The sequence below is a fragment of the Nansenia antarctica genome (assembly GCF_963989245.1).
Source record: "Nansenia antarctica genome assembly, chromosome: 8".
NCBI classification, from domain to species: domain Eukaryota; kingdom Metazoa; phylum Chordata; class Actinopteri; order Argentiniformes; family Microstomatidae; genus Nansenia; species Nansenia antarctica.
The window spans coordinates 47,591,092-47,656,888 of record NC_137678.1 but is presented as its reverse complement, the minus strand read 5'-3'; the positions used below and the strand labels follow the sequence as shown (position 1 = coordinate 47,656,888).

The window sequence follows — 65,797 nt, the reverse complement described above, 5'->3', positions numbered from 1 at the left end:
CCCTGCCTATTGCGTAGGATCCGCCGCACGACCCCGTGGCCGGCAGCCTCAGAGGAGATAGCCAGGCAGACTAGTTGTCTGGCTCCTCGAGCCCAACACCGTTATTCCGGCACCCCGGGGGCGGTGTTGCGCGACGGATCCTTGTCCGGAAATAGTCCTATACCCCCCTTGGGAGCGGCCGCTCAATATGCCGCTCCCTGTGGGCCCCGGCCATATCCGGATCTGGCGAGACCGGGATTTGATCCCAGTCCCCGGTGGGCAGCTTGCACTAGAGGCTAATGCTTAGACCGCTGCGCCACCGCGGGGCTTTCAAGCCTCTCTTTTTAATTGTTGTCTGTGAGCGGATAGTTCCTATTATATAAATCCTCATCTAGATCTGTCTCAAACTATGCCGTGTTGGGTCCTTGAATTTGAGGGAATTGAGTCTTGAAAGTCCTGGAAAGGTGCTTGAATGTGATGTTTCAGAAGGTGTGGGAAGGAACCCTGAACAAACAATCAACAGCAGGCAAGCAGGGGACGGGTGCTGGTTTAGAAATCTAATGTTGAAGTTGTTGCGTGTCTCCCCCCCCCAGTTGGGGCGCCTGGTGGACCTGTGCAGCCCCATCCATAAGAGGTACCAGCTGGCCGTGACCAAGGTGTTCGGCCGCTACATGAACGCCATCGTGGTGTCGTCTGAGAAGGTGGCGCGGGAGTGCATCGCCTACGCCAAAGAGGAGAGGGCCGAACCCGAGACCTTCCTGCCTATAGACTACCTGGAGGTGAGGAGGGGGGGAGGGAGAGGAGGGGGAGAGGACAGGGCCAGGCCAGAGACCTTCCTGCCTAGTATAGACTACCTGGAGGGGAGGGGGGGGAGGGGGAGAGGGGGGAGGGGGGGGGGGGGAGGGAGAGTGACTACCTGGACGTGAGGGGGGGGGGGAGGGCGGAGGGGGGAGAGGGAGAGAGGAGGGAGAGTGACTACCTGAACGTGAGAGGGAGAGGGGGAGAGGGGGGGGAGGAGGGAGAGAGGAGGGAGAGGAGAGAGACTACCTGGACGTGAGAGGGGGAAGAGGGAGAGGGGGGGGGAGAGAGGAGAGGGAGAGAGGAGGGAGAGTGACTACCTGGAGGTGAGGAGGGGAGGGGGGGGGGGGAGAGGAGAGGGGCCGCACCCGAGACCTTCCTGCCTATAGACTACCTGGAGGTAAGGAGGGGAGGGGGGGGGGGCGGGGAGAGAGGAGGGAGAGGAGGGAGAGAGGAGGTAGAGAGGAGGGAGAGAGGAGGTAGAGGAGGGAGAGAGAGAGAGGAGGGAGAGAGGAGGTAGAGGAGCGTGACTACCTGAACGTGAGAGGGGGGAGAGGGAGAGAGGGGGGAGAGGGAGAGGAGGGAGAGAGGAGGGAGAGGAGGGAGAGGAGAGAGACTACCTGGACGTCTAGTTCCGTCTCACACTACGCCGTGTTGGGTCCTTGAATTTGAGGGAATTGGGTCTTGAAAGTCGTTGAAAGGTGCTTGAATGTGATGTTCCAGAAGGCGTGGGAAGGAACCCTGTGTATAAACGAAGCTTCACTCCCTCACCTGTGCAGGTGGTCCCCCTGAACGAGCGTCTGCGGGAGGTGGCGGGGGCCAAGATGCTGGTGGACGTGGTGCAGACGGCCCCCCCCCCTCAGGAGGGTGGTGCAGTTCGTCTGTGGCGACACCCTGGTGTGTGACACCATCAGAGAGGCCCGCAGCACTGCCTTCGACGGCCCGCAGAGACTCAAGGTGTGTGTGTGTGTGTGTGTGTGTGTCTGTGTGTGTGTGTGTGTCTGTGTGTGTGTCTGTGTGTGTGTGTGTGTGTGTGTCTGTGTGTGTGGGTGTCTGTGTGTGTGTGTGTGTGTGTGTGTGTCTGTGTGTGTGTGTGTCTGTGTGTGTGTCTGTGTGTGTGTGTCTGTGTGTGTGTGTGTCTGTGTCTGTGTGTGTGTGTGTGTCTGTGTGTGTGTGTGTGTGTGTGTCTGTGTGTGTGTGTCTGTGTGTGTGTCTGTGTGTGTGTGTGTGTGTGTGTCTGTGTGTGTGGGTGTGTGTGTGTCTGTGTGTGTGTCTGTGTGTGTGGGTGTCTGTGTGTGTGTGTGTGTGTGTGTCTGTGTGTGTCTGTGTGTGTGTGTGTCTGTGTGTGTGTGTCTGTGTGTGTGTGTGTGTGTCTGTGTGTGTGTGTGTGTCTGTGTGTGTGTGTGTGTCTGTGTGTGTGTGTGTGTCTGTGTGTGTGTGTGTCTGTGTGTGTGTCTGTGTGTGTGGGTGTGTGTGTGTCTGTGTGTGTGTGTGTGTCTGTGTGTGTGTGTGTGTGTCTGTGTGTGTGTCTGTGTGTGTGTGTGTCTGTGTGTGTGTGTCTGTGTGGGTGTGTGTGTCTGTGTGGGTGTGTCTGTGTGTGTGTGTGTGTGTGTGTGTGTGTGTGTGTGTGTCTGTGTGTGTGTGTGTGTCTGTGTGTGGGTGTGTGTGTGTCTGTGTGTGTGGGTGTGTCTGTGTGTGTCTGTGTGTGTGTGTGTGACACCATCAGAGACGCCCGCAGCACCGCCTTTGACGGGCCCCAGAGACTCAAGGTGTGTTTGTGTGTGTGTGTGTGTGTCTGTGTGTGTGGTGTGTGTGTGTCTGTGTGTGTGTGGAATCGATTTTATTTGGAAAAGGTCAGACCAGAAAATGTGTTGTGTGAAACGATAATCATATCGCAAGAGGCCACGATACGATAATCGCTGTATCGATATGTTGTCCCACCCCTTTACATTTACATTACATGTTTGGCATGTAGCAGACGCCTTATTCCAAAGCGACTTACAATCGATACATTTGACTAAGCAAGTGAATCATCAATCCACCAGTCGTAGCAGAAAGAGTAATCTAGCTCAGGCCAGGGGCCACTGGCAGTTGTCGTGAAAAAGTCTTTTTTTTTTTTTTTTTTTTTTTTTATAGACACTGAAGAGACAGTAGAAGGGGGGCAGTAGAGTCTTAGGAGGCACAGTATAGGGGAAGTAAAAGGGAAAAGCAGGTGTCTCAGGAGACGCAGTGCTGAGGGGTAGTAATGTCCCCCTGTCCTCCCTGCAGACGGTGTCCCTGGACGGCAAGCATGTTCTCTTAAGCCCAATTTATACTTCTGCGTAAAATCGACGGCGTAGCCTACGCGTAGGCTTGCGTAGGCCCGCAGCCTACGCCGTAGGTTGACACGCACCTCTCCAAAAATGACATTTACGAGATGTACAATCCTGTTTATTTAGAAATAAATGATTAGTTAGAGGAAGCCCCATGGCTGTTCGTTGGGTTTAAATTATATTTATGATAGACATTTAATGTAAAGTTATCTATAAGAACTGTGATTGGTCCGCTTGGTAGCGTCACATTCCGACTCTCTCGTAAATGCGGAAGTCATGACAGAAATGTCATTTACTTTTTCTGTAATTACTTATTAATAGGGGTGTAATGGATCACCTAACTCACGGATCGGATCGTGTCACGGTTTTTGAGTCACGGATCGGATCATTTTTCGGATCAACACAAGACATAAAAATAAAAATAAAAAGCTTTTTCCTCGAATTCTGTAAAAACACCACTTTTACTGTGTAAAACCCAACAACATTCAAGATGTCAAAACTGGTATATATATATATATATGTGTGTGTGTGTATATATATATATATATATATATATATATATATATATATATATATTTATATATATATATATATATATATATTTATATATATATATATATATATACATACATAACATATTCTACACTCAAACATTAGGCTACATATTAAACAGAAACACACATTCAACTTAAATGATGCAGTAGGAGAGAGGGAGGAGGCACCTGGTTGCAGCAGTGAATCACCGGGCTCTTTATAGCAGACAAATAAACATGTTTTATGCCACTTTTAACTAAATAATAAAGTGAAACCTTACTTTAAACATGGTATGAAAAAATTGGCTACATTATCAGAAGTTGTCAAGCTGCCTTTTTCGTGCCTCCCGTCAACACACCAGGGTGATGTCGCGGCAAATGTGTGGCCATGCTCGTACGACTTTCTCGTTGCACAACGCTTAAACACCGTAACTTTTTTATCGACCACACTTCCAATGACACTGTCCGTCATTGTTATACAGTATATCTCAAAAGTGAGTACACCCTTTAGATTTTTGCAAATATTCTGTCATATCCTTTCAGGGGATAACACTATCTTAATGAAACTTTGATATAACTTAAAGTACGGTAGTCAGTGTGCTGCTTGAATAACAGTATAGATTTATTGTCCATTGAAAATTACTCAGTACACAGCTGTTAATGTCTAAACAGCTGGCAACAAAAGTGAGTACACCCCATAGTGAACATGTCTAAATTGTGCCCAAAGTGTCAATATTTTGTGTGACCACCATTGTTATCTAGCACTGCTTTAACCCTCCTGGGCATGGAATTCACCAGAGCTGCACAGGTTGCTTCTGGAATCTTCTTCCACTCTTCCATGACGACATCACGGAGCCCACGGATGTTGGACACCTTGCACTCCTCCACCTTCCTCTTGAGGATGCCCCACATGTGCTCAATTGGGTTTAGGTCTGGAGACATACTTGGCCAGTCCATCACCTTAACCTTCAGCTTCTTCAGCAAGGCCGTTGTCATCTTGGAGGTGTGTTTAGGGTCATTATCATGTTGGAAAACTGCCCTACGGCCCAGTTTCCGAAGAGAGGGGATCATGCTCTGCTGCAGGATGTCACAGTATATATCGGAATTCATGTGTCCCTCAATGAAATGCAGCTCCCCAGTGCCGGCAGCACTCATGCAGCCCCAGACCATGATGCTGCCACCACCATGCTTGACTGTAGGCAAAACACATTTGTCTTGGTACTCGTCACCAGGGTGCCGCCACACACGCCGGACACCATCTGACCCAAACAGGTTTATTTTGGTCTCATCAGACCACAGGACATGGTTCCAGTAACTCATGTTCTTGGATTCATTGTCTTCAGCAAACTGTTTGCGGGCTTTCTTATGCATCGGTTTCAGAAGAGGCTTCTGTCTGGGGCGACGGCCATACAAACCGATTTGATGCAGTGTGCGGCGTATGGTCTGGGCACTGACAGGCTGACATCCCACTTCTGCAACCTCTGCAGCAATGCTGGAAGCACTCGCACGTCTATTTTTGGAAACCAACCTCTGGATATGACGCTGAGCACGTGGACTCAACTTCTTTGGTCGACCCTGGCGAGGCCTGTTCCGAGTGGAACCTGTCCTGGAAAACCGCTGTATGATCTTAGCCAATGTGCTGCAACTCATTTTCAGGGTGTTGGCAATCTTCTTATAGCCAAGGCCATCTTTGTGAAGCGCAATAATAAGCCGCTCAGAGAGTTCCTTGCCATGAGGTGCCATGTTGTCCAGCATTCAGAGAGAATTGTGCCCAAAACACCACATTTAACAGCCCTGCTTATCATTTACACCTGAATCCTTGTAACACTAACGAGTCACATGACACCAGGGCGGGAAAACAACATCATTGGGCACAATTAGGACATGTTCACTATGGGGTGTACTCACTTTTGTTGCCAGCTGTTTAGACATTAACAGCTGTGTACTGGGTAATTTTCAAAGGACAATAAATCTATACTGTTATTCAAGCAGCACACTGACTACTTTAAGTTATATCAAAGTTTCAGTAGGATAATGTTATTCCCTGAAAGGATATAACAGAATATTTGCAAAAATCTAAAGGGTGTACTCACTTTTGAGATATACTGTAATTGACAGAGAAGCCAAAGTGCTCCCATACATGGGATTTAAATGACGAGGGAGGCATTTCGAGTTCTTCTCTGTCACCAACATTAGTAGCATGATACACTTGGGCTGCGTTCGTAAATTTGCTCTGAGAGCGCCGGAGAGCACACTGGGTCCGACATCATAAAGGGACCAAGTAATTTGATTGGACAAGAGGCGTTCCATGAATGCTGATCAGATTCCAGAGCGAATTTACGAACGCAGCCTTGTTGTTCTGGATTTTTCCCCCCATTATCAACCTATCATTGCGCTTTAGAGTAAAACAAAGCACGCAACTGTCGCGTCTATCTTTTCATGGAAACTCTACATTGTGATTTGCAAGGGATATTAACTAATATTAAGTCATATTATTACTTGGTTACATTTTGCAATTGATCCGCGGTACACATGCGTGCCGAACCGTGGGGGGCGATCCGTTACACCCCTACTTATTAATAAAGATTTGAAAATGTATGATAACCATCTTATTATCTTAGTTTACTGTCATTTCAATGCATTATATACATTTTCTTTACAACAAGCATAACAAAAATACGTTTTTTGATCGCTATTATGCCGCTATGAGTACACCGACCGACGCGACGCGTCGCGACCAACGTAGAACTATAAATTGGGAGAGCCCTTGCGTAGCCTACGGCGTAGGCGCGCGTAAATTCGACGCAGAAGCATTAATTGGGCTTAAGTCGGGGGTGATCTCTGTCTGTCCTCCCTGCAGACGGTGTCCCTGGACGGCACCATGTTCTCTAAGTCGGGGGTGATCTCCGGGGGGTCCAGCAGCCTGAGGAGCAGCGCGCGGCGCTGGGAGGAGAAGGACATGGCCCGGCTCAGAGACCGCAAGGAGGCGCTGACCGCTGAGCTGCACGTGAGGCTGCACGCCGCTGCACCACCTGCACACACACGCTGCACCACCACCTACACACACACACACTGCACCACCACCTACACACACACACGCTGCACCACCACCTGCACACACACGCTGCACCACCACCACCTACACACACACACGCTGCACCACCACCTACACACACACGCTGCACCACCACCACCTACACACACACGCTGCACCACCACCTACACACGCACACGCTGCACCACCACCACCTACACACACACACGCTGCACCACCTACACACACACACGCTGCACCACCTACACACACACACGCTGCACCACCACCTGCACACACACACGCTGCACCACCACCACCTACACACACACACACGCTGCACCACCACCTACACACACACACTGCACCACCACCTACACACACACACGCTGCACCACCTACACACACACGCTGCACCACCACCTACACACACACACGCTGCACCACCACCACCTACACACACACACGCTGCACCACCACCACCTACACACACACACGCTGCACCACCACCTACACACACACGCTGCACCACCACCACCTACACACACACGCTGCACCACCTGCACACACAAACGCTGCTGCACCACCTACACACACACGCTGCACCACCACCTACACACACACACGCTGCACCACCACCACCTACACACACACACACGCTGCACCACCACCTACACACACACACACGCTGCACCACCACCACCTACACACACACACACACGCTGCACCACCTACACACACACATGCTGCACCACCTACACACACACGCTGCACCACCACCACCTACACACACACGCTGCACCACCACCACCTACACACACACGCTGCACAACCACCACCTACACACACACGCTGCACCACCACCTACACACACACGCTGCACCACCACCACCTACACACACACGCTGCACCACCACCACCTACACACACACACACGCTGCACCACCACCACCTACACACACACACACGCTGCACCACCACCTACACACACACGCTGCACCACCTACACACACACGCTGCACCACCACCACCTACACACACACGCTGCACCACCACCACCTACACACACACGCTGCACAACCACCACCTACACACACACGCTGCACCACCACCTACACACACACGCTGCACCACCACCACCTACACACACACGCTGCACCACCACCTACACACACACACTGCACCACCACCTACACACACACGCGCACACACACACACACACACACACACACACACACACACACACACACATATTAACACTAGAACGGCCGTGAGTAAATGTTTTTAAATATCTTTGCACTCGATCAAATTTCAGGACCCCTCCTTTCATGACTTGTCCTAGATATGTGCGTTCTACCACCCAGTATCCTTACCTTTTCTAAATCACATCAGGATAAGCTAGTATGAAGCTATTTTGCAGTTTTTCGGTGTAGGAGGCAGGCTGATTTATGAGGTATGACCCTGGTCATGTGACAGGGTCTGATGAAGCTGAGGCGTAAGGAGGCGGAGCTTAAGCAGGTGCAGGTGCAGGCCCTGGGGGTCCAGACCAGGCTGAAGTACTCCCTGCCAGACCTGGACCGGCTCTACAAGAAGGACGTCCCCGCCTGCCAAGCGGTAACCCCTGACCCCTGTGATGTCATACTGACCCCCTGTGATGTCATACTGACCCCCTGTGATGTCATACTGACCCCCTGTGATGTCATACCGATCCCCTGTGATGTCATACCGACCCCTGTGATGTCATACTGACCCCCTGTGATGTCATACCGACCCCTGTGATGTCATACTGACCCCCTGTGATGTCATACCGACCTCCTGTGATGTCATACTGACCCCTGTGATGTCATACTGTATATAGAGAGAGGAAGGGGGTGGGAGGGAGAGAGAGAGAGAGACAGAGAGACAGAGAGAGAGAGACAGAGAGAGAGAGAGAGAGAGAGACAGAGAGAGACAGAGAGAGACAGAGAGAGAGAGAGAGAGAGAGAGAGAGAGAGAGAGAGAGAGAGAGAGAGAGAGAGAGAAAAGACAGAGAAAGAGAGAGAGTTACAGACCAAGAGCAGGTGACAGCGTTGTAAGACTCTGTTTGGTCCCTGATACAGGAGGTGTCCAGGCTGCAGAGTAACAGTGTTTGGTCCCTGATACAGGAGGTGTCCAGACTGCAGGGTGAGCTGGCCAACCTGGCGTCTGACGTCCAGATGCAGAAGGACAACGTGGAGCTGAAGGACGTCGACATACGGACCGTCAAAGCCAAGCTGGACCAGGTCAGTGCTGTTATCACAGCTTAGGTTTAGTTATGGGGGTTAGGGGTAGTTAGGGGTAGTTAGGGGAGTTAGGGGGAGTTAGGGGAGTTAGGGGAGTTAGGGGAGTTAGGGGTAGTTAGGGGAGTTAGGGGGAGTTAGGGGTAGTTAGGGGAGTTAGGAGAGTTAGGGGAGTTAGGGGAGTTAGGGGGAGTTAGGGGAGTTGGGGGAGTTAGGGGGAGTTAGGGGAGTTAGGGGGAGTTAGGGGAGTTAGGGGAGTTAGGGGGAGTTAGGGGAGTTAGGCGTAGTTAGGGGAGTTAGGGGTAGTTAGGGGAGTTAGGGGGAGTTAGGGGGAGTTAGGGGGAGTTAGGGGTAGCCCGGCTAGAGCAGGTCAGTGCTGTTATCACAGCTTAGGTTTAGTTAGGGGTAGTTAGGGGTAGTTAGGGGGAGTTAGGGGAGTTAGGGGTAGTTAGGGGAGTTAGGGGAGTTAGTAGTAGTTAGGGGAGTTAGGGCTAGTTAGGGGGAGTTAGGGGGAGTTAGGGGAGTTAGGGGAGTTAGGGGTAGTTAGGGGAGTTAGGGGAGTTAGTAGTAGTTAGGGGAGTTAGGGGAGTTAGTAGTAGTTAGGGGAGTTAGGCGTAGTTAGGGGGAGTTAGGGGGAGTTAGGGGAGTTAGGGGAGTTAGGGGTAGTTAGGGGAGTTAGGGGAGTTAGGGGGAGTTAGGGGAGTTAGGGGGAGTTAGGGTAGTTAGGGTAGTTAGGCGTAGTTAGGGGAGTTAGGCGTAGTTAGGGGAGTTAGGGGAATTAGGGGGAGTTAGGGGAGTTAGGGGTAGTTAGGGGAGTTAGGGGGAGTTAGGGGAGTTAGGGGTAGTTAGGGGAGTTAGGGTAGTTAGGGTAGTTAGGCGTAGTTAGGGGAGTTAGGCGTAGTTAGGGGAGTTAGGGGAATTAGGGGGAGTTAGGGGAGTTAGGGGTAGTTAGGGGAGTTAGGGGAGTTAGGGGAGTTAGGGGAGTTAGGGGGAGTTAGGGGAGTTAGGGGTAGTTAGGGGTAGTTAGGGGAGTTAGGGGTAGTTAGGGGTAGTTAGGGGAGTTAGGGGTAGTTAGGGGTAGTTAGGGGAGTTAGGGGTAGTTAGGGGTAGTTAGGGGAGTTAGGGGAGTTAGGGGAGTTAGGGGTAGTTAGGGGAGTTAGGGGAGTTAGGGGTAGTTAGGGGTAGTTAGGGGAGTTAGGGGTAGTTCGGGGAGTTAGTAGTAGTTAGGGGTAGTTAGGGGAGTTAGGGGTAGTTAGGGGTAGTTAGGGGAGTTAGGGGTAGTTAGGGGAGTTAGGGGTAGTTAGGGGTAGCCTGGCTGGACCAGGTCAGTGCTGTTATCACAGCTTAGGTTTAGTTAGGGGAGTTAGGGGTAGTTAGGGGTAGTAGGTATGGGTAGTTAGGGGTAGTTAGGAGTAGATCGGCTCTAAAATGAGTAAACAGAAATCAATCTAGTATCATTTGGGTATAATAGATGCGAGAGGTTTCGTGCTTCGTACGTTTAACAGTTTTAACCGTTGTGGGGTATGGTCTCTCATATCGTTAGCCTCATAGCATAGTTGTCATATTTTGGCCAAATGGAGATATCTGAGTAACTCTACTCTCCTAACACTGCTGATTCACTGTGCATTATTGCCTCTATGACATCAGCCTATCAGAATGCTTGTTACATTCCAAAATCACTATCTGCCCAAGTCATCTCTTTGACACAGGCATGTTTGACACTACATACAAAGATGGCTCGGCTGACCACAAGTGAAGCATGACTTAGGCTATTATGCTACGAGGCTAACGCTATGTGTGTGTGCAGTTGGAGGACTTGGTGTTCTCAGACTGGTGTGCTGTTGGTCTCTCTAACGTCTCTCTCTCAGCTGGAGGACCTGGTGTTCTCAGACTGGTGTGCTGTTGGTCTCTCTAACGTGTCTCTCTCTCAGCTGGAGGACCTGGTGTTCTCAGACTGGTGTGCTGTTGGTCTCTCTAACGTGTCTCTCTCAGCTGGAGGACCTGGTGTTCTCAGACTGGTGTGCTGTTGGTCTCTCTAACGTGTCTCTCTCTCAGCTGGAGGACTTGGTGTTCTCAGACTGGTGTGCTGCTGGTCTCTCTAACGTGTCTCTCTCAGCTGGAGGACCTGGTGTTCTCAGACTGGTGTGCTGTTGGTCTCTCTAACGTGTCTCTCTCTCAGCTGGAGGACCTGGTGTTCTCAGACTGGTGTGCTGTTGGTCTCTCTAACGTGTCTCTCTCTCAGCTGGAGGACTTGGTGTTCTCAGACTGGTGTGCTGCTGGTCTCTCTAACGTGTCTCTCTCAGCTGGAGGACCTGGTGTTCTCAGACTGGTGTGCTGCTGGTCTCTCTAACGTGTTTCTCTCAGCTGGAGGACTTGGTGTTCTCAGACTGGTGTGCTGTTGGTCTCTCTAACGTGTCTCTCTCTCAGCTGGAGGACCTGGTGTTCTCAGACTGGTGTGCTGTTGGTCTCTCTAACGTGTCTCTCTTAGCTGGAGGACTTGGTGTTCTCAGACTGGTGTGCTGTTGGTCTCTCTAACGTGTCTCTCTCTCAGCTGGAGGACCTGGTGTTCGCAGGCTGGTGTGCGGAGGTGGGCGTGGCCAACGTCAGGCAGTACGAGCAGGAGCACCTGGGAGACCAGCAGGAGACGGACAGGAGGAGGTAATACCACTCTGTTACCATGACGACCACGCCACCCTGTTACCGCGACAACTACATCACTCTGTTACCTGTTACCGTGACAACTACACCACTCTGTTACCATGACGACTACACTACAGATGCTTTAGAAGAGTCTCAACTCAACTACACTACAGATGCTTTGCAGGGATGCAAACAACTCGCTTTTCTGCGCTTTTTTGCTTTTTTCACGTCAATTTGGGTGACTTTCCCTCAACTACACCACTCCCCTCTCCCCTCTCTCTCTCCCCTCTCCCCTCTCTCTCTCCCCTCTCTCTCTCCCCTCTCCCCTCTCTCTTTCCCCCCCCCAGGCTGGAGTTTGAGAGCCAGTCCACGCGTCTGGGAGCCCAGCTGGAGTACGAGCAGGGTCAGCTGGAGCAGCTGAGGAAGAAGCAGAGGAAGCTGGAGGACACCTTCACCACGGAGGAGCAGAAGATGGAGGAGCAGAAGAAGGTGAAACCACACCCCTCCCTCCCTCCCTCCTTTCTTTCTTTCTCACTTTCCCTCCCCTCTGCTCTGTCTGCGGCTCGTCAGAAGGTTCCAGATATGTGACACGGTCTGGTCAATAACGCCAACAAACAAACAAACAGTTCTGTTCAGTGTCAACACCACAATAAAACATGCTAGCTAATGTTTGCTAGCTAGCGCGGCTAATCACAAACAACACAAACACTAAAACAATCAAACACCAGAAAACAATTAGCTAAAAACAGGGTATCCGCGGTGTCTTGAAAAGTATTAAAAGTTGATAAATCAATTTTGGGAAAATCAAGACCCTTAGTATTAAAAAGTCTTATCACGATTTTATGAGGTCTTGAATTGTTTTGGTATTTTCTGAATTAGACTCTGTCCAAAGAGTTTGAGTCCTACAAACTTTTAGTGAACTTATTTGTTTTATTAAAAAACAAAGATGAAACGGAAATTCTGTTGTATGATCGTGGTCTAGTCTATTGCCAAACTAAACTGTTAATAAAAGGTGTCACTGATGTAAACGGTTACAGCTCCAAGTGGCGGTGAGGTCTGGAAAAATATTGACACGGTCTTTAAAAAGTCTTAGAAAGGTATTGAAATTAACCTCAGATTCCTGTATATACCCTGTCCTGTGAATTGAATATGATGTCTGGGAAAACCAATTTTTATAGGCACTTGTTTTGTGCTTTGATTCATACTGAACAAGTCAATCTTGTAATGTAATGTAAGCACAATACGTTACACCCCACCCATTGCGCCCCCGCCCCCCCAAAAAACCCCAGTCTAAAGCCCAGTATGTCTGTTCTCTCTCTCTCTCTCTCTCTCTCTCTCTCTCTCTCTCTCTCTCTCTCTCTCTCTCTCTGTCTCTATCTCTCTCTTTCTCTCTCTGTCTCTCTCTCTCTCTTTCTCTCTCTCTCTCTCTCTCTCTCTCTCTCTCTCTCTCTCTCCCTCTCTTTCTCTCTCTCTGTCTCTCTGTCTCTCTCTCTCCCTCTCTTCTCTCTCTGTCTCTCTCTCTCCCTCTCTTTCTCTCTCTGTCTCTCTCTCTCTCTCTTTCTGTCTCTCTCTCTCTGTCTCTCTCTCCCTATCTCTCTCTCTCTCTCTCTGTCTCTGTCTCGTCTCTCTCTCTGTCTCTCTCTCTCTGTCTCTCTGTCTGTCTCTCTCTGTCTCTCTCTCTCTCTCTCTGTCTCTCTGTCTCTCTCTCTCTCTCTCTCTCTCTCTGTCTCTCTGTCTCTCTCTCTCTGTCTCTCTCTCTCTCTCTCTCTCTCTCTCTCTCTCTCTCTCTCTCTCTCTTCTCTCTCTCTCTCTCTCTCTCTCTCTGTGTCTTTCTGTCTCTCAGGAGGAGGAGAGGTTGCTGGTGGTGGTGGAGGAGAGCCAGTCCAAAGCCCTGGAGCTGAAGAACTGTCTGCTGGGTAAGAAGGTCCAGCTGGCCGACTCCAAGGCTGAGCTGGACCAGAAGACCAAGAGCCTCCAGGGCAGCTCCAGGTAACCAGTCTGTTTTTTATTTTTTTTACATGTGCTTAAGCTACAGATTGTAAGCTTTCAAATGATGTGTCATACATTGAAATCGGAGAAAAATGTAACAGGACAGGCGTATTTGAACGCTGCTAACAGCTAGCGGCTAACAGCTAGCGGCTAACAAAGCACATCGCTACGAAGGTCTAAACTGTATTGTCAATTCATATACTGTATATCGCTATTCCCCTAACGCTTTTCTGTTTGGAATGTGGATCCCTCTCTCACCCCCCTCCCCTGCCTCCCTCTCTCACCCCCTCCCTGCCTCCTTCTCTCATCCCCCCCCCTCCTGCCTCCCTCTCTCACCCCCCTCCCTGCCTCCCTCTCTCACCCCCCTCCTGCCTCCCTCTCTCACCTCCCCCTCCCTGCCTCCCTCTCTCACCCCCCCTCCCTGCCTCCTTCTCTCACCCCCCCTCCTGCCTCCCTCTCTCACCTCCCCTCCCTGCCTCCCTCTCTCACCTCCCCCTCCCTGCCTCCCTCTCTCACCCCCCTCCCCTGCCTCCCTCTCTCACCTCCCCTCCCTGCCTCCTCTCTCACCTCCCCCTCCCTGCCTCCCCTCTCTCACCCCCCCTCCCTGCCTCCCTCTCTCACCCCCCCCTCCCTGCCTCCCTCTTCACCTCCCCCTCCCTGCCTCCCTCTCTCACCTCCCCCTCCCTGCCTCCCTCTCTCACCCCCCCCTCCCTGCCTCCTTCCTCTCATCCCCCCCCTCCCTGCCTCCCTCTCTCACCTCCCCTCCCCTGCCTCCCTCTCTCACCCCCCCTCCCTGCCTCCGTCTCTCACCCCTCCCCTCCCTGCCTCCCTCTCTCACCTCCCCTCCCTGCCTCCCTCTCTCACCCTCCCTCCCCTGCCTCCCTCTCTCATCCCCCCCCCTCCCTGCTCCCTCTCTCACCTCCCCCTCCCTGCCTCCCTCTCTCACCCCCCCCCCTCCCTGCCTCCCTCTCTCACCCTGCCTCCCTCTCTCACCCCCCCTCCCTGCCTCCCTCTCTCATCCCCCCTCCCCTGCCTCCCTCTCTCACCCCTCCTCCCCTGCCTCCCTCTCTCACCCCCCTCCCTGCCTCCCTCTCTCATCCCCCCCCCCTCCCTGCCTCCCTCTCTCATCCCCCCCCCCCTCCCTGCCTCCTCTCTCACCCCCCCTCCCTGCTCCTCTCTCACCCCCCTCCCTGCCTCCCTCTCTCACCCCCCTCCCCTGCCTCCCTCTCTCATCCCCCCCCCTCCTGCCTCCCTCTCTCACACCCCCTCCCCTGCCTCCCTCTCTCACCCCCCTCCCCTGCCTCCCTCTCTCATCCCCCCCCTCCCTGCCTCCCTCTCTCATCCTCCCTGCCTCCCTCTCTCACCCCCCCTCCCCTGCCTCCCTCTCTCATCCCCCCCCCCTCCCTGCCTCCCTCTCTCATCCCCCCCCCTCCCTGCCTCCCTCTCTCACCCCCCCTCCCCTGCCTCCCTCTCTCATCCCCCCCTCCCTGCCTCCCTCTCTCATCCCCCCCCCCCTCCCTGCCTCCCTCTCTCATCTCCCTGCCTCCCCCTCTCCCCCCCCCCCCCCCAGGGCGCTGGTGAAGCTGCAGAGGGAGGTGATCACCGTGGAGACGGCCTTGGAGCAGAAGCGCCTGGCCAAACACAACCTGCTGCTGGCCTGTAAGATCCAGGGCCTCAACATCACCCTGCTGTCTGGACACCTGGACGACATCAGCCAGGTGCAGGTAAGATCCAGGGCCTGGAGGTCACGCTGCTGGCAGGGAACAGGGACCAGATCTCTGAGATGCAGGTAGGACAGAGAGACCAGATCTCTGAGATGCAGGTAGGACAGAGAGACCAGATCTCTGAGATGCAGGTAGGACAGAGAGACCAGATCTCTGAGATGCAGGTAGGACAGAGAGACCAGATCTCTGAGATGCAGGTAGGACAGAGAGACCAGATCTCTGAGATGCAGGTAGGACAGAGAGACCAGATCTCTGAGATGCAGGTAGGACAGAGAGACCAGATCTCTGAGATGCAGGTAGGACAGAGAGACCAGATCTCTGAGATGCAGGTAGGACAGAGAGACCAGATCTCTGAGATGCAGGTAGGACAGAGAGACCAGATCTCTGAGATGCAGGTAGGACAGAGAGACCAGATCTCTGAGATGCAGGTAGGACAGAGAGACCAGATCTCTGAGATGCAGGTAGGACAGAGAGACCAGATCTCTGAGATGCAGGTAGGACAGAGAGACCAGATCTCTGAGATGCAGGTAGGACAGAGAGATAGAGAGACAGAGAGACAGAGAGACAGAGACGAGACCGGTGGCCCAGCTGTATAAACAGTTAAAAACAAAGTTAAGACTGGTCTTGGGGCGGCTGGGGTTCAGGAGGTAGAGCCACTGTCTAATGATCGCAAGGTTGGCAGATCGGTGGTTCGAGCCCCGGCTGGCCACATGTCGAAGTGTCCTTGGGCAAGACACTGAACCATAAATTGTTCCCAGTGAGCGGGCCGGCCGGCGCCTTGCATGGTAGCTTGCTGCCATTGGTGTGTGAATGTGTGTGTGAACGGGTGAATGAGAGGCCGTTGTAAAGCGCTTTGGAATAAGGCGCTATATAAGTCAGTCCATTAGATGTCTAGGTATTCCATACAGTGGGGGGAATAAGTATTTACCATTTAGCATTAACAACAAGCTGTCACCACCTGACCCCTGACCTCGATGATGCTGTGGTTGTGTCTGCAGCTGGACTCCACCATGGACGTGTACGAGAGAGAGGCACGCATGGTCATCGACTACTCTGGCCTGCCAGAGGAACTGAAGGTAGGGGGAGGTGGAGGTGGTGGGTTACTGTTAACACGCATGGTCATCGACTACTCTGGCCTGCCAGAGGAACTGAAGGTAGGGGGAGGGGAAGGTAGTGGGTTACTGTTAACACGCATGGTCATCGACTACTCTGGCCTGCCAGAGGAACTGAAGGTAGGGGGAGGTGAAGGTAGTGGATTACTGTTAACACGCATGGTCATCGACTACTCTGGCCTGCCAGAGGAACTGAAGGTAGGGGGAGGTGAAGGTAGTGGGTTACTGTTAACACGCATGGTCATCGACTACTCTGGCCTGCCAGAGGAACTGAAGGTAGGGGGAGGTGGAGGTGGTGGGTTACTGTTAAGCAGGTAGAGAAGAAGGTAGGGGGAGGTGGCTAAGACACACCTCTTCTCCCTGGCCTTTGACCTGAGGTGAGCCTGCCTCCCGACAACTGCACTTTTCTGCACTTTTATTTCTGCACCTGTTGTTATTCTGTACTTGACTTGTGTCACGTGTGTTCAGGGTCTAGCAGGAGGGGAGGTGGAGGGCCAGCTGGAGAGGCTGGCAGCAGAGGCGTTCTGTGTGTTATAACAGTGTTGTGTAGTGTGTTATAACAGTGTTATAATAGTGTTGTAGTGTGTTATAACAGTGTTGTGTAGTGTGTTATAACAGTGTTGTGTGTGTTATAACAGTGTTGTAGTGTGTTATAACAGTGTTGTGTAGTGTGTTATAACAGTGTTGTGTGTGTTATAACAGTGTTATAACAGTGTAGTAGTGTGTTATAACAGTGTTATGTGTTCAGGGTCTAGCAGGAGGGGAGATGGAGGGCCAGCTGGAGAGGCTGGCAGCAGAGGCGTCCTGTGTGGTATAACAGGGTTGTAGTGTGTTATAACAGTGTTGTAGTGTGTTATAACAGTGTAGTAGTGTGTTATAACAGTGTTATGTGTGTTATAACAGTGTTGTGTGTGTTATAACAGTGTTGTGTAGTGAGTTATAACAGTGTTGTGTAGTGTGTTATAACAGTGTTGTGTAGTGTGTTATAACAGTGTTGTAGTGTGTTATAACAGTGTTATAACAGTGTTGTGTAGTGTGTTATAACAGTGTTGTAGTGTGTTATAACAGTGTTGTGTAGTGTGTTATAACAGTGTTGTGTAGTGTGTTATAACAGTGTGGTAGTGTGTTATAACAGTGTTATAACAGTGTTGTGTGTGTTATAACAGTGTTGTAGTGTGTTATAACAGTGTTGTGTAGTGTGTTATAACAGTGTTGTGTAGTGTGTTATAAGTGTTGTGTAGTGTGTTATAACAGTGTGTAGTGTGTTATAACAGTGTTGTAGTGTGTTATAAGTGTTGTGTAGTGTGTTATAACAGTGTTGTAGTGTGTTATAACAGTGTTGTAGTGTGTTATAACAGTGTTATAACAGTGTTGTGTGTCATAACAGTGTTGTGTGTCTTATAACAGTGTTGTAGTGTGTTATAACAGTGTTGTGTAGTGTGTTATAACAGTGTTGTAGTGTGTTATAACAGTGTTGTGTAGTGTGTTATAACAGTGTAGTAGTGTGTTATAACAGTGTTGTGTGTGTTATAACAGTGTTATAACAGTGTTGTAGTGTGTTATAACAGTGTAGTAGTGTGTTATAACAGTGTTGTGTGTGTTATAACAGTGTTATAACAGTGTAGTAGTGTGTTATAACAGTGTTATGTGTTCAGGGTCTAGCAGGGGAGGAGGTGGAGGGCCAGTTGGAGAGGCTCGCAGCGGAGGCGTCCTGTGTGTTATAACAGTGTTGTAACAGTGTTGTGTGTGTTATAACAGTGTTGTGTAGTGTGTTATAACAGTGTTGTAGTGTGTTATAACATTGTTGTGTAGTGTGTTATAACAGTGTTGTGTAGTGTGTTATAACATTGTTGTGTAGTGTGTTATAACAGTGTTGTGTAGTGTGTTATAACAGTTTTGTGTAGTGTGTTATAACAGTGTTGTGTAGTGTGTTATAACAGTGTTGTAGTGTGTTATAACAGTGTTATAACAGTGTTGTAGTGTGTTATAACAGTATTATAACAGTGTTGTAGTGTGTTATAACAGTGTTGTGTGTGTTATAACAGTGTTATGTGTTCAGGGTCTAGCAGGAGAGGAGGTGGAGGGCCAGCTGGAGAGGCTGGAAGCAGAGGCGTCCTGTGTGGACCTGGCTCTGCAGCGCTCCACGGTGCCCAACCTCAAAGCCCTGGACAGGATGAGGGAGGTCAGGGACCGCTTCCAGCTGGTGACGGACGGTACGGCTACTCTGGATGAAGCAGAGAGACGCCTGTTCACAAATTAAATGAGCATTTCTCTCCACGAGTATGCATACAGTGGAGAAAATAAGTATTTCACCCCCTGCTGATTTTGTGAGTTTAACCCCTTACAAAGAAATTAACACTCTATCATTTACCAACTAACGTCTGACTGCTGTGCTTGCCGACAAGGGTTTCTCCACCAAGTACTGAGTCATGTTTTGCTAGGGGGTGAAATACTCATTTTACTCAATAAAACACTTTTTTTTCCCTTCAAAATTCATATTACGTGATTTTCTGGGAATTCTTTTGATATTCTGTCTCACTGTTGAAATGAACCTAACATTAAAATGATAGACTGTTCATTAACTTTGTAAGGGGGTAAACTCACAAAATCAGCAGGGGGTGAAATACTTATTTCCCCCACTGTATGTACTCGAACACTTCCTTCTGCACACGTCAAACCGGTGTGTTTTTTGTAGTGTTAAGCCCTATTTGGAGGACAGGATTAGTATTACCTAGGGACCTCTGGTAATTTCTAATAATTACGTAGACGGTCGTCTGTGGTCTAAATCCCGTGCCATGTCCGTAAAACTTCACAGTTTTGACCATGTCTCCCATCTGTCCTGTGCTGCAGCGTTCGATGCCAGCACCAAGGCCACCCGGCAGCGCCACCAGGAGTTTGAGGATGTCAAGGCCCGGCGCTTCCGCCTCTTCAGCCAGTGCTTCGAGCACGTGTCCACGGCCATCGACCACATCTACAAGCAGCTGTGCAGGAACACCAGCGCCCAGGTGAGACCAGATACACCACTCACACCTCACACAGCCGGGGCGGCTGTGTCTCAGGAGGTAGAGGCTGTGTCTCAGGAGGTAGAGGCTGTGTCTCAGGAGGTAGAGGCTGTGTCTCAGGAGGTAGAGGCTGTGTCTCAGGAGGTAGAGGCTGTGTCTCAGGAGGTAGAGGCTGTGTCTCAGGAGGTAGAGGCTGTGCCTCAGGAGGTAGAGGCTGTGTCTCAGGAGGTAGAGGCTGTGTCTCAGGAGGTAGAGGCTGTGTCTCAGGAGGTAGAGGCTGTGTCTCAGGAGGTAGAGGCTGTGTCTCAGGAGGTAGAGGCTGTGTCGCAGGAGGTAGAGGCTGTGTCTCAGGAGGTAGAGGCTGTGTCTCAGGAGGTAGAGGCTGTGTCTCAGGAGGTAGAGGCTGTGTCTCAGGAGGTAGAGCCGCCGTCTAATGATCGCAAGGTTGGCAGATCGGTGGTTCGAGCCCCGGCTGGCCACATGTCGAAGTGTCCTTGGGCAAGACACTGAACCCTAAATTGCTCCCAGTGAGCGGGGCCGGCGCCTTGCATGGCAGCTTGCCGCCATTGGTGTGTGAATGTGTGTGTGAACGGGTGAATGAGAGGCCGTTGTAAAGAGCTTTGGAATAAGTCGCTATATAAATCAGTCTGTATAAGTCAGTCTATATAAGTCAGTCTGTTTACCATTCTTGGTCCTGGTTCTCTCTACTACCCTCAGGCCATCCTGAGTGCTGAGAACCAGGAGGAGCCTTACCTGGACGGCATCAACTACCACTGCGTGGCTCCGGGGAAGAGGTTCATGGCCATGGACAACCTGTCTGGAGGGGAGAAGGCCATCGCTGCCCTGGCTCTGGTCTTCGCCATCCACAGGTTTGTTTGTTTGTTAGTTTGTTTATTAGGATCCCCGTTAGCTAACGCCACGACATTAGCTAGTCTTCCTGGGGTCTGACACAACAATCACATTTGGACAATTGTCAACATTCTATACATACAGACAATTAATTTTGCCATTTAGCAGACGCCTTTATCCAAAGCGACTTACAATTACGAATTACAGGGACATTCCCCCTGGAGTAACTGAGGGCTAAGTGCCTTACTCAAGGGCACACTAGTAGTGGTGTGGTTTCAGGCGGGATTTGAACTCACAACCTTCCGATCACAAGTCCAACTCACTATCCACTAGACCACCACTACCCCTCAGATTACAATTGTCAACATTCTATACATACAGACAATTGTCAACATTCTATACATACAGACAATTGTCAACATTCTATACATACAGACAATTGTCAACATTCTATACATACAGACATCATAATAACAAAAGAAAGGAATAAAATAACAGGTAACATCAGGAAGGCAGACATTCACAGGTAACATGGGAGGCAGACACAACACCCATATGTATGTGTTGTGTATGTTGATGGCTTGTCTGTCAGGTGTGTCATGTGGAAAAGGACCACAGCGGAAATAAGTCTCTGACTTCTCTGTGTTTTATCGTCATTAGTTATGGGTTAGGGTTAGGGTTACGCTGTGATTTGATGTTTGTGTCTCTTTTTAACTTAAATAAATCTAATCAAATCAAACCCAAGACAAAATTGTCATTGTTGTATATATGTTACAGTACATGTGGGAAAACGGTTTATGCCGGCATTTTCCGGCACATGCTAGCATAAACCGTCGACATGGTACATGCTAGCATGTCCCGGGAAATGCCACCATAAACCGTTTTCCCACATGTACCGTAACATATATATGTGACAAGTTGACAACTGACAATGAAAAGGGCTACCTGTAGGCGAAATCATTTTTCAGTTTTTTACATGTGCTTAAACTACAGACTGTAAGCTTTCAAATGATGCATCATACATTGAAATCGGAAACAAATTGAAGACGACATGAGTATTTGAAAGTTGCTACACCTGAAATCACTAAGCACAGAAAATGCCATTCAAAGATAATGTTTTTTCTCACCTTCACAGCCAGGTAATGGGCGGTAACAATGTCTGGTTAACCCCACCCCCAACCACTCAGCTGTCAATATCTGTCAGTGTTACTCACTGGGTCAGACAGCTATAGCTAACATTATTACCTAGCAAGGTATTACCTAAGCTAATTAGCCAGCTTATCATTATGGAGGCTTTATGGTTGTTGTAACTATTATTCTTTTAATGAAAAGTCTTGAATCAGAATCAGAATTTATTTTACAGTACACAATAATACAAATCTTTGGCTGTGGTTCTTCAACATTAGCTTTGCAGCAAGGTACATAATCACAACAATACCATCACAATAATCACAAGTAAATAAGTAAAGTAAGTAATGGTAAGTAATAAAGTGATAAGTGATGGTAGTCGCACTACAGCAGAATTAAAGTGCAATCAATAGTGTAACATGCTGTGCAAAGTTCAACAAGATGAAAATGAAAGTGTTCAGGTATTTCTCAAGTAGTCAGGTAGTGTGCAATTCCTGTGTCCTAATGTTTTCAACATTAGCATTGCAGCAAGGTACATAATCACAATAATAAGTAAATGAGTAAAGTAAGTAATGATAAGTAATACAGTTTTCTGAGGTGCTGTGGCGTCTGGTGGGCATGTGGTGTCTTTTGCCTCATCTGAACAGAATTCTCTGATCAAAAAGATACTTCTGTCTTCTGAAACAGACAAACATAAACACAGTTAGCTAGCTGTACACGGTATCAACAACACAACTTATAAGAACAGCATAATGCTATGCGATTGTTTTAGAAAGTCTTACGCAATACCACACAACTTACTAGCTAATGCTAGCTAGCTAACACGGCTAGCCCAACCCAAGTAACAAAAGAAAACAGTTAACTAACTGTACACAGTAGCAACAACACAACTTATAAGAACAGCATAATGTGCTACTATGCGATTGTTTTAGAAAGTCTTTAAAAGGCAATACGACGACACATAACGTACTAGCTAATGTTCGCTAGCTAACGCGGCTAGCCCAACAAACAAACAAAGGACTGTAGGCTACTTACTTGTGGTATGTTGATCCCGTGAAATCTGTATGTTGTCCTAGTAAAGTTTCATTTATTGGGGACTTTCTTTGTGCCGTCAGTCATTACTGAATAATTGATGAGCTAAGCAGTGTTCATCTATGAACAAACTCAGAACACATTCTCATTGTAAACATTAAAACACGGCTTCCTTTGTCCCTCCCCCTTGAGCTCAACAGCCAATCACACCCAAGTGAAAGCGTATGTTATTTCATGACAAACAAGCCTATTTTGTTGCTAGATTACACTTATTTAATGAACGTAAAACTGTTCGGAAAAATAACGAGTGGGTACTTCACATCTTCAAGTTGAATGTTAGCTGAAAAAACGAAAATCTGAGTTTTAGGTCAGAAATACTTTGAAGACGAATTTGACGTATTTCTGTTTTCGGAGAGGTGTCTGTTTACATCGTCAGTCGACACATATTTTGTCTGTCTGCCTTCAAGTTTGTTGTTGTTGTTGCTAATGACTTCTCTAATGACTTCTCTAATGACTTTCCTCTCAGCTTCCGTCCTGCTCCTTTCTTTGTTCTGGACGAGGTTGATGCTTCTCTGGACAACACCAACATCGGCAAGGCAAGACATGTTGATTATAACTAGGGTTAAGGCTTAGTGTTAGGGGTTAGGGGTTAGGGTTAAGGCTTAGTGTTAGGGGTTAGGGTTAGGGTTAAGGCTTAGTGTTAGGGGTTAGGGTTAAGGCTTAATGTTAGGGGTTAGGGGTTAGGGGTTAAGGCTTAGTGTTAGGGGTTAGTGTTAGGGGTTAGGGTTAGGGTTAAGGCTTAGTGTTATGGGTTAGGGGTTAAGGCTTAGTGTTAGTGGTTAGTGGTTAGGGTTAAAGCTTAGTGTTAGGGGTTAGTGTTAGGGGTTAGGGTTAGGGTTAAGGCTTAGTGTTAGGGGTTAGGGTTAAAGCTTAGTGTTAGGGGTTAGGGGTTAGGGTTAGGGTTAGGGGCTAGGGTTAAGGCTTAGTGTTAGGGTTAGGGTTAGGGGTTAGGGTTAAGGCTTAGTGTTAGGGGTTAGTGTTAGGGGTTAGGGTTAAGGCTTAGTGTTAGGGGTTAGGGTTAGGGGTTAGGGTTAAGGCTTAGTGTTAGGGTTAGGGTTAAGGCTTAGTGTTAGGGGTTAGGGTTTAGGGTTAAGGCTTAGTGTTAGGGTTAGGGTTAAGGCTTAGTGTTAGGGTTAGGGTTAAGGCTTAGTGTTAGGGGTTAGGGTTAAGGCTTAGTGTTAGGGGTTAGGGTTAAGGCTTAGTGTTAGGGGTTAGGGTTAGGGTTTAGGGTTAGGGTTTAGGGTTAGGGGTTAGGGGTTAGAGGTTAGGGTTAAGGCTTAGTGTTAGAGGTTAGGGGTTAGGGTTAGGGTTAGGGATGCACCGAAATGAAAGTTCTTGGCCGAAGCCCAAAACATAAATTAAGGAAACACTTGGCTGAATACCGACTACTGAATGCGTATCGGCAGTTTTTAATTTCTTTAGGCAATTTTTTTTAATGCTTGTATGAGGTTGTTCGATCATGTCCATGCTGTTAAAAAAAATAATCATTGGGTCATCTGGCATTCAGTGTTTTATTCTCATAATCTATAATGTCATGCGTGGAACAGTGGTGATTGATTCATGATGATGAGGAGGATGGTAGTGTAGTGATGATGAGGAGGGTAGTGTAGTGATGATGAGGAGGGTAGTGTAGTGATGATGAGGAGGGTAGTGTAGTGATGATGAGGATGGTAGTACAGTGTTCATAACGTCCCTGGGGCTTCCCCCGTCTCTGCAGGTGATGTCCTTCTTCAGGGATCTGTCCAGGGAGAACCTCCAGATCATCGTCATCTCCCTGAAGAAGGAGTTCTACTCCAGGTCCGACGCTCTGCTGGGGGTTTACTCTGAGGTACCGGTCCACTACGCCCATCCAGTGGGTCACTCTCTCTATAAGCCTTCTCTTTACACTTCCTTATGTTGGTGGCTCTTGTGGTGCTGGGAGTTTAGACAGCTGTTTGTTTCCAAAGTGAAGAGATCATAAAGTGTATGATGATAACTTCATCTGTTAATCTACCTATCCCTTCAATAAGTCATGTATGTTGTTGTTGTTTGTCACATGTCTGTCTGTATTTTGTCATAATTATACTCTTTATTATTTTGACACTCTGTTGTTATGATTGTGATATTATGTTGGGACGCTGTCTAAAACAAGATGACACATCTCAAGGGGTTTATCCTAATAAAGACATTTAAATGTAAATGTTTTATCTCTATTCTCCCTCTCTTTCTCGCTCAGTTTAACCACTGCATGTCCAGCCGCATGCTGACCTTTGACCTGACTCCCTACCCTCTGAATGAAGACAACGAACAGGAGGGAGAGAAGGCCATGTGAGAGAGGGAGGAAGAGAAAGAGAGAAGAGGGAGGAAGAGAAGGAGAGGAGGCCATGTGACAGAGGGAGGAAGAGAAAGAGAGAAGAGAGATCCGAGTTGAGTTGTTGATGTTCCATGTTCATATCCGCTGTGGCCTGGGGAGGTCAGTGGGTCATTATACAACGGATAGATCCCGTCCAGTGTCTCTTTTGGTCAGTTAATTTTAATGTTAATTAAAGTTTTATTAAAATGTTGTCTTGTCTTTCTTTTGTGAAATATTGATAGATAAATACCTTCTTTTATCTATTTTGTGGTTTCTTTTTATTTTACTACTTGATCTTTTGTAAAGCGTCTTTGAGTGTCTATTGGCTGCCCTTCCAATGGTCTAAACATGACCATGTGCCCCATAGTTGAAAACATCGCGCTAACGTGATCTACTGGGATTTTCTCACACAGCCATCTCTAGTATTACAGAGAATGGTCAGAAAAAGACAAACATATCCAGTGACGTCAGTTCTCTGGGCGAAAATGGTGCTGGTGGTGTAATGGTGTGGGGATATTTTCTTGGCACAAATCTGCAGCAATTGTGTGATGCTAGAATGTCAATATGGACCAAAATCTCAGAGGAATGTTTCCAGCACCTTGTTGAATCTATGCCACGAAGAATGAAGGCAAACGAGGGGGTCCAACCCGGTAATAGCAAGGTGTACCGGTGCAAGTGGCTGGTGAGTGTATGTTAGTGCAAATAACTAATTTGACTACTATTGATTTGATAATGATGTATCATTTATATAAAAAGCCTTAATGTTGAGCCCTGGTATAAGTGTTCTCCAGTGACTTTTGTCCGCTATAAGGTGGTGGTAAGTTCAGGTTTGTGGTGTCGCAGCAAAAAAAGTGCCAGATTTTCCAGCGCGCCGTGCACTCATTTCATTACCCGTCTGGGCTAAGCCCCGGAACTCCTACAATCCTAAATCCGCCCCTGGTCTACACACCAACATTTAAGACCGCATATATGGCCACATACACATCGACACAGTTTTCACAGCGCCTTTATTGAAGATATCACAGATGACGGTGGGCTTATTGTATTTTGCCCCAAATTCCTGACTTGTGAATCAGTACAGCCTCCATACCACGACCTGACCAGCAGATGTCATTATGGAGCTGCTGTATCGAATGCATCGATTGATCGACACTTTTTCCGACACAATTGTGTTGAATGTGTCAATGCGTCGAAAGCTTCGTTTCCCCCACCACTACTTGATGCTGTTCCCCCAGCGTACCACCGCGTACAGCTGACTGGTAGAACATGCTCAGCATGAGTCCTGCATATGCCTGCAACCTTCCTGGTACAGAGTTTCCTCAGCTCTCTCGTCACCTGAGCCACACTGATGAAGACACTGGAGCGGGGGACGGTTGGGAGGTCGTTGGCTGTGGCAGGGGGGGGCAGAAGGATGGGGGTGCTGAAGAGTTGTGAAGTGAGGAAATGGTGGGGCTGGAGGAGGAGGGGAATGGAGGGAAGGTGTGAATGGAGTCAGTGGGGCTGGAGAGGGAGAGGGTACTGGATTGGACAAATGTGGTAGGTGAGAGGTCCAGAATGGGTCCAGACAGGGCAGGGGGAGGGGGCTGGTCCAGTAGCCGAGCAGGGCTGGAGGAGCTCGGGGGAGGAGAAGGAGAAGGATGATGGAGTGGAGAGTAGTTGGTGGAGCTGGGGGGGAACAAGAAGCTTTAGAGTCAAAACAGAAGTTTGGATTGTTTCAGTGAATGTGAAAACCCTTCTGTGGGGAACATGGCGCGTTCTGGCCTGCAGAGGGAGCCAGACTGCCGTTGGAGGGGAATAATGGGCTGATTACGGACAGGTGTCAGTGATCAGACTCGTTGTCCCACTGGTCTATTTAACCTGTGTGTGTTTGTTCCCTCGGGAGATGAGTAGGGCAGGAAGTACCTGCCGCGGGGAGACACTGTGAGACAGAGAGAGAGAGAGAGAGCCCGAAAGGGGGTGAGGTGCGGGGAGCCGGGCGGACGGAGCGGGTCCCGAAAGGGAGGAGCAGCGGGGCGAGAGCGAGGGCTCTGCCAGGAGCGGGCGGACGGAGCGGGTCCCGAAAGGGAGGAGCAGCGGGGCGAGAGCGTGGGCTCTGCCGGGAGCGAACGAGTCCCGAGAGGGGGCGGGTCGCGGAGCGGGTCCCGAAAGGGAGAGACAGCGGGAGCGGGTCCCGAAAGGGAGAACAGCGGGTGCGGGTCCCGGAAGGGAGAAGCAGCGGGGGGGAAAAGACTCGCTCAGCACATCAGTGACGGTGCTGAGCTGTGCTGAACTAAATAAAAGCATATTCTGCAACTGTTCCTCTGTGTCGACCTCCCTCTGTGCCTAGAGACTGCTACACCTTCATAAAACAAGGTCCCATACATCCTCCTTCGCCTGAACGAGGCCACACTTTTAGGCCTTTGTCACTAGAGGAAGTGACGCGCTGCGCCTTCCTGTTTGCATCTTGTCTGCTGGTCGGAGGAGGAGGAGGCTGACTGGAAAATGGCTGACGGTGTGGATCACATCGACATCTACGCCGATGTAGAAGAGGAGTTTAACCAGGTACGCACACTAATAGCGTCGCCTATCCCGCCCTTATAAATGTCATATTTGTGTTTAGTTGCTTTCCATCAACATTTTAAATGCATATTGCAGAGCAACATTTTGCCATCTCTGCCGCCTCTGCCTTGTGTTCGGGGACGCAGCCTTTTCACTGCGGGGAATTTACAATGGCGCAAAGGCGGGTTAGGTCGATATTTGGAGCAACATCAGCCAATGTTTGTTTGTGTACGTGTTGTTCCATACGAGAGATGGTTCTTTATCAGGACTATGAGAACATGGTGACTTGTGGAATTAGGGAAAGTGCTTTTCCCTGCACGCCAATGTTTAGTTAGCTGCCATGGGCCCTGCCATGGGCCCTGTCCTTAATGTTGAGGACGTGGTACCTGTTCCCACATTTCTCTACCAGCTGCTGGAGGTCCTGACTCCCTGCTTGGACAAACTCCTCTATGCTCTGCTCTTTCAGACCGCCAGCATGGGTGAATAGAATGACAGTGTGTCCCCAACAACCCTCCCCAAACATGTCCTCCATTCTCTCCAGCGCCCCTCTCTCCTCCCCCTTAGAGGGCTCCACTGGTAGGACCAGGAGGAAGGCGTGGGGTCCCGGGGCAGGCAGACGGAGACAGAGCCGATTGAGGTCTCTGCTCTCTCTACAACAAGACACAGCAACCATTTCACTGTTAGAATGTTTAGAACACTACGGAACTGTTGGGAGCATGGCGCGTTCTGGCCTGCAGGTGGAGCCAGACTGTGTTTGTTCCCTTGAGACACACACACACACACACACACACACACACACACACACACACACTCACACACACACACACACACACACACACACACACACACACACACACACACACACACACACACACACACACACTACTAACTAACTAAAGTACATTTACTTAAATGAGTACTAACCCCTAGAACAACATTGGGCTCACCTGGTACATTGTAATACATTTCTATAGATGATATTGATCTCATATAATCCACAAACTCTCGACTGTCGTCATGACCAGTCAGTTCCCTCCTCTCTCTCTCTCTCTCTCTCTCTCTCTCTCTCTCTCTCTCTCTCTCTCTCTCTCTCTCTCTCTCTCTCTCTCTCTCTCTCTCTCTCTCTCTCTCTCTCTCTCTCTCATACAGGTCACCGAAATTCAAACTCACTGAGTTTGAATAACAATGACATTGGCTTCACATGTATTCTAGAGAAGCTATTTTGCATCTGTATGCTGTAGTCGTTGCACCCTATGGTTGCACCCCCCCCCCCCCACACACACACCGTTTTGTAAGCCCACACACATGATAAATAAATTAGACTTGGATGAATTTAGTGGTATTTTAACAAAGGTAAACAGTTGACTGATGTATGTTGAAAATGGAGAGAGATTTTAGTTGTATGGGAGTATGTTATTACAATTTAACTTATACAATTGGTGGGCTGAATTTTGTCTCCCTTCTATTGAGACATATTTAGATTGTGTCAAAGGTTATGTGAAAAAAAAGCAATCATAATTGTTTTCTTTTGCCTAAATAAAGTTGTCCATTTACTTCCGGCGCCCTGAGGGGCAAAAAATCATATCCGCCATCCGTTGGCCATACATTGACACACATTTAGAATTTAAAATGTTGCTCAATATTACAATAGAGCAGGCCAGGCCGAATATGGCTGACCCCTTGCCTAGAGCAAGAACAAGAATTCTAACAATTGACTGTGAAGTTGATTGCATGGCAGAAAAATAAATTATTATTAATTATTATTATCTGGGTTGATCATGTTCAACCCAGATTTGACTCAACAATTAAGGGAATGAACTCGTTCTCATGCTATTCAACAAACATGTGGAATGCCCTACCCAAAGGAGTAAAGGAGTGTAAAACTCTACTCACTTTCAAAACTTCGAAAATGGCCCCCTGTCAAAGTCTTAACTTAACCCCCCCCCCCTTCCAACCCATGCCAGTGAGCCCACATGTAGCCCACGTGGGAACCACATGGGCTGGCCCACTTCCAACCCATGACAGTTAGCCCACATGTAGACCACGTGGGAACCACATGGGCTTGCCCACTTCCAACCCATGACAGTTAGCCCACATGTAGACCACGTGGGAACCACATGGGCTTGCCCACTTCCATCCCATGCCCAGTTAGCCCATATGCAGACCATGTGGGACCCTCATAATTTGCCCAGTTCCAGCCCATGCCCACTTGGTACCCAAGTAGCCCGCATTGAACCCATATGGGTCCCACGTGGGCGTGCTGGCTGGGATAGAGCTTTAGGCTCAAACCCATCTGATCCATATTCTAGAGGTGTTGCCGGGTAGAGTGGGTACCAGAGATGAATTGAAATTAAAATATGTGAACAAAATATTTCTTTACAGTCCAGTTTATACAAATATAATAGGCATGTGTAAAATGAAATGTAATTGCACCAATCGGCATTTCAAAAGATTACAAGCAATACAAAGATCATTTACTTTTTCAAAAGTGTGGCTAAAAAGGAGAAGCTAGATAGAAATAGGCAAGGCAAGGCAAGTGTATTTGTATAGCGCATTTCATACAACAGGGCCAATTCAAAGTGCTTTACATACATTATTAAAAATACAGCAAGAGGAGGATAGTAAGAAAATAAAAATAACAAATGAAGATCATTGATCGGCAACGACACTATATAATTGTTTGCCTGACTTGCCATCGGATTTGGGCTCCTAATGATAGCTAAAAAGCAATACTGTTTTCTTATTTTATCGTATTAAAGTAGCAAAGATCACACATTTGCATTGACCGCCAGTCAAACTGCGAACTCGTCTACCACCCAGGAAGACATGACGGGAGTACCAGGACGCGTTGCTCTGAGTAATCTGTTATAAGGAAAATAAAAGCGAAAGTAGCCGCTCCTTAATGACAGTGAACTGACGGTGAGCGGACATCAAGGTGTCGACCACTCTGTGTGTGGTGAGATGGATCCATCTGAGGTGAGAATGTCGTTTGTAAAATAAATACAAATACCGCTACTTGTTGTCAGTGGCAGAAATCACCTGTTTATTTAAAGAAAGCAGAGATGTTTTGTTTGAAAGTAGCCGACTGAGCAACACGGAAGTCCAAGCGGGATATGTTTAGAAATGGATCATTCTTTCAATAAGTTTAATATGAGACAAGCACATCTGTTTTGACCTGTATTTTATGTTTGTGAAGGTGCACGTCTGTGAATAGAATCATTTGGTCAGCAATAGAAAAAGAAAAGCATCCGTAAATAGTTAGATGTTAATAATGGTTCGATATTCATTAATGTAAGCGATTAACTGGGGAAGTTTCATAGTGATAGCTATTAGTTAATTTCTTTACCCTATTCACCTGCCTTAATTTCTTTACCCTATTCACCGGCCTCTGGCAAAAAAAAAACGGGATTTTTGGGAGGGACCTGGAGGCTAAATTTTTCATAAAAGGTCCCTAGAAGTCAAATAAATCATCAAAACATGTTAGCCAGAGAGTGGTCACGGAATTTTGGTTTTGGACCCTACTACTAAGTGCGGTTAGACGCATACAGTATGTGCCTTGTTGTGACCCCGAAATCCCATTAAACTTTCTGGACACGTTTTTGTATCCCCGATAACGAATAGCATGTTGATGATAACGTAGGCTGGAGTAAAATCACAAATACATTTTAGGCTGTCTTGAGGAAAATGTTTATTGTTGTTTTGATACTTTCTGTTAGTCAGGGTATATACAGGAATCTTGAGGTTAATTTCAATACCTTCCTAAGACTTTTTAAAGACCTAGAAATTCACGAACTTTTACTAAAAGTTTTTAGGACTCAAACTATAATTCAGAAAATTACCTACAAAATTCAAGACCTCATAAAATCCTGATAAGACTTTTTAATACTTATTAAGGGTCTTGATTTTCCCAAAATGTATTTATCAACTTTTAATACTTTTCAAGACACCGCGGATACCCTGACATTGAGAGGTGTGGTGTCTCGCGCATCAACGTCGCGATTGAGGTGACGTCGTGTCGACCACATGTCCAACGAACTTCAGTCGACGAGGCCTCAGAGTCATTTTGATTAAAAGAAAACTCCTTTTCCAAACAGTGCCAGCAGTCTTGGAGTCAGGTAATCACCTAAAGTAGACGACTATTTATCCATTTTTAGTACTAGACTCTGAAATGGACGATGCCTCGTCGTGATTGAGAAGCATTTTTTCCAAACAGTGGCTTCCACCATTGATTGCCAATTAGCAAGACGGCTTGGTGTCAGGTGATTCACGTTGTACTTTTATGATTAATTACTGTTCATCACTCGATATACATTTAACCAAAGTAGTTTGCGTTATATCAACCGAAAAAAGTATAATCCTGGATCGAAATATTAGGCTAAAAGAGCAAGCTAGCTAGGCTCTATCATTGAGTTATCCTCAGCTGTGAAGTTAGCTAGCTATCAAGCATGTGGAACAACATTGATGTTTTGAGCAAGTTATCAACTGTGGGCTAATAACCGTAGCTAGCTACAGGCTTTGAGTCTAGGACAAAATAGAAATCTTGGTTCCCAGACTAGTACAGGTATGGCAAGGTTGGACAGCACTGGCGTCCTATGGCGATCTGGAGACTGGAGTCGCCAACGTTGAGGCCTTTACTTGAGATCACGTTTTGTAACGGAATAGTCAATGGTGAAGGTAAAGAACAATGTGTTATGATTCCAACATGATGTTTTGTTGTTGTTGTTGTTGTTGTTGTTGTTGTTGTTGTTGTTCAGCAGGATGGCTGATACTGATGTGATGAAGTTGATCCGGGCTGTCCTCCAGTCGGATAAAGATGGGGTGTCCATCGCACGCCTGCAGACGGACTACAGGTCTCTGACGGGAGAGTTCATCCCCCTCAAACGGCTGGGCTACCCCTCCACGGAGGCCTATCTCAGGAGCATCCCCACGGTGGTGCGGGTGGAGATTCGCAATGGAAGGGTGGGTACAGTAGCTAGCCACGACCACTTCATCTGTACATTACATTTATATTGACCTTTGGATGTTGTGTACAACATATAGGCTACTACACGTATAAAGATATAATCCTATTCACAGATAGTTCAGAAGTTCCATAGCCGCTGCTCATAAATTTGCTACTCAGTCACTTAACGCAGAATTGTATTATTATTGGTAACTTGATTAAATCTTTGGCCTCTGTAAAATCATCGCATGCAATACTGACATGCAATAATAGTTTTACGGTGTGTTTTTTTTTCTTCATGCCTTTTGTGATCTTCATACTACCGTAACTTGTTCTAGCTCATGTGTTTTGCGGGCGTCCTGGAAGAGACTTCACACATTGCTCAACTGGTAGCCCGACAGAGGACCTCCAAGAGGCCCGGCCGGTCACAGATTGTGAACTGCCCGATCAGGCTTAAACCCTCCTCATTCCTGTTTAACGGTAGGTAAAAAAATAAATAAAAATGGACTGACATATATAGCGTCTTATTCCAAAGCGCTTTACAATGGCCTCTCATTCACACACCAATGGCGGCAAGCTACCATGTAAGGCGCCGGCCCGCTCATTGGGAGCAATTTGGGGTTCAATGTCTTGCTCAAGGACACTTCGACATGTGGCCAGCTGGGGCTCAAACCGCCGATCTGCCAACCTTGTGATCATTAGACGGCAGCTCTACCTCCTGCGCCACAGCCTCCCCTATTCTTGTCACCGCCGTCCAATGAGAGATGGAGAAATGCCTCATTTGAGGACAATAGTTAACAATATGTTTCTGGCAGACATTTTGCTACTGCTGAACTATGGACATGGATGGTTGGAACAGAACTTAGTAACTGGGCTCTTGCAGGTCAGACAGTGAACTAGAAAACGAGACGGGCTGGCCTAGTTCAGCCAGTATTCCTCTGAGAACATCGGCTTTCTACAGCAAGCTAAGAATACAACTCCTTAAAAAGCCCTCTCTCCCTCTCGCTCGCTTGCTCTCTGTACAATATTTTGGTGTGTGAACAAAACCTGACGGGGGGAGGGGGGGGGGTAGTATGAAGCTTCTCAAACCCTGAAGGCTGTTGTCTCTCCTCCTTCCCACTTGTCTTCCAGAAAAGCCCCGGACATCGTCGTTGTGTCAACCAACGCACTGTGGGCTGTCTGGCAGGCTCATGACCCAGACATCTATGGGGAGACGGCCGCACATGAATAGAGGCTACGGAGGTCTTGGGTTCAACCCTGATGCCCAGCACAGAGGACCCATCATTCAGATGAAGAAACCACCTGTGCAGTGTGAGAGGTGAGGGGACTCAAGGACACACACAGACACACACACACACACACAGGCTCCCAGATTCTGGATTCAGTATTCACATTTTATTAGGATGTGAGGCTTTTGTCACTAAAATTGGAAGCAGCAAAGATGTGTCTGTGTGTGTGAGAGCCGAGAGGAGAGCAGCGGAGAGAGGAGAAAAAGGTTAATATTCCCCACTTTCTCTCAGTCATCGTTGCTTAAGTAACCTGCCCACCCTATTCCGTTCAGACATGGTACTCCGGACTGATGTGAGCATTAAGTACCTACTGTGACATCATGAGTGACCAGGCTGCTTTATTTCAAACAAGCTTTATTTCAAACAGTTTCAAGTTTATTGTGACATAAACCTGGCACATTACACAAGTGTAAGAGGGTAACATTCTTAGGCTTCGGTTCATGACTTGTGATTGCAGCACAAGACAATAAGGCAATAGGCATAATTCAAGATAAGAAGAAAAATGACAATAGTACAGAACATAATTGACAAATAACATTATTTACAATAAGTGACTGTGAGCTTAATCTTAGGTATGCATGGGATGTGCTTGTGGAGGATAGTCAATAGCAGTGCTCGATCGCCTTGGTGCAGTTGCCATTTGGAGCTCCAATTAACCCCAATAAACACTTTTAGCACCTTCTGATGACCGCTTGTAGATGCACTGTCTGAAGTTTTTGCTGAAAAATGAAGTCACAAGTCTGTAAACAGATATTCTGCTCCACCAAAAGAGTCTCCTACGTAAAAATTCTAATTTCTACTGGGTTTTTTGCATTAAAATAGCTATAGAGGCATGCAGATAGGCAACATTGCATAACTATTGATAGGAGTGTTGACATTTTTTCTTTCCAGAAATAATTTATTCGAGGTCTCTTTGGAAAGTCCTAATTCACTGCTTAATTGTCATACACAGAAAAACTGGGTGGTAATTTAAGGGTTAATGAACATGTTATTGGGGACAATTTCATCATACATACACAATATTATCGCCGTATTGCAAACATATAAATGTGAATTTTAGTCAGTGTGTATGGATGCAAACGCACACACTCACACACACACATTTGTTTTTGTAATCTTCTGTGTCAGAAATAGGTTTCAAATTAGATACCTACTGTAGTTCACAAAACATTTAGTCTATTTGATGATACAAAGCAAGTTGCTCATGTTGATGGTGGCACACTTCATATTGATGGTGACACAATCTCTCTGTCTTTAGTCCAGACAAGAGGTTGCCGCTACCTTCCGGGCCATCAGGTGACCATCAGGATAAACCTGCTGGTGAGTGCGACCCCATTGTCCACGCACCCCTTTATATAGGCCTGTCCCAACACTTTTTAGATTAATCATTTCTTTCTCCCCACTTTAAGTCAATCACTAATGTAGACTACCCACAGTTATGGGTGAGGTAATCACTAATCTAGTCTCTTCCCACACAACGTGGAGTAAACTATTACTAGACTAGTAAAGCGTTTTTGCTGCTGTTTTCCAGCTCCCTCCCCAAGGCCAAAGAACATCTACGACTACGACCAAGAATTGGTTCAGAGTCGCCTCATAGAGGTCCTGACCAAGTATTCTTGTGGTCTCTGGCAGTCCAAACTGCCCACTGTGTACCGGGAAATGTTCTGCCAGGAACTACACGGCCAGGCCATCATAGACATGGAGAACTGGACGCATATTTGCTCAGTGAGTATGACTGCAACAATTACAATATTGATTACTTCCTTACTCCTCTTCATCCCCTTTGGGACATAAGGCTTCAATGAGCTCTCTCCGTTGCATTCGGTCCTTGGCAGCATCCTGCTCCTTTCCCTATGACAGGTTAATCTGTTCCAGCTCTTGTGTTTGCACAGTTGTGTCACAGTTCTGCGCCAGGTGAACTGAGACTGCCAAAGGCCCCTGGCCTGAGCTAGATTACTCTTCCATCAACTGGTGGATTGATGATTCACTTGCTTAGTCAAATGTATTGATTGTAAGTCGCTTTTGGAATAAGGCGTCTGCTAAATGCCTAAAATGTAGGTGGTTTTGGGCCTCCCAGGTTCAGTGTTGCTTAGAGGAGTGAAAGTTATGTTTCAAACACACTTTCTTGCAGGCCAAAGTGCATTTGGTGGACACTAGTATCGCTTTGTAGTATTGAAACATTTCTCTGCCGACCTCTACCTCAGCAGTGCGTGTGCTTTTCATTTCAGCGCCCATGTTAACGGGTTAGAGCAGCCATACAGCGCGCAAGGTGCACGTCTCACGCTGGCTGCCGCGACACACCATCTAGAGATTTTGATTCTCACCATTATTTTCTGCATGCAATGCATGCAAAGGCAAACCTCAATCGACAAAGATAGGGCTGGTAGTAGCAGCTCTGCTGTTAAAGCTGCACTGCCAGTACGGAAGCCGCAAGCATGAGAGCCGCAGCAGTTCCGCCATGCACACACGCTGCTGAAGTAGAGGTCGGAGGTGCGGTTCGAGCTGTGATGCCAAGTATGAGTATTTGAGGCTGGTAAATACCCAGATACCAGTTAGAACTCCATTGTTCACCCAGATATAGAAATGTCATTACAGTAAATCATAAATCACAGTTAGGTTGTGTTAATGAGATCTTGTGTCTCTGCTGTAGACAATCACTAACTAAGGTGACACTTTGGCCCACGTTTCCTCTCCTTACCTCTATGCTTAAAGTAAGTACAGTACAGTACAGTAGATCATATAAAGGACCCAGCAGTTAAATCAAAACTAGTTTTGAATAGAACAGTCTGTGTTAAGACACACTCCACCTGTGAAGAAGTTGCCAAATTCATGTGAAGTTTTCAGATCATGATTTGAGTTGTATGAGAAATGTGCAGTTGGTGTGAGTTATGAGTAGAATGACACCGCTTCCCCTAACTTATAACTGATGCTGTGACTGTATGTAAGTGGAGGAGGTGTTGGAGATGTCTGTATTTTTCTATCTTTTAACTGTGCTGGAAATGCTTGGATGTGTGCCACTGTCTGTTGTGTGTGCTCTTTTGTTTTAACATGTAACCTGATTTCTTTTCAGCCCCCCCTCCCCCTAAGAGGCTTTTGTCTTTTGCCAGGCCGCCAATGTAAATGCCTACAATGCCTGCCTGGTTAAATAAAAAATTAAATTAAATTGTGTTCCAGATTGAATGGGTCAGCAGCACTAAACGAGACGACCGACTGGTTTTCCCCCTTCTGTCCAAAGCCCCCAGCATCACCCCTCCAGCGAAATCAGCCACTGTCGGCACAACGTCACAAACCCCTCCTACCCCCCCCTCCCAGACGGCTGCAACAGTCCCACCGGACATTTGCCTCAAACTCAAAGAGCTCCTGTCCAAGAACATCCATGGCCTGTGGGCCCACGCCCTCCCCAAGCTCTTCCAGGAAACCTTCAAGACTCCTTTCCCCGAACTAGACAACCTGTCGCTGCTGCTGGACGCGTGCACCGTGGAGTACCCCTTTCTTGACAACAAGAAGAAGGCCATTCTCTACGCCCTCCCCACGGAGGACAAGAGCAGAGCCCAGCAGGTCCCCCGTGCCACCAACCCCCCGTCGGCCAGCCCCCTGGTGCCCCCGCTGGTTAAGCCCAAGGAGCAGTACTCCTCTGTGCTGGTGGTGGAAGCCAGCACCAAAGATGTCATCATCAGGTAGATGCCAAAGTTCATATTGTGAGGAGGAGCGAAAAATTAAATATGGATCAGGCAAATACATTCAGGTGAACTGAGACTGGTGATGTGTATAAAGTATTTATGACTCTGAAGGTCAGAGTCATTGAGCTTCTCACAGTGGTAGCCAAACATTCTGAAGAGATGGTTCACTTTTTTTTGTACATTTGCCTTTCTATAATATATCTGTTGCCGTCGATCTAGATGGTTTTTGAGTGCATGTTTCCGTGAAGTTATTCTTCCTGCGCGGCAAAACGTCATTCGGGGGTTTTGTAAATGTGACCCCAAAGAGAAGAGTTCCTTCAAAACTGCGCCAACCTTGTGTATGTACCATGATCCTCAGGTACATAGGCAAGGAATATTCTGACGCCCAGGAGGCGATGGAAGACACCATGCAGATACTCTACAGCCGACTCGGCGCACAGAAGCCCTTACTCAACCCTGCCGTGGGGGAACTGGTTGCCGTGAGGTTCGAAGGTGGAGAGGAGGTCATCCGAGCCCAAGTCGGTGAGGTCACGAGTGACGGTCAGGTCAAGGTAAAGTCTTTCATACCCTATTTATGCCAACATCAGTTGGGTGAACATAAGAACCCCAGTCATATTATTATAATGATAATATCATCATCAGTCATATTATACACACAGTTTAGTTTTTTTTTCGGGCTTGATTTGGACGTCTGTTGTGGGGTCCTCTGTGGCTCGGTTGGTAGAGAATGGTGCTAACAACACATAGGTTTGGGGTTTGATTCCCGCTGGGACAATATAAACAGGAAAATGAAATGTATGCACTCGCTGCAATATAAGTTGCTTTGGATAAAAGCGTCAGCTAAATGGCATGTAGTAATAATAATAATATCATATTAAACGCATTGTAAGAAAAGATCCGTCCCTTTAGTGTTGAGACAGCGTGGTTGTCCATAGACCACTGGTTTGTTTAGCTGCGTTGACAGTTTAAACAGGTATAGACAGTTTACTCATTCTCCTGGGTGCTTTTCAAGCACCCGAGTCTTGAGTGAGGATTTGACCCATAGCAAGCCTCCAGGAAATCAAATGAAAATATTTTAATTGTCATCAGTGTTGTATGATTTCGTAAGCATTGCTTATCATGTATGTATGTATACGTATGTACTTGAGATAAACGTTGCAAAACATTTAAATAAAGGTCCACTGCAAATCCAAGCCACTATTTCTGACCAGGCGTAATCTTGCCCCTGCAAGGTGTACTATGTGGACCATGGATTCTCAGAAGTCGTTAGCAAAAGCAGGCTCCTCCACCTGCACAAGGACTTCTTCCAGTTGCCATTCCAAGCTGCCAACTGCAGCCTAGCAGGTAACTTACAAACCTCAGTTTCTGACGCGTGGACCTTCGGAGCGTATCGATGAAGCAATCATCCTCTTCTATTGCTCTGTTCTCCTGAGTGATGTCTGTCTGTGGTGTTCTCTCTGCAGGCCTGGAGAGCTTTATGACAGAGCCTGCTGTGCTGGCGGCTCTGGAGTCCCTGGCGGTTGGTAAGATCCTCCTGCTGGAGACTCTGGGGAAGGACGGGGCACTGGTGGTGCTGTACAACACGTTGCACGATGTTGATGTCAATGTCAACGCTGCCTGTCTCCTCGCCCTCCAGGATCAGTCCATGGCAAGCCCTCTGCAGGTTGGTAGCATGTCATCATCCGGGGACTTGCTTTCTACAGCAGGTTAGGTCGTAAACCAAGGAGCTTCAGTTAATAAGTAAAAACTTAAGTGCCGGGGGGGGGCGCAGACAACTTTCCGAATAATTTCAATAATTTCCAAAAATGTATTTGAATAAATAACAATAATTTCCAACCCTAGGTTGGACTTCCTTCGCTCCTAGAATCTCAGTCGAGAGATTTGAAATTCTGGTTTTCAAGATCTCAAGCTAATGCAAATATGTTTTACAAGCCTACAGCATTTTCATTCATCGGTTTACTTTCATAAACGCCAATGGAATAACCAAGGGTACCTGCTGAGCATTGTGATGTTACATTAACATTTTTAAGCAAAAAATAGGGACTACAATACATCTTTAAGAATCGATGGTAATACATTTACACATTCAAAAATGGTTTCACAAATTACTGATTGTGGTGAATCGTGTAATGTGGAGCTTTTGTGTTTTCTCTTGTAGGTCAACAGCATGTACATGAAAGTGTGTGTGACCAACATATGCACTGATCAGACCATCTTCTGCCAGCTGCCCTCACGAGGGCAGGTGAAGCTGAATGACATTTTGAAGAAGATTGAAGCCTTCTTCATATCCCAGGTAGATGAAGACTGGTACACTAGCATACCATTTGTGTTTTATTGTAAGTAGCTTATATTGAAGTTGGACCGTTGCTGTGGGACAGGTCACGTCAGAGTCGTTGGTGTCGAAGCCGTTTTGTGGAATGTGCTGCCTCGCCCGCCACAATGGGAAATGGTCCAGAGTGGAGGTACTGTAAGAGTCCCTTTTTCAGAATTAAAATTAATTGAATTATTCAGCAAGATTGGACATTTTTCAATGATTTCTATGATAATACAACACTGTTCTCTTGCCCAGATATGTTCATGGAGGTATGTAGTGTCTCCACCGAATGCCACGCATGCTCAAAAACTATGTTGTGTCCCATTCTCCTGTGTCAGATCACCTACCTCCACTGTGGTGGCAGAGTTCTGGATATTCGGTTCGTTGACCTGGGAACCCCTGCCTCTGTGGAGGTCATCGAGCTAAGGGAGATCCCCACACCTTTCTTACATGAGCTCATGGTCATCCCACACCAGGTGAGACAGCCACACACCAGACGCCGAAGCGACACCCACAGACTTCAACTCTTATTTTGAAATGCTAATTCTTTTTTCCCCAAGAAATGTGGTTACCTTCTCAGTTGGGCATCGTAGAAGTGTGCTCTTGTGTCTATAATGTGTGTCTAAGCGTGTTTGAGTGTCTAGAAAAGCTATAAGTCTAATGCAGTGGTTCCCAGACCAGTGTTAATATTATTATTATTATTATTATTATTATAGGTGATCAAGTGCTGTCTGGAGGGTATGTCAGTGGGGAGAGCCTGGCCTCCTAAAGCTCTCCTCTGGCTGAGAGCTGCTGTCCACAACTCCACGGACTGTAGCATAAAGGTAATTCACACAGTTGTATCTTTACATACAGGGTTCCCACGGGTCCTTGAAATCCTTGAATGTTTGTGAATTTGAGGAAAAAAATCACGGTCTTAAAAGTTTTTGAGAATAGACATGGGTCATTGAAAGTGCTTGAATTCCCCTCTCTCTCTCTCTCTAAAAAAAATAATATATATATATTCAAAAATGTTTTACTTAGCTTAGTCTCTGTATTGCTTAACTTTACACATATTTCACATATTGTTTTGCTATGCTGTGGTAGAGAAGGCAAGAGACCATCTAGTGTTCACACATTCAATCTCTTTTTAATTGTTGTCTGTGAGCGCATAATTCCTATTACTCATCTAGATCTGTCTCAAACTATGCCGTGTTGGGTCCTTGAATTTGAGGGAATTGAGTCTTGAAAGTCCTTGAAAGGTGCTTGTATTTGATGTTTCAGAAGGTGTGGGAACCCTGACATATTACACATACATATATATATATATATATATACACACACACTTAATAGTGTAACAAGTGTGGAGAATGATAGCCAAACACATGTATTATCTTTCTATATCTATCTATTTTTGGACAAACACAGATATTGTTGAAAAGTGTATGTACTCAGATGCACAGTTCGTTTAAGATGAAGTTCTTGCTCTGCTAGGAAGAAAGTTACAGTGGTGTAACTAATTTCAATCCTTATAGTGGAGCTATATCCTATATCTATACTTTTTATGACGGGCTAATTTTGGATTTTTGTTTTTTCAACCCTTCTTCTCCCTTCTTTCTGCACTTCAGATCTCCAAGCTGGATGAAGCCAAGCTGGTTCACATCTACATGTTCACCTCTAATGGCACTCCATTAGAGGTGAAGACCAGCATCAACCACCAGATGGCGCACTCTGATCTGTGGAAGTGGCCCAGCCAGAGGAACCCTAACCCTCTGAGCTCTGGTGGTGGTGACTGTGACCTCACCAAGATGGTGATGGTGGAGCTGTCCCTGACCAGCCCTGTGCCGCACCCAACCCCAGCCCAGGGATCAGAGGGGTTGACGGTGGACGAAGTCGCCCCCAGGGGGGTCACTTCGGCCAGGGGACAGTCGCTGCGGCTGCCCCCTCTCCTGGAGCTTCCTCCGACGGACCAGAACCTGGATATCTATGTGTCTGTGGCCTGTCACCCGGGCCACTTTGTGTTTCTGGCCTGGCAGGATCTGCATAAGCTGGAGGTTCTGTTGGGAGAGATGATCCTCTACTACAACAAGACAGAGGAGGGGACCAGAGTAGAGGATGTGAGGAAAGGAGAGATCTACGCCGCCAAAATGGAGAAAGAGTGAGTACATCAGGGGAGGCTGATGGAGGTAGAAATCAGAGGCCAGACTCATTGTAGGCTAATGCATGGAATAAGAAAAACAACAACAACAACAACAACAAAGAAAGCCGTATGGTTTGTTTATAGATTACATCAATTGTGTTTTGGGGATTTTCCTTAATACGCTAAAACGCTGAATAAACTCAGGAAACATCATAGCTCTTTCGCATTCCTTTTTAACGACGATGCCGTTGGCGATCAAAGAGCGTTACTCCGTCATTACTAAATGTATAGTTTAATTCGCCTTGAAACGTTAACATAGTGGTGCTGGCAAGTTTACAGCATGGCACAGTGCCACTCTCGCCTGCTTCGGTCCTCCACACAGCCTGACCTGGAGGCCATGACCACATCTGCAGTTGGGCATGCGGTTCAACTCCCAGAGGCATTTGACGTCTTCGATTTTTGACCCTTCAAAAATATCAGCTGGTTTTAGAAACTGTTGCCTTGCACTATATGTTTAGTCTCTGACAAACAGGTCCAGGGGGGTATTCCATCAACGTCGCTAAAGGAAGGAGGCTTATTTTGATGCATCTCATGAAAAAATAAGCCTGGATTATCCTTTAGCAACGTTGATGGAATACCCCCCTGGTTTATGTTATACCTTCTGATAAGTTATGGGCAACAAAACAATGACGTTTATTTTGGGAGATTTTCTGACGCTCTCCCTTCCCCCTCCTTTCCCAGCTGGCACCGGGTGGTGGTGAAGGGGCTGCTGCCTAACGGCCTGGTGTCTGTGTACGAGCTGGATTACGGAAAACATGAGCTAGTCAGGTGCACCCAGCTGCAGCCTCTGATTGAGGAGTTTAGACAGCTACCCTTCCAAGGCATCACTGCACAGTTGGCTGGTGAGTGGACGCTGAGATATGATGGCCCTGATTCATCTCATCATCATCATCATCATCATCATCATCATCATCATCAAAGAAATGAGCTGAGTGTATGATTGATCACATTGACTGTTTTACGTAATTATGGCAGATAAGTCACATTGCTTAACTTAACACATATTTCACAATATATTGTTTTGCTGTGCTGTGGTAGAGAAGGCAACAGACCATCTAGTGTTCACACATTCAAGCCTCTCTTTTTAATTGTTGTCTGTGAGCGTATAGTTCCTATTATATAAATTCTCATCTAGATCTGTCTCAAACTATGCCGTGTTGGGGGTCCTTGAATTTGAGGTAATTGAGTCTTGAAAGTCCTTGAAAAGTGCTTGAATTTGATGTTTCAGAAGGTGTGGGAAGTCCCTGCTGAGAGTAAATTGATGAATTGATTGCCGGTTGATAAATAAGACCGGTCTTTGGCATTCCCCTGTTTTCCCCTCCTTTATCTGCACTGAGCTTACTAGACCCCCCCCCATCCCCCACAGCAATGTGCTTTCATCAGCCAGGTCTATCAGATCAGTGTGTGGATCAGCCAGGTCTGTCAGATCAGTGTGTGGATCAGCCAGGTCTGTCAGATCAGTGTGTGGATCAGCCAGGTCTGTCAGATCAGTGTGTGGATCAGCCAGGTCAGCCAGGTCTATCAGCCAGGTCTATCAGATCAGTGTGTGGATCAGCCAGGTCTATCAGCCAGGTCTGTCAGATCAGTGTGTGGATCAGCCAGGTCAGCCAGGTCTATCAGCCAGGTCTATCAGATCAGTGTGTGGATCAGCCAGGTCAGCCAGGTCTATCAGCCAGGTCTGTCAGATCAGTGTGTGGATCAGCCAGGTCAGCCAGGTCTATCAGCCAGGTCTGTCAGATCAGTGTGTGGATCAGCCAGGTCAGCCAGGTCTATCAGCCAGGTCTATCAGATCAGTGTGTGGATCAGCCAGGTCAGCCAGGTCTATCAGCCAGGTCTGTCAGATCAGTGTGTGGATCAGCCAGGTCAGCCAGGTCTATCAGCCAGGTCTGTCAGATCAGTGTGTGGATGAGGAGACAGGAAGCACTTTTAGACTCGTGGGATGCAACAACACCAGTGTTGAGGCAGTGGTCTGGACACCTCAATCTAATTTCAGGAAATGTAACAGTGTCATGTGATCAGATCAGGCTCATCTGATTGGCCTCTTCCTCCCCAGGTGTCGAGCAGAGGCAGTGGTCGGAGGCGGCCTCCATCGTGTTCAGGAGCCACGTGGAGAAGAAGGGCCTGGTGGCTCAGATGGAGTCGGTCCAGGACGCAGCCCTGCCCTGGGACAGGAAGGTGTCCATCTTTGTGGTGGACACGGCAACAGACACGGACGTCTGGCTGCACCACATCATGGCTGAGTTCCCCCAGGAGCTCAGTACCGCTGCCTAGGACTCTCTGGTCTGTGTGTGTGTGTGTTTTAAAAATAATAATAATCTTATTCCAGAGCTGGGTGTATTGTTCTGTTTTCAATCCCTATTTTCAGTTATTTAGCACCAGCTTTTGTTCTTCGCACATTAAGCCATTTATCTCTTTGTTAATTTAATTTGTGGCTGTGTTATTGTTTTAGTGTGTTACTTTATTTGTTTCCTTTTTTCTGATCCTTTAGATCTTTAAATGCCTGAGCTTTTGCTGTGCACTTGTTTTTCTTTTTGCATGATCTCCCACTACTTAAAAAATAAAATGCCGAAATTGAGTGAATGTGGAGTTATACAAAGTTTTGTGCTTGGAAGGCATTATCATATTTTCTCATTCTAAATGATTGTTATGAGTAGGATAACAAATACATTCCATGCTTTGCTTGTTCATTTTATTAATATTCCCTGCTTTCGAAATGTCTTCCATAATTATATTTATTTTCGTAAGATAATAGAGTAGCCTAAAAGAGTATTACTTATTTAGTATTAGCGTTGGGAGAATTTATTGGGCGACGGATCCGAGTGTTATTTGGAAGAGAGAAATATACAGCACAGTTAGCATTTGTTTAGAAAAGTTCTATACAAATGAAGGTATTATTGTTATTTATTGTTCTATGCGCGCTTGCCTCGGACCGAAGCAATGACATCACTGGAGTGGCAGGCCAGCGAGGGAGTGTACCGAAAGTTGACTTAGCCTTTGAGGGAGTGTTACACACAGTACGCCAACCACGGAAAGAGAAGTTGAAAGGAAAGTTGAGTATTTAATTTCAGCCCGAGTTGTCAACATTATAGGATATCCGCGCGTGCCATGAATGTTTTTGTTTGTTAGTTGCGAGCGTTATTTTCCCTTGGATGAAGCGACCCCATAGTGTGACTCGACCGGTCCGAGAAGGAACCATATCTGGTCAAAGTATTCGTCTGTCACAACGCGGGACCCGTTTGCTATAAATAGATTTGGGGTAAGCAGTGGAAGAGGTACGTGGATATTGATCTCCTCTTGCAATAGCGGACTTCATCTTGACGACGTGAGTCTGTGCGGTCTTAACACACACATACATACATGATAACATTTGAAAGATTTGGTCATCTAAGACCCTGACCCTCACCGATGCTTTCAATGTGTCACCCAAACTACTGAAACTTCTAAAACATTGATTGTTTTGCCAATAGCAATTCATGCTTTTAATGATTAAAAGCACAATTACTGGTATATGTTTATGCATTTGGTCTGTCAAGTACCGTATTTTCCGCACTATAAGGCGCACTTAAAAGCCTTTAATTTTCAAAAAAACCGACAGTGCGCCTTATAACCCGGAGCGCCTTATATATGGATCAATTTGTGAATTGGTTGATCCATACTGGTTGTACACGGCGCTCAAGGCGCTCTGTCAAAATGTTTCAGTGCAGACAGCCCCCCCCCCCCCCCCCCACACACACACACACACACACCATACCCCAGTCCTCACATAACGCCTGCCTTTAGTTTTGCCTTTAGTTGATTGATTAACGCGTTGAAACGTTAGTTAAAAATGCATGACTCTTAAACAGATTCGTGTTTGAAATCAATCAGCAACACACGTATGTATAGGGTCAAACTATAGAATACTGATAGGCCTATGCCTTACGATTTGTTGCATGAGAGTAGTAATAAAGTCCACTTTATTTTTTTGAAAAACTTTTCATACATCATGTTCCTTTCAAAGTGCTAATAATACTAATAGTAGTAGGCCTACAGTAGTTGTAGGGGACGGGTAAACCCACGGAGCTATGATGACTGAAGGCAGGGTCCACATTACATCCACCGTGTTGCATTGGTATAGCCTGATAAAGCCTATAGCCTATAAATAACGCCTCCCTCTCTTAGTGCCCTGGGAGTGACAGGGGAGCTGTTTCTATCAGCTGTCCCCCCATTGGGGTTTAGAAGGCAGGGAAGGCTTTGCAGTTTGACCCACAGACCTTCAACTCCTCTCTCTCCACCGTGATGCAAGCGGGTCGGTGGGGGTCTGGTCGGGCGGGGGGGGGTGGGGGGGTGGATGGACATCTATCACCTCAAGGCAGTGATTTGGCCGACTTTTGGTGTTAGGTCACCGTGCAAGGGTTGGGCCTACTCCAAGGCCTGTGTTAACGCCAGGTACAAATATTCCCCAAATACCCCCCAAGCAACACCTATTAGTGTGAATCTGGCTCAAGGGTCCACTTTTAATGTGTTAAACAAATGCTCATCTCCCAATGCTACTCTCGCCAGGTGAAGTCGTTTAGTTTGCAGGTGATTAGTGAACAGTGATACTCAGTTCTAATGTGTCCTCCTGGGTTTGGGTCAGGTCATGCTGTTCTAACCTAGATTATTACAGGGGGGGGGGGGGAGGTGGGTCCGGAGCTGTGTTGATCAACTGTGTCTCCTTGCTTTTTTTTTTATTTTTAAACAACTCGACAACAAGACAGGTACATTATAGACAATAACGACACATACAACACGGCACAGTACAATAAAACAAGAACCGAAAATAAACCACAACAAAATTAAAATGACGACCTCCCACCCCCCCCCACCCGGGATCCAGGCTATTCGCTACATCAAGTGGAGCTTTTGAGGCTCAACGAAATTGAGTTCCACATCTCCAGTATTGGCTGTTTTGCCCCGTGCATCCGGGCTGTTGATAGCTCTAAGTAGACTATGTCTAGGTAAGTTAGGACCCAGACTCTCCGAGAAAGTGTATGGGGAGGCTTCCAATGTGTGGCAATTAACTTTCTCCTTGCTTTTGTTGTTGATGCCTACAGACTTCCTCCCAGGGTCTGTCTGTCTGGGCACTGCGTTGTCGTTCTGTCTGTTTTGTCGGGGGGAGGTCGGAGGTCGCTGTGATCGGGTTGTGCCGCTGCCATGTCCTTAAAGAATTAGGATTAATGGCCAACAGCTCATAAATGCTGGAAGCTTGCTATGCCAAGAGAGCTAGCAAGGCTGTGTGTGTGTGTGTGTGTGTGTGTGTGTGTGTGTGTGTGTGTGTGTGTGTGTGTGTGTGTGTGTGTGTGTGTGCGTGCGTGCGTGCACTTGTGAGTTGCTGTCGTGTGTGCATTAGTGCGTGGGTAGTATCAGTGTGTATGTGAAAGAACCCACGTTTTCAAGTATTTCTTGCCTTTTTTTAGTTAGTTTAGTTTTTTAGTTTATTTATTTAGCACACAAGAAATTGTGCAAGGAGGGAACGAAGCCCAGAAGGCTTGTACAGAGTTCCACTCCACGTCCATATCATTGTTTCAAATGAAAATCAAGGGACACTTACTGCACGTCAATAGGAGAAAAGAAACCGCAAACAAAATCATATCCATCGGGCAGAAAGGTAGGATAGCACATACAGAAGTTTCTTTCAGAAGTCATAACATAAGCATTGTTATTTAGCCATGTTTAGGAGTCAAACTAATGTCTAGCTATGACTACTGTATTGCATGTTAGCACCCCTGCATTTGTAGGTGCTGAGAGCCAAGATAAGGTATCAGTCTATATGGACCTGTTTCTGCACTAAGAATAGCTACAGTATAATGCTTAACAGGTCTGGGAACTGTCTTTGTTCCATACTTGGATAGTGATAGTAAAAGCCCTGCAATTGATATTTACCGCATAAAGATACCACCATATCTGGCTATGCGGTACCCACCATATCTGGCTAAGTGGATCTCTATTTCAGGCTCTCTTTTAACTGTTTAATTAGGTTTGACCTTCCTGGGAGATATGCTCATTAGTATTTATGTCTGTGCTTTTGAGACATCAACACTGTCTACGAGGATAAGTAGTTCCTAGGGGGCCTGCTGTAAAACCAAAAGGCAATGTTGATCAGAAAAAAGCTTTTTGCACGCCTGAAGTAGTCTGATTGCTGCATAGTAATATAGAAGTTAAACCACCAACTGCCAAAGAATTCCGGAACACTCACCACCTAGAATGCCAATTGTTTTATGTGGTGTTTGCCAAGCAACAATACTGGCTACACAATTAAGCATCATCATTTATGCATAATCTTGGGTGAATAAAGCCACTCTTGGCACTCAATTTGGGTGACTTTATTCACTTTTGTCCTCTTAGAATGCCTTGTTACCTGCCGGCATAAGGCAGAAGGACCAGACCAAGAAGGCTCCCACAGGGAGCTTCGAGAGAGACAACCTGCTGGCCCACCTGGAGAAGCAGGCCAATGAGCATCCGGACCAGGAGGACCTTGTGCCCTTCACCGGGGAGAAGAGAGGTAGGAGGCCCATCCAGACACTCCCCAGAGAAGGATGTTAAATGTACATCACAGAAAGCTAGCATCCACGCTCCGTGCATTGTTGTTTTTTTCTCTCACATTTTTCTTCAGTTAAAGTGTAATGGAAGAGGGTTTTGTGCTCAAAACGACAAGAAGAGAGGTGCTGCCTTAATAGTCCAGCACCTAAGAGAGGTGCTGCCTTAATATAAAAAAACGTCACGTTTCCGTCCCCGGCGACCTTCATCAAACAAGCTTGTCCGTGAAATTAGCATGCATAAGAAAAAGGAAGGTGGTGGCGGAACCTCCTGTGCCGAGAGGGGTGTGGTCTGAAGACGGAAGGGCCTAACCACCTGACCAATCTCTGGCACAGAGGCCTGCATTTGTCCTTGTGTCAGGACATATGCCACTACCAACCTGACTGAGCCTGCCTATCCGTCAGGGCCTATGGCCAACTGGCCCGTTCCGTTCCCAGGTCCAGACCAGGTGAGGGGGAGCCTGCTGGGGAGCAGTCTGTCTCTTCTACTGCGGTCCCTTGCTCTACCCTGTCCCCTGAGGTGTGCTCTTGTGTCTTGTCCCACACTTCCCCCCACACAGATTCAAAAGCAATGATGTAAGCATAAGGCTAGGTGGGAGTTTCTCCCCTCAACAGACCTTTTGAAGGGAGCGTTTCATACCGTACCTTCACTCCAGGCGATACACTGTGACACTTTTTAAGACGTGTTCCTATTTATTTGACCTAGATTAGCAATTTAAATGTTTAGAATATAATGGAAGTGGATGTGGTCCAATATGTCTGGCCCAAAATGTGACCACATCCACTTATTGGAAATTGTGGAAGTGGAAGCTGCTAAATTATGTGGAAAAATCTAGGTTTGTGGTTAAATACGGACATTTTGAGGAAAGGGTAGAGGATTGAGGATAGAGCACCAGTCGCTCTGGTCTGACAGCCGCCACTGAGCTGGCTGGCGCAGGGACAACCAGGCTGCCAGAGGCTGGGTCAGGTGAGCTGACCTGAACACGGAATGACCAACTGTCTCCATGGCTTCAGCTGCTGTCACACCCAGAGAGCTCACAGTTTCTGATCCAGGACCAGACCTCTGACACCGCATTGTAGGTTTACACACACACACACATACGCCCACACACACACACTCACACTCACACTCACACACACACTCACACACACACACACACACACACACACACACACACACACACGCCCACACACACACTCACACTCACACACACACACACACACACACACACACATACGCCCACACACACACATACACACACACACACACACACACATACGCCAACACACACACACACACACATACACTCACACAAACATACATACACACACGTGCACACACACGCACACACACAGATGTCCCCCTCCAAGTGTCCATTCATAGCCGCTAATCCTGAGTCGTTAGCCGGTGTAGAGCATGATGCAGGGGGGCCAGATGCCAGGGATTGCTGGGAGTAACAGTAGCCCCCCTCGGTCCTGTAAGAACAGATTTTTAGAGCCCCCGTGAGTCAGGATTGCATGACGCAATGTGTATTAACTACGTCGTTTCCATGGTCAGTTGTTGAAAACCAAATGGGAAAGAAGTAGTGACTAGAACACCATGGGCCGGTTTCGGCCTAGAGGCTAGAGAGGCCCGGCTAGCGATCAGAAGGTCGCTGGTTCGTTCCCCGCCCCCAGGAGGGAGCTCTATGTGCCCTTGAGCAAGGCACTTAACCCCTAATTGCTCCAGGGGTGCCGACTATGGCTGACTGTGTGCCTAGAGCAAAAAAGACCAAATTCCAACAATGGATTGTATGGCAAATAAAAACATTCTTCATTCTTCCAGGGAAGGCCTTCGTGCCTAAGAAGGTGGTAGACCCCATCATGGAGAACGTGACTCTGGAGCCGGAGCTGGAGGAAGCCCTGGCCAATGCTAGTGATGCTGAACTCTGTGACATCGCAGGTAGGGAGAAAGATAGGAGAAAGACACACCCATACAGTACACTGAGTACAATATGTACTTATTTTTTCTCTCCCTCCCTCCCTCCCTCCCTCAACTTTCTCCTCTCTCATTCTCTCTCACGCAGGAACACTGACACACACACACACACACACACACACACACACACACACACACACACACACACACACAATCATTTACAGACACTCCTACATTCTGTACATTTGTGAAAGACATTGAATTTGTATTGTGAATTGAACATACTGTTTTGTATATATTTCTCTGCATTGAGCTAAGGAAGTAGACATACTGTTGGTGAATACCTTACATATAATGTAACGTGTGATTGGACTTTCACTGTATGGTATGCACATTTGAGTTCTACCAGTGTCTAATCTGTTATTTAATCTAAACACAATGTTCTGTGTCAATTAATCTTCTCTGTAGACACTGAGGATCCTTAATGACCGCATAACCTTTTTGGTAACAAGACCTACAGTGGCTTTGTGTCGATTTCTGTCCTACTTCCTGTCACCATTTCCTCACGGTTAATGCTAAGTGGGATACTTGGGACGGCCTGACTCTGACCTCACTCCATTGAAGTGGAGATTTTAAACTGGTTAGGTCAGGGTTATGGGTTAGGGTAAAGGTGAGGATTGACCTAAGGATCCCACTTAGCATCTACCATTTCCTCTTTGCATGAAGAAATGCTATATTCATCCTAAAAAAACCACCACCACAGTCTCTCCATCAGTAATCCTCTGCTCTCATTTCACTCTGCTGTCTCCTCTAGCGTTCCACCCCTCCTCTCCCTGTGTCCCTCATCCTGACATCCTCTTCCTCCATCTTCACCCTCTCCTCGTCTTCATCATACCCTCCATTAGTGTCTCCTCCTGCTGGACATGACGGTTGCGCTCTCTAGGACAATAGACGGGGTATCTGGATGCCTGCCCATGCATATCCTGCCATAGCATTTTCTTCATGTTGTTGTCTGTCGCCATTTTATTTGGATACTGCCCTCTAGTTCATCTGCATCTTCTAGATAATGAACTGCAAGTCTGTTGCTATGCAACAATTTACTAAGGTTAGGGTTAGGTTGCGGGTTCAGTTTAAAGGTCAGGGTCAGGGTTAGGGTTAGAACTTAGGTTAGTGTAAGCGTTAGGGTCATGTTTAGTGGACAGTTGAAGAGTTTGTTGATAGTTAAGTTACAACATCTAGGGCTGGTTTCACAGACAAGGCTTAGGCCTAATCCTAGACTATAAAGCATCTTCAATGGAGATTTTCCATTGCAAGTGTGATTTAGTCCAGGATTAGGCTTAAGCCTTGTCTGTGAAACCGGCCCAGAGTAAACTATCTGCGGGGGACTGTCCAAATAAAGTGATTTGATGTGAGTTTGATGCGGGTTGGTCAGGTAAGCTTGCACCTCCCACGCTGACCCCATAGAAAAACAGAATAAAATCAACATTCCATGGCGAGTGAGCCGGCCGCCATCTTTGGTGTACCATTCTTGAGTAAGGCACTTAACCCTAAGTTACTCCAGGGAGACTGCCCCTGTAATCTCTAATTGTAAGTCACTTTGGATAAAAGCGTCTGCTAAATGGTTAAAATGTAAATCGTCGTGTTTAGTTTAGTTTGCCCACTCCTGAGTCACAGTAAATGGTGCCTGGCAGTTTGCTTGCTTGGAGTGATTCAGCCCTCTCAGATACTTCATTGGTTTGCAATTAATAATAGCGCCAGATGAGTCACTGGCTCCATGGACTACTAAAAATGGACAGCCTGTTCTCTGTTGTTTGTGTCTGTAAAAACAACCTGTTCTCATACACTCTGTCACCTTGACAGATGAAAAGATGTGCTGGCTGTTTTTTTGGGAAGTGCTTTCTTTCTGCTGTTTTTCTGCTTTCTTCTTGGCTCCCTGTTTTGACTCTGTTCGTTTGTGCTTGCCTCAGAGCTGGTGCTGTACCAAATACATCTGAACCCACTGGCTGGACGAGTGCGCGGAAGATAAAACAACCCCAGAAATATGCATAGTCTATACACACAGTCAAGGTATTTCTCCAGCAGGAGAAAGGCTGGTGGAGGTAGCAATCGGAGGACCGTTTCATTGTAAGGCATGGAATGGAATGACCGATGGTATTAAACACTGATTCCATTCCATGCATCACAATGAGCCTGTCCTCTAGACTCTTTATACCGTCTTCATAGGGCGTACACGCTCTGGGAAACAATGTCTGTATCGAGTGACATTTGTAACAATGACAATTGCTACTTGAACAATGCCCTTCGTCGTGATCTGCATTGCGACGGTTGTTTTTGGTGTGTGTCGTGCTGTGATGTGAATTGCTTTGTGTGAAATGTACTGGATGTCTGGGCTGATGGTTTTTTTGCGTGGGATGTTTTTGAGTTTGAACCTGCTCTGAAGGCCCACTTACTGTGTCTCTGCTCTGGTGACTCGGTCAAGTAAACATAATCCCAACTGAAGGAAGGGTTGGCATCCACCCACTACCTTCCCTTGGATCTATTCCCCTCTGGTCACGTCATTTGACCCACTCTCTCTCTCTCTCTCTCTCTCTCCCCCTCTCTCTCTCTCTTCCCCCCGCCCCCCCCCCCCCTCTCTCTCTCTCTCTCTCTCTCTCTCTCTCTCTCTCTCTCTCTCTCTCTCTCTCTCTCTCCCCCCCCTCTCTCTCTCTCCCCTCCCCCCACTATCTCGCTCTCTCATACTTTATTTTTTCTCTCCTTTCTTCCTATCACTCCATCTCCTCTCCTTCACCACCAGCCATTTTGGGCATGCACACTCTGATGAGTAACCAGCAGTACTACGAAGCCCTGGCCAGCAGCAACATTGTCAACAAACAAGGTTTAAACAGTAAGTGGGATAGCTCCTGGGAACTGCCCTAATGTGATTCGTCTGTTTATCCTATGTTATACTTACAGTAAACCTTTATTGTAAACTTGCAAGTGGCAAGACAAATGGTGTAAGTTGAACATAGAGTTAAATGGGCCAAAGCTGTAATGCATGCTTCAGAACAAATAGCTCCAATTGAGAACTGTTCTCAAGTTTGGTTATCGCCTAATAATTCTTGCAAATTCATATTTAATCTCAGTCTTTGATCTGAACTATTTGTTATTCTGTTACCTTTACTTGACATGCTGTCTCTATGTTGTTATGGAGTTTCTTAAAGGAGATGTTTTGCTTTTTAGAGAAGGCAGCTTACTTGCCCCATAAAAGTGATTCAGTTAGATCTAAGGCGAGCGTGGCTGTTGGCTACATGCTGAGATTCCAAAATAGCACACGTACATGCACTCAAAAACAGTCTGGATTGTTCTACAGCACTTGCAAAGAATTGAAAAAACAATGAGCCATCCCTTTGAAAATGAAATGACGTTTTTGATAGATTTTTCTAATGAGTTTTCTACATAGTATAGAATGAATAGATTTAGTATATATGAACCAAACAAGAGTGTGATTTTCACTCATAGTATGCCATGCCCGTTGCAGGTGTTATCCAGTGCGCCCAGTATAAGCCCGTCCCTGACGAACAGCCCAACGCTACTGATGTTGAGGAAACGCTGCAGAGGATGAAGAGGAACGACCCTGACCTTCTGGAGGTCAACCTCAATAACATCAGGGTAATTCTGACCATTGATGTACATATGCATGATTTATGATATAACACAGTACAGTAATACTATCAACAGGATATGGTTGATAAGCCAGGGGTCGGGGTCAATGCCATCAGTGTAATGGAAATTCCAAGGCGAGATCGGTCCATCACCCGTTTAACTACCCAATGTTAGACGTGTAGGTCTGTATAGCAGGCACAGCCCTGCTCCACCCTGATGGAGGCCTTACAGCTGAAAACAGCAGTGCCAATAATAGTTCTCTACGAACGACGTCTTTTCTTTGACAAAAGTATTTTCTTGTCACTTTTGTTTTCTAGAATATTCCAGTGCCTGTCCTGAAGGCCTACGCAGACGTCTTGAAAGAGAACACGGCCGTAGAGCGTCTGAGTATTGTAGGAACCAGGAGTAACAGCCCCATAGCCTTTGTGAGTGACTTAACTGTACACGGCTGGTGATTCATATATTTCATTGGAGACTTTACAGAAGTCCAAACACCACCACCACCCGCGGCATCGAATTGCTAGCTTTTCGGTGGCGCATATTTTTTTAACATACCTGACACCAAAGCAAATTCCTGGAAACCATTGTTTGCCGTGGCAATAATGTGTCCGGTATATTTTCATTCAGTGTCCCCCGTGGGTCTGTTTGTGGTAGGCCCTGGCTGATATGCTGAAGGTCAACACCACTCTGAAGAGTCTGAACGTGGAGTCTAACTTCATCACAGGGACAGGCATCCTATCTCTGATAGGGGCCCTGCAGTCCAACACAACTCTGCAAGAACTCAAGATCGACAACCAGGTAGGGACTAGTTGGTCTGTCTGTCTGTCTGTCTGTCTGCCTGTCGGGAACTTTAGAGTGCCTAAGCAGAAGCCTTGAAAGACAATCTGTCTGTCTGTCTGTCTGTCTGTCTCTTTTTATTTATGTATTTATTATCACTCAATCTATGAATGTGTCTGTCACCTTATCAGATGCCCTATACTGGCTAGCAGACACAGCTTATAGAGAAATATTCAGTTTACAGTATGTGATGGTGATAATAAATATCTCTCTCTGGACGGATTACGGTACTTTCAACAAGTTTGAAAAGCGTTTGCACTAGTGTGGAGTTATTTTCAGAAGGATAGATTATTGTATTAAAAATAAAAGAAGCTAAATGTTATATTAGAGACTTAATATGGTCATTAGGCCTTACTGTACATCTAACAAGTGAAATATGTCCTAACATAGTAGGATGAATATCACTACTCCATGCTTCATATTTGTTTATGTGTCATACATATTTGGCCCCACTTTGTTCAGAGAGTTCAGGTATTTGGGTAGTTAGATTTAGCTTGATCGTGTTTTCAAAGGGTGCTTCAGGTTTAGGGTAAGGGTTAAATGAATTAGAGGAACAGTTTGTCTTCATAGTTAGTTAAACAATCTACCAACTATCTCTAGGGCACTATCCAAATATATCTACCTGAATAGTTTGTCTTGATAGCTGATAGATTGTTTAACTAACTATCTCTAGGGGACTATCCAAGTCAGATGTTCCTGAGAATCTTCATACGTCGTCATTATGCTGCATCGTAACGCGTGTGATTCGTCGTTCCCCCCCGTCTCCAAACAGAGCCAGCCGTTGGGGAACAAGGTGGAGATGGAGATTGCCAGTATGTTGGAGAAGAACAGGTCGTTGCTCAAGTTTGGCTACCACCTCACCCAGCAGGGCCCGCGCCTGTGGGGCTCCAACGCCATGATGAACAACAATGACCTGGGTGAGATCTTTGTTCCAGTCATGCTACAGTACCACTCATTCACTAATGCAACCATCCTAATAATAATAGTAATAATAATAATAATAATAATAATAATACTAATAATAATAATAATACACTGAATTCATATTGAGCTTTTCTAAGACCCAAAGATGCTTATCTTTTCACACAAGTCCCACAATCACTCACTCTGTCTTTCTTAGTAGACATCTCACAATTTTATGACATCCTTTTCCTCCATCCATCCTTTTCCATTCTCACATTTGTACGATCCTCAAAAACCCTCACTCACTCACACCTCAGACCTTTGAATATTATATTATAGATTTTGTTTTTAAATATAAACTTTCCAAGAAATGAAAAAAGCATTGCACTCATGGAACTGAGCCTCTCCGTCTGTTTGAGTCGATTGTAATCTAACTTAGTGCACCATCAGAGCATCATAATTTTACTGTAACTCAATAAGGCAAGGGGGCAGAGCCAATTCCAGGGAACATAAGTTCCTGGCTGTTTCGATCTCGTCTCTCTGGAAGATGACATCATCAAAGCTGAACTGGTGTTCCTGTGATCCGGAACAGCTGAGCTGAGGCACTACCAGTGACTAATTTAAAGCTGTTTATAAAAGGAGCATCACAGGACATGCCTGTGTTCTTGTACCAATGTTGCTCCATACATCAATACTATTATTACACTGTGTGTCTGTATGATTTTACGACTCTTCTTGAGAAGATATGCATGAGCTGCTCTTGTAAATTATTATGATTAGTGTTTCTTTTAGAATGTGAAAAGCACACTCATTGTATACAGTTGTATTTAATGTCGGTCATCGTGTGTACATGCTTGCGCGCGTGTGTGTGTGTGTGTGTGTGTACATGGGTGGGCATGCATTTATCTGTATACCACTGTTTTGTTACAGCTCGGATTGTTCGATCTGACTCAGATGGTTCCTTTACCCTCACTCTGTCCGTGCCAGAGTTGGAGAGGGCGTTTGGTAAAAAGTTCAAGAGCAAGTCCAAGTAAAGACAGCCATTTTATGAATAGTCTTTCCTCTACAGCAGTCTCTTGCTTCAGCAGTCTCTTGCCTACCCATTACTACCTGCGTCTTCCTCTCCTTTTCTCCACCCCCCCTCCTTCCTCTCTCTCTCCAGCAGTGACCTTCTTTAGTAGCTCTTAAGATCTTAAGTAGGCCTTCATTGTCAGGGGCTTGCTTCTGGCTTTTACAATTTCAGTGACATGGGAGAAGGTTTGAAGGTGACTTTGACTGGCTATTTTCTTCAAAACTCTATCAGGCAAACGGTACAGGACACAACTGCTTTGCTCGACTATATGTTTCTCTTCAAGCACTTCTGCTTACTTGTTGGTTCTACAAAATGGTTAAGACAAGACACTAAGATGTCTAAGACAAATATATTGAAATGTTTTCATTGCTCCTCTAATTTCTGTGTGCTTACTCTGCCTCCCTCCCTCCCTATCTTTCTCTCTCCCTCTCTCTGTCTCTGTCTCTCACTTCCTTACCACAGTAAGAAAGAGAAGGCTTGAAGGTGGGCCCATCTTCCCCAAGTGTCGGTCAAACGTGTAGCCTCCCCTGCCGGAGTTGCCCGCCCCACCCCGCCCCGCCCTGCCCTGCCCCTCCACATCCAACCAAACTCCCACAATAAACCCCTGTTTCAACCCCAACTCTACAGAGATGGGCCCTGGTCAAATACATTTTAAAGTGCATCCTTCCTTCCTTCCTACCTACCTTTCTCTTTTACTTGGAGTAAATATCTCTCACAGACTAATTTGTTTGACAAACAAACTCATCTGACTTGACAGGATCTATAAAAACTCTGTTTTTCATCCAATTATATAGATCAGTGATTTCTTCAAGTGTTGGAGGATGGAAGGAAGGATGTATTTCAGAAGTATTGGAACAGAGCAATGGTTATATTTGAAGAGGCGGGGGGTGGGGGACTCTGGTGAATGCTGTCTCACCTGAGGCATGTACTTATCTACTATTGTAAATGTTTTCTTTCACAGTTTTTCTACAGATACTGGTTAGATGACAGATCAGTTATGACAGTTGGTCATTGTGAGACTAATCCACCATAAAGAATATATTTATTTGTTTTTACTGGAGATGATGTTTTGTGGTTGTAGAACTTAAATGGTGTACACCCATTCTGTAAAATGCTGCACCACCACCTGTGATGTCTTCCTGACTGTGGGTGTGTTCGTAAATACGCTCTGAGAGCGCCGGAGCACACCGTTCGGTAAATAAATGATTTCAGTTGAAACCAGAGCACTCAGAGCAAATTTCCAGAGCGTATTTACAAACGCACCATTTAGGACATTACACACTGCATATTTCAGCATTTTGCAACCACTTAACGTAAGTCATTTGTGTGAGGTTCATAAAGGTTTGTAGTCAGCTCACACCGTTTGTATGCAATGTCATTTGGAGGTAGAAGCTATGTTCAGAGGTGTAGGTAGAGATAATATATTTAGGGGTGTTATTTATTAATGATTACCCCTAATAAGGTTTGAACTGTCAGAGTTTTGTTCTGGTTGTTGCTTTTTTCAGTTGAACTGTAAACGATGGTCTTGAATGTGCCAGCTACCCAAGTGTTCTTGAAGTGCAATGTCATTTTGTAGTCAAAAAAGATCACCATTAAGGTTCCATATGAAATAAACATAGAACGTATAAATCACAGTCTTCACGTGAAAACTGCTATAGTTGTGGAGATGATACATATGAGGTGAATAATCTGTGAATCCCCCCCTTTAAGTCAAATCACCCTGATCTCTTTCAAAACTGTAAATCCCATATCATCAACAGAACTGGGGGAGGAAAAAAAAAACAATTTTGGTCTGTGAACAAGTTTTATTTATTCTTAAGCAGAACATACAAGATGGTCCTTTATTGCTGATATAGCATTCCATTCTGGTTACCATGACATTCTCACAACCGACCAAGGAGTACAACTGAATTATCAAGCATAATAATGTCCTCTTAAACTGTATTTATTTATTTATATATATTTGTTTTTTGCTGATTAAGCAAATTATTGAACAAACTATCCGCAATCCAGGGGGGAAAACTGATGTTCCCTCTCTTCACATGATGGAAAATCTAGCCCTCCAGTCAATACTGTTTTTAATCATTTTTTTCCATTTTTTTTCCATAGCAAATCCTGATAGCGTTATTGAATTCCAGTTAAATGTCGAAGCTTAAAGCTGAGTTTCAGCAGTACTGCTGTGTGGTCATCCTCATCAAAAACTGTAAATGAAATTCCTGCATACATGTTATTACCATTATCATACCATGATAATATAACCACATTCAAAATCAGAGTTATTGCCATATATTTTTGCGTGACTAAGAGGAAAAAATTGATATTGTACATATTCACAAAAGACTTGACTAGACAAATGGCATGCACGACATAAGAAGGTACACAGAGTTGATATAAAATTTGTTCAGACCGACGTAATGATTATGGGGTGAAGTGGGGCACGACACATAGGTGTACATATACGTGCGTGTGCAAAAAGTTGTTATAAGACAAAACCAAACATAGCCTAACATGAAACGATTCTTCAAATGTCCTTTAAAGATAAAATATGGCTTATAGAGTTATTCTCAGATATTGTTTTGACAGACACACAGTAATGATTATTTCGTTGATCATTTGCACCTCAGGCTATTTACAAATAAAACTGGCTGCGTTCGTAGATTCGCTCGAGAGAGCGCCGGAGCGCACACTGGGTTCGACGTCATAAAGGGACCAAGTCATTTGACTGGACAAGAGGCATTCCATGAGTGCTGATCAGATTTCCAAAGCGAATTTACGAACGCAGCCTTATACTGTATATTGGGTGTGTATCATAATATGATTTTGACTTCATGCATTTTGTTGTTATAGAGACCCACAATGCTGTGTGCTGAGAATCAATAACAATTCAGAATCTCTTTGTACAAAGTGGCCATGCGTCGGGATTTCAACCTAAACAGAGAGCAAGGGACTCCTCAAACCCTCTCACATCATCCAGTGGCCTAGAGAGAAAGAAGGAACTTGAAATGGTATGTTGTCTCAATTACATACACATGTGTAGGATATGACAGTCCAATAGCACACGCACACACATCCCCCCCCCCCAACACACACACACACACACACACACACACACACACACACACACACACACACACACACACACACACACAGGCATAGAGAGTGAGGAGGAATGTGTACAACAGGCTGGTAGTCCATATGACCTGGAAACACTAATCAGAAATCAGAAAAGGAATAAAGAAAAACGTTCACAGACCACTCAAGGTGAGAATGTGTTTGTAAAGTTGTAACAATGGTATTATTCCTTGAACGTAACCAAGGAACATGCTATGTTTTCTGTGTGTGTGTGTTTTAAAGTTCCCAAATGAGTGACTGTTCATAATGAGATTTGATTTCAGTATAATAATAAAAACAGGCCACATATACAAGAGGACAGTAAACACACTTTTACAACTAAATGTAAAACATGTAAATGTAACAACTAAAAGGTGAATGGGTGCTACAGTACAACCAGCAGCATGATACAGATGGGCTCAAGCCATCTTGTGGTTTGTGGCAGCTATTGCATTGGGAGGTGAATGAGAGTTTAGCTGTAAAGTGGTTTAGATCAGTTATTCCACACTTTTCCCTTGAATACTGTCACAGACTTGTCATGCATTTTGTTGTTATAGAGACCCACAATGCTGTGTGCTGAGAATCAATAACAATTCAGAATCTCTTTGTACAGAGTGGCCAGGCATCGGGATATCCCCCTGAATACCTAAAGAGAGCGAGGGACTCCTCAAACCCTCTCACATCATCCAGTGACATGGAGAGTGAGGAGGAACATGGAATGGTATGTTGCCCCCATTACATACACATGTGTAGGATATGACAGTCCAATAGCACATGCGCGCGCGCACACACACACACACACACACACACACACACACACACACACACACACACACACACACACACACACACACACACACACACACACACAACCAGTGGCATAGAGAGTGAGAAGGAACTTAATATGGTATGTTGCCCCCATTACATACACATGTGTAGGTTGTGACAGTCCAAGTTATTTGTTTGTATTATTGTAACCAAGGAACATGCTATGTTTTCTGTGTGTCTGTGTGTGTGTGTCTGTGTGTGTGTGTGTGTGTGTGTGTTTTAAAGTTCCTAAATGAGTGACTGTTCATAATGAGATTTGATTTCAGCATAATTGTTATGTATTGAAGTGTGATTTTTGAGCTATGTGAACCACCGTAGTTGGAGTGATGAAAAGCGTATAGGTAACTAGTGTTGCCCGGGCAGGAATGCGGAAGTGATACTATGCCTGTATACCTGCGGTTTGGTCAGTAAAGCTACGGAGATATATCAAAGTGTTTCGCCGCCTCTGCCTCCATTCTTTATTGTGAATTCTAGATGTTATTGGCTATATACATAACAAAACAATTGGCGACGAGGATTGACGAACTTGTGCGGCGGTTTCGTTTCCCCCTGGATTACAAATTATCACCGGCGGGAGTCATGATCAGGGCGGTGTGCGTGCTGTGAAGTTCGGAAAAAGAGAAACTCACACACTGCGCATATTGGAGGAGAGTAAACAAGTAAGTGAAACGGACTTGCTTAAAGTGGGAAAATGCCGATGACGGGAGCATTTGGACAGTTTGATGACACTTTAGAGACTTGGAATGCTTACACTGAACGGTTTGAGTTTTTTGTTATTGCTAATGACATTAAAGATAACAAGGTGGTGGCAACCTTCCTTAGTATAATAGGAGCTAAAACGTTTGGCTTGCTAAGGGACTTACTCCAACCAAATAAGCCAGGTGCCTATTCTTACAAGGACATTGTGACAACGTTAAATGGACATTTTTGCCCAAAGCCTTTGGTGATTGCAGAGCGGTTCAGGTTCCACAAGAGGAATCAAGAGGAAGGTGAATCCATTACTCAATATGTAGCAGTACTGAGGAAATTGACTGAACATTGTCAGTTTGGCACATCACTGTGTGACACTCTGTGTGACAGACTTGTGTGTGGATTAAGGAGTGAGGCAATACAGAAGCGCCTGCTCACAGAGGAGCACCTCACATTTAAGACAGCTGTGGATATTGCAATATCAATGGAGCTAGCTGCCAGGGAAGCACTGCAGCTAGGGGCTGCCTCAAGAGTGCATGGTGTAGCAGCCACACATGATAGACAGAGAGGGGGTACACTGGAATGTTATCGTTGTGGGAAACGTGATCACCTGTCATCAGAATGCTGGGCGAGGGAGCTCCTATGCCGTCACTGTGACAAGAGGGGACACATTGAGCGGGTTTGTAGAGCTAAGAGAGAGAAGTCAACAAAGGACACCTTTAAAGAGGGTAGTGTTGGTCTAGTGGATAGTGAGTTGGACTTGGGATCGGAAGGTTGTGAGTTCAAATCCCGCCTGAAGCCACACCACTACTAGTGTGCCCTTGGGTAAGGCACTTAGCCCTCAGTTACTCCAGGGGGAATGTCCCTGTAATTCATAATTGTAAGTCGCTTTGGATAAAAGCGTCTGCTAAATGGCAAAATTAATTAAATTAATTAAAGATAGGAAAAAGTCAGACAAGGCAAACACAGACCACTGGCGGTCAAAGAAGAAACTGCACAGTGTTAAGCAGCGACAGACAAGCAGCAGTGGAACAGACTCAGAAGAGGAGTTACCAATAAAGGTGTTAACTGTAAAAGGAGGCTCGGCAGCCTAAAGTGTCACCCCGTTATTGGAAGGACATCCCATTACGATGGAAATCGATACTGGAGCTACTGTATCACTAATGTCAAAGACACTGTTCGAGAAAAAAACTGAACCATATGCCATTGACTCAGGCAAAGCTCATTCTAAAAACATACACAGGTGAAACCGTCTCCATGGTTGGGAGGGCTGAGGTCCTAGTTGAATTAAATGGACAAAAAGTCAGGCTTCCGATCTATGTGGTCAGAGGGGACTATCCAGCACTGATGGGCAGACCATGGCTGGAGGTGATGCGTCTGAACTGGAGAAAGGTGAATGCAGTATCAGAAGATACCACCGGCCTATCAGCAGTGTTAAAGCGACATGCAGCTGTGTTTAAAGACGAGCTGGGGAGCATGAAAGGCATCACAGTCAAGCTGCAGGTCAAACCTGATTCCAAACCACGCTTTATGAAAGCCAGGACTGTTCCCTATGCACTCAGGCCAAAGGTCGACGCTGATATACAGAGGCTGGTGAAGATTGGGGTCATTGAGCCAGTACCATACAGCGACTAGGCCACCCCCGTGGTCCCGGTAATTAAGAGAGATGGATCAGTTCGCCTGTGTGGTGACTTCAAGGTAACTGTTAACCCCGGTGCTGACTGTTGAACAATACCCTCTTCCAGTGATTGAGGACCTGTTTGCTGGGTTGGCTGGTGGTAAGAAATTCAGTAAAATCGATCTGAACCAGGCCTACCTACAGATGCATGTTGAAAAAGAGTCACAGGAGCTCCTCACCATCACCACCCACAAGGGTCTCTATAGATATCACCATCTGCCGTTTGGCATCACCTCCGCCCCGGCAGTGTTCCAGAGGGCCATGGATCAGGTCCTGAGTGGTCTCTCTGGTGTGCAATGCTATCTGGATGATATCTTGGTGACTGGAAAGGATGATGAAGAACATCTGCTGAACCTGGATAAAACTCTGGGAAGACTTGAAGAATATGGCTTACGTGTTCGCCAGGAAAAATGCGACTTCTTCAAGGCAGCAGTGGAATACCTGGGCCATGTCATCGATGCAGACGGGCTCCACACAGCGCCCTCTAAAGTGACCGCCATTTCAGAGGCTCCTGCTCCCGAGAATGTGAGCCAGTTGAGATCTTTCCTTGGGCTTCTAAACTATTATGGCAAGTTTATTCCACAGCTGGCTACGCGGCTAAAGCCGTTGCACGAACTACTGAGGGAGGGCAAAACATGGTCATGGTCAAAAGAATGTGACGCAGCGTTTAACATAGCCAAAGCAGCATTGACCGACAAGAGGGTGTTAACACACTTCGACCCGTCCTTGCCTCTCCAACTCGCATGTGACGCGTCGCCATATGGAGTGGGCGCCGTGGTGTCCCATATCACACCGACTGGAGAAGACAAACCCATCGCGTTTGCGTCATGTACGCTGAGCACAGCAGAAAGGAACTATCCACAGATAGAGAAAGAAGCATTAAGCATTATCTTTGGAATCAAAAAGTTCCACACTTACCTGTTCGGAAGGAGGTTCACCCTGCTGACCGACCATCGTCCTTTGACATCCATCTTGGGTCCGTATGCAGGGATACCGACCCTGGCAGCAAGCCGCATGCAGCGCTGGGCACTGCTCCTCAGTGCTCACAACTATGACATTAAGTACCGGAGGTCAGGGGCACACGCCAATGCGGATGCTTTGTCACGCCTTCCACTTCCTGATCACCCTAAGAGCAAGGAGCAAACCATTTTCTACTTTGACATGGTGGAGAGTGCCCCGGTGACTGCTCACCGGGTCAGGAAGGAAACAAAGGGGGACCCCATCCTCTCCAGGGTGTTTGACCGCGTTATGAGAGGGGATCTGTCACAGGTTCCTGACGCACCACCGGATCTTCAGCCTTACCTTTCGCGGGGGAAGGAGTTGACGGTGACGGCTGGATGCTTGCTCTGGGGCATGCGGGTCATAATCCCGACAAAGCTGAGAGAACCAGTCCTGAGAGAGCTACACTCAGGCCATTGTGGCATCGTCAGGATGAAAGAGCTTGCACGCAGTTACTTCTGGTGGCCTGGGCTAGACTATGACATTGAATCTAAAGCCAGATCATGCCCATCATGTCAAGTCATCAGAAACACACCAAGCCTGGCTCCGCTGCATCCTTGGGACTGGCCAGCGTGTCCCTGGCAACGAGTTCATCTGGATTTTGCAGGACCAGTTGATGGAGCTACGCTGCTGGTGGCCGTGGACGCACACTCAAAGTGGCCTGAGGTGGCTGTCATGTCCACCATCACCTCGGGGAAGACCATTCAGATATTGAGGGAGATGTTTGGTCGATTTGGACTCCCTGAGCAGATCGTCACTGATAATGGGCCATCTTTTGTATCAACAGAGATGGAGGACTTCCTACAGAACAATGGAATTAAGCACATCCTTTCAAGTCCATACCATCCATCCAGCAACGGATTGGCTGAGAGAATGGTGCAAACTGTAAAACATGCCCTCAAAGCATCCAAGAGTGAGGCTCCCTTGAAGCAACGCCTTGATACTTTTCTACTCAAGTATCATAATACCCCTCATGCAACGACTGGGACCTCGCCAGCTTACCTTCTAATGAAGAGGCAGCTTCGGACATGTCTTGATCTGCTGCGACCTACCTCAACGGAAACATCAGTCCACGAGAAACAGCAGGAACAAGTAAATCAGCGAGCTAAGCGGTCTAAAGACAGACAGTTTGATGTTGGAGACTCTGTCCTCGCACGCAACTACACTACTAAGGAGAAATGGACCCCTGCCACGGTCCTCCGGAAGACTGGACCTGTTTCCTATCATGTTCACACCAAAGACAATCAGACATGGCGTAGGCACGTGGACCAGTTGTTGCCTAGAGAGCTAGGAGTGACCAGCCCCACATCCGGGGCATCAGGATTCGCGTTCACGGACGAGCTGACACCACACCTGAGCATGCCGGTACCTGCAGCGGCCACACCTTCGCCGCCTGCAGTAGAGCCAGCACCTCCAGACCCCTCGGTGATCGAATGCCCTGTGATCGAGCTTGAACCCAGCCCTTCTCCGGTGCTGAGGCGCTATCCCCCAAGAGACAGGAAACCTCCTGAGCGCCTGGTGCTAACCCTGTCTACCATCTCTCCCTAGTTGACATTTAATGTGTATGATGCTAATGTGGACATTATCAGTTAAGGGGGGAGGAAATACGTTATGTATTGAAGTGTGATTTTTGAGCTATGTGAACCACCGTAGTTGGAGTGATGAAAAGCGTATAGGTAACTAGTGTTGCCCGGGCAGGAATGCGGAAGTGATACTATGCCTGTATACCTGCGGTTTGGTCAGTAAAGCTACGGAGATATATCAAAGTGTTTCGCCGCCTCTGCCTCCATTCTTTATTGTGAATTCTAGATGTTATTGGCTACATAACAATAATAATA

The 65,797-nt window shown here is 46.6% G+C and overlaps 2 protein-coding genes and 1 pseudogene across 3 annotated transcripts; all 3 read left to right on the top strand.

The window, feature by feature from the left end:
• The first annotated feature begins 456 nt into the window (after window positions 1–456).
• LOC308164304 (structural maintenance of chromosomes protein 1B-like) lies at window positions 457–24,761 on the top strand (annotated as a pseudogene). The gene is made up of 22 exons: window positions 457–468; window positions 573–758; window positions 1,557–1,734; window positions 6,483–6,629; window positions 8,133–8,270; window positions 8,756–8,917; window positions 10,783–10,878; window positions 11,031–11,126; window positions 11,279–11,374; window positions 11,466–11,572; window positions 11,902–12,043; window positions 13,404–13,543; window positions 15,114–15,267; window positions 16,266–16,421; window positions 16,848–16,907; window positions 17,128–17,190; window positions 18,439–18,592; window positions 19,230–19,384; window positions 20,099–20,250; window positions 22,917–22,986; window positions 24,168–24,278; window positions 24,666–24,761. The product of its transcript is annotated as a structural maintenance of chromosomes protein 1B-like (transcript).
• A 7,317-nt stretch (window positions 24,762–32,078) lies between these two features.
• LOC308164303 (tudor domain-containing protein 7B-like) lies at window positions 32,079–43,995 on the top strand (the record flags this gene model as incomplete). The annotated part of the gene is made up of 14 exons (XM_080538432.1): window positions 32,079–32,279; window positions 32,601–32,742; window positions 33,394–33,580; window positions 35,096–35,276; window positions 36,864–37,228; window positions 37,590–37,782; window positions 38,464–38,575; window positions 38,695–38,894; window positions 39,390–39,524; window positions 39,610–39,693; window positions 39,884–40,021; window positions 41,153–41,682; window positions 42,406–42,566; window positions 43,778–43,995. The coding sequence occupies 14 exons, from the start codon at window positions 32,079–32,081 to the stop codon at window positions 43,993–43,995; spliced, it is 2,847 nt and encodes a 948-aa protein (XP_080394558.1).
• A 2,241-nt stretch (window positions 43,996–46,236) lies between these two features.
• Window positions 46,237–56,615, top strand: LOC308164302 (tropomodulin-1-like; the record flags this gene model as incomplete). Its single annotated transcript, XM_080538431.1, has 9 exons — window positions 46,237–46,266; window positions 48,091–48,247; window positions 50,107–50,223; window positions 52,994–53,083; window positions 53,717–53,847; window positions 54,159–54,266; window positions 54,496–54,639; window positions 55,451–55,595; window positions 56,512–56,615. 9 exons carry the CDS (start codon window positions 46,237–46,239, stop codon window positions 56,613–56,615), a joined length of 1,026 nt encoding a protein of 341 aa, XP_080394557.1.
• Window positions 56,616–65,797: the final 9,182 nt, after the last annotated feature.